At 32.2% G+C, this 55890-nt stretch overlaps 1 protein-coding gene and 1 long non-coding RNA gene across 2 annotated transcripts; both read right to left on the bottom strand.

Annotated features, from left to right (window-relative positions):
• Positions 1 to 3667: 3667 nt before the first annotated feature.
• On the bottom strand, positions 3668 to 12109 carry LOC139528025 (uncharacterized). Its single transcript, XM_071323804.1, has 5 exons — positions 12019 to 12109; positions 8702 to 8832; positions 7358 to 7488; positions 6137 to 6194; positions 3668 to 5517 (listed from the first exon to the last, which is right to left on the bottom strand). The coding sequence occupies exons 2-5, from the start codon at positions 8715 to 8717 to the stop codon at positions 5327 to 5329; spliced, it is 396 nt and encodes a 131-aa protein (XP_071179905.1). The 5' UTR covers positions 8718 to 8832; positions 12019 to 12109; the 3' UTR covers positions 3668 to 5326.
• Positions 12110 to 44365: 32256 nt separating this feature from the next.
• LOC139526160 (uncharacterized) lies at positions 44366 to 46148 on the bottom strand. The gene is made up of 2 exons (XR_011665151.1): positions 45984 to 46148; positions 44366 to 44837 (listed from the first exon to the last, which is right to left on the bottom strand). It is a non-coding gene; the product is annotated as an uncharacterized lncRNA (long non-coding RNA).
• Positions 46149 to 55890: the final 9742 nt, after the last annotated feature.

Genomic DNA, 55890 nt, shown 5'->3' with positions numbered 1-55890 from the left:
ATATGTGGATTCATTCAGGAATATATACACATTCCCCATTTCCACTCTCATTTTATTTTAATTTTATATAGGTCAATAAACTATTTTGTTAATAAACTGTTTTGCTGGGAGATAAATATGTTTACGTACAAAAACTAGATCGGTCGACACAACAATTTGGGAAAAGGCATGCGTATGCACAATCAATTATCATTATTAAACGATTGTAAGTATTCCAAAGTTTTCATAACTATAAGTGATTAATCATTTTTGATTATTCAATTGCTAACATAACCAAATAACTATATGTTTGCTTAATATGTGATAGGATGAATCTAATATACAATTAGAAGATATGTATGATTGACAATATGCACGCAACTATAGATCACAAAGACCGAACATTTTTTAGGAGCTATGTTCAGATCTTCTAGACTAACCACTTTTATGACATTTGTTTATTGTCCAATTATATTGCCAATTTGGTTGAACAACAAAAAGAGACATAATAGGTTGATAGGATAATAATAGAATTTCAGTCAAATTGTGAAAATAAACTTGTACATATATGGTTATCCTTTTTTGCGTTTATGCAAAAAGGTTTGTTATGCACTACAATAGATCTGTGTCTGACATCCGAACGTTTTGGTTACCGAAGTATTTGAAGGTTTTAAATCAATAGGTAGTACTTCCAGATTGACGCAAAAGAACCTACTAATAACTATTTGTTGATGTAATTGAATCCAATAAAGACATAATAGTCCTCAATGGAGAAAAGGTGCGAACATTTGATTGGATATGTATTTATTTTATTCACAATATACGAAAAGGGTGGAGGTACTTGACGTTTTAGTAACGAACCCCTTGTTACGCCAGCATCAAAGTTCGTCATATACCTTGAGACCGATACAGTTTACCTCAAATACTGCAATATTTATTCGTCTAGGCAGCATACTCATATATATTGAAAGACAAATATCTTTTCATTAGATATTGGTGAAAACGCTAAACATCGAATAACGACATAAAATCAAAACGGAAAGTCCCCAATCAAATGTTAAACTAGTGACTGGAACCTACCATCTACAGAGTAAAAGAGCAGCTTTCAACTAGAATCAAATAGATCCTACATGCCAACTTTCATAACGAAGAGTAAAAAACACAAGATGTAATGGCTTATCACCTAAAATCATGTCTAGACCTTTTTTGCTTGAATATCACAACCTTCTTAAAATATCAATGTGTACTAAGTGCTCCACCATGTACAATACAAAACTTTATACATTATAGCCATGGCGTTGTCAGTTTATTTTTGATTTATGAGTTTGACTGTCCCTTTGGTATCTTTCGTCCCTCTTTTATGTTTATTTAACCCGAGTGCAGTATTATGTGGTTGTGGTTGTAAATATAACTGTACTCACAAGCTAAACATGGTAGAACATTGGTTTGTTCACAAAGCTAAAGAAGCACGCCATATAAGAATTAATGATATTTACCGACTTGCTTGGTAAATAATTATAACACAAATATATGTACTTAGTATATAAATAATGTGACTAATTATTATTGTTAAATTAAGTTAAACAAAATCTTTAAGCTCGGAATTTTCTAATTTTCTAATATGACATTTCTCTGTTCAGCTACCTATGCAAACGGGGTCAAAATCGTCTTTGGTATATAATATAATTTGGAACTTTCACTTAATAAAATAATAAGCATGTGTACTAGGTTCAAGATTATATGTGTCCTCAACTTAATTGTTAGCTATCTAAAATAAAAGCCTTAATCTTGTACGTGACAGACAGTGTAACCGACGGACGGACAGTGTGCACTAAGTGCTCCACCAAGGACAATACAACATTTTATGCATTATGTATATTTAAACCGAGTATTATGTGGTTGTTATTTGCACGTAGGCAGACATAGTATTCTTAACGCTTTGCCTAATAGCAACAGAAAGGGTAGCCACTCCTTTTTAAAATACTGTTCCTAAAAATTTGTTTTAAACAGAACAATTGTAAACTATAATTGTGGTATGAGTACCAGTGAAACAACTCTCCATTTGAGTCACTTGTGGAGCAAGATCTACTTACCCTTCAGGAGCACCTGAGATCACCCCTAGTTTTTGGTGGGGTTCGAGTTGTTTATTCTTTAGTTTTCTATGTTGTGTCATGTGTACTATTGTTTGTCTGTTTGTCTTTTTCGTTTTTAGCCATGGCGTTGTCAGTTATTTTCGATTTATGAGTTTGACTGTCCTCTGGTATTTTTCGTCCCTCTTTCACAATCTATAAAAGTAAAACCATTATAGGTCAAAGTACGGTCTTCAACACGGAGCTTTGGCTCCCACTGAACAGCAAGTTATATAGGTCCTCATAAATTACTAGTGTATAATTATTTAAACGTGAAAACCAACGGTCTTATCTATATAAAAACGAGAAACGAGAAACACATATGAAACAACGACAAATACTGCGCATCAGATTCCTGAATTGGGACAGTTGCAAACAATTGCAACATTTGGAGGAACAGTTAACGTGTGACAAAACATACAACATTATTTTTTACAATATTTAATAACAATATTAAATAAATACATAGTCAGATCCTATTGCAGATATTTCATCATGACAATAGTTGCATGTCATTGACATTGCAAATATAAATATTCATAAAAACACATACGAAATATTATTAACACAATAAGTAGTTCATCATTAAAATAGTTGCCTTTTATTTACATTATACCATGTTATACATTACATATATAAAGTATCCACATATAACACACATATTTTTAATTATGACTGGGTCCTAATATACCATCATGATACTATATTAGGCACCAGTATATAGCGATATCAAACTCACATGTATTCAAAGACACAAATGTCTCAAACAATACATGTCATATATAACAAACACTACAAATATGAAAGAATTTTTGTCATTTATCTTAAAAATTACAATAGAAACTATTGTTACAAATTAGAGTACTAAATAATTTTGTGGCCACTTTACTTGTTTAATTAATGAAAGCCATATCTCAATAATGATAATTCGTGTCCAACTAACTGTTCTAAAGTTTGTTTGGTGCTTTTCTGCTTTACGTTTTTATGACTGAAACCTTTTTCCATTTCACAAGTCTGAAATTTGATAACATTTGACTATTCCTAATTTTATTTTGACACTTTTTGTAGCCTTTAATTTCATTTTGACTTAAATAATTCTTTCATATTTGGAGTAACCTCTTCGCTGGACCAGTATTAATGCTTTGGCTATTTGCGACGTAGGATGCCTTAAACAAAGCAAGTCTTTACGTCATACCCAAAACAAATAACGTGGTCAAATCGAGAGGTCGCTATGGAGGTATCTTGACAGTTGCCTGTGAAAAAGACAGCAGAAAACAGTAAGCCTATATAATCCTGATAATATTTTTTATTTTTTTTTTACTTTTTTCTATTTTTATCATTCTTTTGAATGTCGATGAGTGATGAGCTTATCTGCTCCGGATTGCATTTGTTTGAAATCCTGATTTATGGGTTTATGGTTGTTTTTTATTTCTTTTTTTTTTATTTTTTTCTTCTTTTTTTTCTTTTTTCTTCTTTTTTTTCTTTTTTCTTTTTTTTCTTTTTTCTTCTTTTTTTTCTTTTTTCTACTTTTTTTTTCTTTTTTCTTCTTTTTTCTTCATCTTTTTAACTTTTCTTTTTTAATATTTTTTTCTTCATGTTTTTGATATTTTTTAAATATTTTTTTGGTCACAATTTTTATCATCATCAGGATTAATATTGGCAACCATATTCTACTTCTTATGCTGGTTATATATCAGTATACGATTTAAACTGGGTTGTGCCGAACCTGCATGCAAATTGTCATGCTGAAAATGAATTTTGTAATGGATATGATAATCTAGTTCGGCACAACCTAGTGAAATGATCACGAGTTTTTCAACATCATCCTTATAAAAGTGTAAAATATTATATCAATATATATATAATCATTTCCCTTACTTGCCAAAATTTTTTATTTTCATATAAATAGATAAAATAGAGTAGAGCCTTTAACATGTTTACTATTCATTAACAAAGATTATTATCTACATCATTGTAAATAGATTATAATACAATATAACCTATTTTTAAAAACAGTTGGTTGTTTTGCAATCGAGTACTGCTGTTATAATATAGCAATACACAATTTTGATCTGTATTACCTATTGAATCTGCAGTACCGATATCCGGTAATATGTGAAGGACCACCAATTCCCACTCGACAATTTAGAACAGAGGTAAAAGTATCCATATTGAACTTAATCAAATGAAATTTTTGTTGAAAGAGAAATATATTTAGATTCATTTGATCCAAAATTTACTTGTCTATGAGCTTGCATAAAAACTTAAGGATTAATGCGCTTTAAAACGTACCTATTCAATATTTTAGGAAAACCAGGGTTATTTTAAGTTATGCTTAGCTTCCGAATGGTCATGCTTTATTACAAGACTTTAACATAGGTTGAGAGTAGGCAAGAAGAATGAAGATACAAGTACAATTCATGTTATACCTTCCAGATATAACTGGTGTCTGTGAAGTAATTTAGAAAACTGTTAAAACTGAAAAAAAAAATGTAAATTAGAAATAATTTAATGTGGATGTAACGCGTCTTCTCATGATTTATGCCGGTTTAAAATGGAATCTAGAATTAAATTATAAGGAATGACTAATATTTTTCTTTCTATTTGAAGTAACAACAAAAATGTGGTGCACACTTTATGATAATCCGCTATTCAGTATGCATTACTTTTTGTCATGTTATTTCTTCATAGACAGAAAAATGTTACAGTCATTCATAAAAGGATTTTGAATCGGTGGTCTGAAACATATACCGAATGATCTTTCTTGTTTTGGAAGACTAAACAAGGACAGTCATCTGAATAAAATTATTTTTGAGGATGGTTTTAATACAATTCAAACTACAAAGTACAAGAAAGTTACCATAACAGTAAATTATTCTGCCATGCTGTAGAACAATAACTATGTAATTCCCTAGACAACATATCCGCTGGCAATATTCGTCGACAATAACTAGTTTGTTACCTTTACATACAATATCTTCTGAATATTTTGGAATTAAAACAAGGTCTTTATAACAATAGAATGGATTATAATATGCATTAAGTTTAAATGGCAGTTGATTCAAATATACATTGTTAAAGTCAATTGCACTTTGACTGGAATTTTTGAAAAATCTCTGATCTATTCTATGAGATGCTTTGCAAATTTCACGTATGTTTAGCACAGTATTTCTAATCTGACATTCGCGGCCGCGAAATGCCAAACCAAAAATACCGGCCTAGTGAACAAGCACCTGACAAGCAACCGCACAAGCAACACCCCCGACTTTTCTTCTCATCTTCATTGGAATTCTGAAGTAATACCACATGCACGAATCTGTAGGTTCATGATATGACAAATCGTGTATGCTACAAAGTGATATGCAGTGTATCTTCTTCCGTTTCTCGTCAATGCCATATAGTGTGGAAACTGAAATAATATTAAAAAAAATCATAATAACAAGGTGCTTCATGTAATATGCAGTAATGACTTATGATTTTTTTTAGCAACAAGTTAAAACCAGCATAAGGAAAAAATCAACAATCCAATTATTCAGTCAGTGTTTAAATGCAATTCAATGAGACAACATGCATACAACGTAGTTTCGGTGATAAATAACTTATATGCGAAAAATGAATTTTAATTCAAGAACCACACGTATGGCAAGCTTGGTTTTATTGCGTCATGCATTTGTAAACATGTTATTTAGACATTTATAAATTCCTAAGGAATTACAAATCTAACTCATGCAAACTTTACTATCCTTTTAAGAGGTCCCAGTTGGTCATCTTTTAACTGTTGTGACATGCATATAACTGTTGGTGTCCACATGTTTTGATTTAAGTTTTTCTGGTGAAGATAAATCAAGAAAAGCGATTCGGACTGCAGGAATATTCATTTATTGAGCAAGTCCCATGTCTGAAACTTAAAGTTCTTACACGTCCTTATTCAAATCATATTTGTTTGCACATTACTTATAACGTTTAATCTCTTTTTTTACAATTTGTTTAGATTACTTGCCATGTGCGTTTTTAAAAAACATAAATACCTGATATGTTTCGTAAGAAGCTAGTGCCAAAACTTGATCTAGTTGTCAGTCCTTTTTTCTGAAAAGAGATATTTTTAAATGTAATTTTGTGTCCAGATTGGTTTATTAAAAACTGAAGCAAAATATTGAGACTTCATTATTGCATCTACACAAATAACCGTGTTTGAACTCGTATTTTCCTGAGTTCAACCCCGAACGACAAGCACTCACTGTGTCTCTCTTGCAAGTACATGTCCAGTATTTAGTCTGATTCGGTAATGTATTATCATAATGATACTATTTATGACCTTAATAAATGATCAAAAGACTTTTCACGTGAACAAATTTCAAGTATTATTGCTACTTTCACCAGAAAGCGTCAGATCATTATGGAGATAACAATAACAGTTTAAGGAACACTTATACAGACCCTTGCTTTTGTTAAGACAGGAACATTCTGAAACGACCCTCATTTTTGAGATGTAAATCCAATTAGAGCCAGACTGAGTTGTATCTGCTATATCCGTTATTGCAAGTTTATTAGGTAGTTGTAGACAACATTGTCATCAATCTTTGAAAGTTAAATGTAAGGACATCATCGTTATAGTGGTGAGTGAAGTTAAAGGATAAAGACAGTTTTTTTCACTCTTTATTTATCTTAAACCTAACGTATGTAATGTGATTTATATGATTTAGGGAATAAATCATCAAGCAGTGGGACACAGTTGGTACCAATATGCATTCAGATTATATGTATTCAGATTATCTTTTGAAAAATAAGTCTTCCAAAATTAAAAAATATATTGACAATAAATGAAACTGTTAAACTTGATGCTATCATTTTGATCGTAAAGTTTGTTCGAAACTATCCTTAAGAAAGTATGATTTGTCTCTTCCTTATTTTTATCTACCTAACCTTTCTGTTTTATGAATAAAAAGTTGGACTCTATTTTCAATCGGTCGTCAAACGGTATTCTACGTTCGATTGATAATCTATTCTTCAGGTAACAATCGTTCGATCAATAAAGCACCAAATGATTCTACATGCCGTTTCAGTAAGTAATTGCAATTTGAAATAATCGATAGTATCTAAGCTGGTACGCGTATGTTAACATGGTAACCAAAGACCAATTCTGAATACATAATTTTCCACTATTGAAACCAAAATAACTTTCTCTAAAGCCATTATTTTCTTGTTGAAAATGTTTTAGAATTGATTGTGTCCGGATGATCATATGTTACCTTTTGATTCCTTATATGGTGTACATTCTTATATTGGACACACCCTGCCTTTTCCATGAAATCTCGATCTCCAGGGTCCCATATTGTATTTTCTCTCAAGCAACTCAAACAAACAATGTGTGATCCTAAAGCTATAAAAGTATGTAGAGCATTTTCATAATTCTACGCGTACAAGCAGTCCTAATCAGTTATAGAAATTGTTTTGTTTCTCACAAAAGTAATATATATAAATATAAAAGAACAAATAATCTACAAATTCCAAGTGATGAAAGTTTTTCGTCAATGGTACTTAGTGTTTGGAATACTTTGTTTTTACAACTTTCCGGCCTAAATCATGGCTTCTTGTATTGTTACCAGAACTTCATACATGAAGCTCACACTTTGGTTTCGTTGGACGAGAAATACTGCTTTCTCAAAAGTTTTTAGGACAGGGCTATCAATCAAATTAAGGTCATCATTCGAAGAAATTGTACGGTCGCCATCATGAGCTGATTGGCCATTATGACAAAAGTGTGTCAGAAATCATATCTGATATTTTTCCTCAGTCATAATGACCTTCCATCATTACCGAACTGAACAAAGAAATAACACGACGGGTGCCGTATACGGTGCAGGAAATGCTTACCCTTCCGGAGCACCTGATTTCACTCCCGGTTTTAAGTGGAGTTCGCGTTGTTTCTTATTTCTTATTTATTATTTGTACTGTTGACGTAAATGTCCTTTGGTTTTGTGAGTCTTTGTTTACTCCTTGGTTTTGATTGTTATTGTCTTTGTGTTATACTGATGAATATTACTATCATAAATAACGGCTTGATAGATAAAACTGTTAGTGTTGTTTTTTCTTCTGCGTTGTCATTTGATATATATTTTGCCTTTTTTTTCAGAAATTATGATATTATTCTTTCGTCTTTTGAAGTTTGACATGGTCGAAACATACTCAATCGTGCAATAACCTTCACTTGCATCTTTTCTGTTTCATACTTTGGAGATTGTCTCATTGGTAATTAACCATGTCATATATTTCCATGCTAATGACGGATTTTGGTGACATATTTTTTTCTTTTTAAGTATTAAATTTACATTAAATTTATTTGTTGCAGATCGTGAAAGTGGGATATAAATAAAGGCAACAATAGCATACCGCTTTTTGAATTTCATAAATCGATAGAGAAAAATATAAGAATGGTCATGATTAAGAAATCAATTACACGTCTACGTTTTTTTACACATGCCTGGCTTTCAAATGCTGTGGTTTGGGCTTTCCAGAATAAGCTAGATCAATAGAACGCTGCTGTTTCATTCACTCTAAGAGATATGAGAAAATAAGTTCCTAAAAATGCATACCTGTCGATTCGTTCATATCTATTCATATGAATCCATGTAAACAAGATATAATATCTTCTAAATTACATGTTCTTTGTTTATTTATTGCTGCTTGAGAGGGCTGCCTTGTGCATTGCTATTGAACACATTAACTGGAATATAAATAATTTGAAATAATTAAGTGTACACAAAGTATGATGTCGACATAGATGAGCGTCGGTTATGTTTGATAGTGTGTATGTAACAATTACTTTTTATTGTTGATGGTAGTATAATATATAGGGAAAACGGTACTATTACATTTTCCCAGCATTAGATTGGCCTTTTGTTTACCCAAGACATGTGAAGGAAGTCAACTTAGAAGGGCTGTGATTGGATGTAAGGGTACAATATATTTTTTTATTATCTATGAATAACTGCAGTGTGTAAATTTACATTATAAATTTTAAAACCTATTGAAATATTTTCTAGAGAATAATTCGAAAAGGCTTTCAAAATTTCATAAATTTGGTGTAAAATGACGGTGGGCATGGATAACATAAACAAGATCCGTTGGAAATTGGTCATGATACTATTTGGCTTCAATTTGTAAAGAAGAGTAATAAAGTACTAACACCACACATAACTGTTTTATCCAGGTTTTTATTATAAAAACTGTAAAATTTAGAAAATGTTAGTATTGTCGCCTATGGCAGAATAAATAGTACCGTTTTCCCTTTAGAGTACTTTCACTAATATGCAAATTCTATGACAACCTATCACATGTGGTTTTATTACAACCGGATTATACACACTAGTTGGAGGATGGAATGCACGAGGTTAGCAAATATACCAGAAATTCAAAATTCCGGAATCCGGATTGTTACACACAAGTTAGCAGCAGGAATACAATAGTCCATTTCATATACCGTAAATTTGTGCTCGACTGATAAATTTTTGATTTTAGTTTAGATTATGGCAAGTTATATGTAATTTCATAAGGCGACTATCGCGACATGAAAAAAAATGGAGAGAGAAAATCAACAACCTACAAAACACAACATATGAAACTAAAGATTGATTAACAATAATCACAGTAGATACCTTGGGTTTTAATAGCGGATGATACAGCCATAGAATGAGACAACCATTTAAACAATGCATTTGGTTTTGCTCAAAAAGGAGTAAATGCGATTCCCTCAGATTTTTTTATATCTTTGGTTTGTATATTCTAAATTAAGTTTTGAACATCGGTTAACCCTTGTTCCCTCATATTAATCGAACTATGTAAATTTGTCTTTAATTTGCTATATAGATCCTTCCTGTTTCCTAAAAGTTACATAATGATTCAACTTGAAGAGCAGTATTAGTTTAAATTTGATATCACATTTGAAATTTTGGGATGGGTTTTATGGTACTCACCCTCATGTTTTTCTGTATTGTTTTGTTGACTGTTGTTTGTTTTTTTTAAAGAAAAGTGTAGAACCAGTACTGTTGATAGGGGTTTGTGAAAGCTTGAAGAGATTAGAGATTAAAAATGAGTGATTTACTGTAAATTCAGAAATTATTGCGTGCATTTATTATTGCGATTTTTCATTTTAAGCCATGATATCACTAGAAAACCAAATTCGAAGTAAAACGGCAATTTTAATTAAAAGACGGAACAGTAAATAATGTATTAATGTGAAATCGTTCGTTCAATTTTCACTGCGGTAAAACATTGCCGTTTCAACAATTCGCTTGAAGTCAGTCAATAAATATGTCTGATAAGTAGGTAATATTTTCCTACATGGAAAACTAACCAAATAAATTGTCTGAAAGGATACTGAACATTATTGGATTATATTCAAGCCAAATATCCAACTTGTGTTCTAGACTTTCAGACGATCTTCAGATCGAAATGACCATTTAGGACTAAAACTAGTTTACAAGTGTCTGTGTGTTTATCTTTGAATTTTGATTTATGATTCAACTTTTGATAACCTCCTCCTCTAACTTGTAGACTTTCTACCTGGAAGAAGTTATTGAATTGAATGACAGTCTACACTGCGGGATATGACGCCATATCTCAAGTATCAGTAACAACTTTAATGATAAAGATAAGTAATTTTCAAACAAATACATATTTCAAGTCTTTTTATGCAAGTTCGCACCACAGGAAAAGCATACCTGAGACATGTCACAACGACCATTCTGAACTCGGAACCTCTTTCAACAATGTTCAAGATTTCAATATTTCAAGATTTCAAGGTTTAATTGTAAAGCAAAATCCCAGATTCAAATATATGTATGTGTAACATGAGGTAAATTTATAATAACAAGTGAAACTGCGAGATATTGCTCACGGATGATACCCCCGCCACAAGTGTATAATTTTAATAGTGTAAAAATATGCAAGTGTCCGATAAACAGGAAGTTATAGAGTGATGGATCTGAAAACGCATCACACGGTATAGCTGACTTATATAAACCCTGAAACAAAGTTTCAGAAATCCTTGTATTGTAGTTCCTGAGAAAAATGTGACGAAAAAGTTCAACTTGTCTATTATATTTAAAATCATACAAGTGTTCGGTAAACAGGAAGTTGTAAAGTGATGAATCTGAAAACGCATCACACGGTATAGCAGGCTTATATGAACTCTGAAACCAAATTTCAGAAATCCTTGTATTGTAGTTCCTGAGAAAATTGTGACGATAAATATTCATGGGACGGACGGACTGACGGATTGATGAACAGACAGAGGTAAAACAGTATACCCCCCTTTTTTCAAGTCGGGGGTATAATAAAGATGAGTTATAATACAATGGTAGCATATAAAAACAAAAACAAAACAAATAAAAATCATAGCTTTCTAATTAAAGATGACACCTGTCTACATAAATTAACAGTGCATGAAATTAACATAATATATAAGTTCTGCTTGCATGGATGCTTGGTACAATAACTAGGGCTATGTTTTTTTCTCTAAAAACAACAAGTGCACAAAAAGGACAACAGGAATCAAACTTCGAATTGCTAATAGCTCTCTTTGCATAGACAAAATTAACGGTATTGATACTTTATTAGGTTCCTATTGTATCTACGTAAATAAAATTTATAATTGAAATCTTGCTCTTCGCTGTTTAATAATTCGTTGTCATTACAAACAATGCATACTTCAATAGCTGAGCTCCCATCGTTTATACAGAAGTAAGTAAACTTAAGGAGGATTATATAGAAGGAAACTATATCTGATCACATCATTATAAGAATATCAATATAATCAAATTACTCTACATTTAATTTTATTCATTACGGAACCACTAATTGTGTTATAAGGTTATTAATTTCGTTAGATTTTGCGCATATTCTTGCTTACCTTGGAAACATGTCGTTTCTCTTTGGTATATCTTCCTCAAATGAAGTAAATAGGTGTCAGTAGTATTCTTACGCCTTATCATAACAGTTTGACGACAGTCATTAAATAAGCAAAGAAAATATATTTTTTATGTCTCATGACAGTTTCATCTATTTTATTTCATTTCATCATTTGTATTTATGACATCGTTTAATTATATTGAACTTATTTTATCAGCCTTGTTTTCACCACACCGGGATATATTTTCTGGTGGATATATATTCCATTAAACGGGAAACAGATATTTTACTGTAAATTTCCAGCCCAAAGTAGATTTCATAAAGTCACGATTAGATATTGATACGTGTAGATAACATCATTTTCAACAAGGAAATAACTGCAGTCAATAGTATTCTTTTGTTGAAAAAAATAACACAAAGTGAAACTCATTGTTGAATATGTAAACTAGTGTATTCAATGAAAGTAACAAATTGGTAAAACTAAAACCGGATAATATGCATTATAAAAAATAACATTGAACAACTCAATGCTTTCGTTGCACGCCATTCAATTGTCTCAAATGATAAACCATTACGAATGAAGGAGCTGGTAATGTACTTTAAAATCAAATTAGAAAAATCTCCTACTGAAAATACTTCTTGTAACTTATAAGTTTGAAAACCTTTACTATGTTAATTGCACTGAACAGGTTTATATTTTGCAGTTATGTACTGTTTAACTATGAAACTATCAAACATTTATAGATATAATTTTAAAAAAGGATTAAAGACTGCAATGTCCCTATTGCATATTATTATGCAAACAAAGGTAACAATTGATATACAACATGTATCGTATCATTAATATAAAACTTTGAAATGAAGGAGGTGGACAGTTTTAGCTAAGCTTTTATTTATCAGGGAGTTATTCAGGAATTTCTCAATGCTATACTTTTTTCAAACATAGCAATAATTAAAAAATTTTAATATACTATTTTCGTTTTGATGCAAATCCATTAACTTTCTCATTCTCTATTTGGCCATTATTTTATATATATGACTTTATGTTTCACATCTTGGAATATGAAAATGTCTTCCCTGTCAGTTACTAATGATTATTCGCATAACCGAATTGATTTTCCTCTAAGTTCAGTATTTTTGTGATTTTACTTTTTTCTTTATCATTTTATTTGTTTAACAAATCAACATATGACGATCTGTAATAAGTCAGCAAGACTCTCCGAAAAAAACCTAATTACAACTATTCAAAAGAAGGCTTTTAACCAAGAGTTCTGTGTGGTGAAGCTGAAATCATCCCTGAGTACGTTTTTCATTGGTTGACATTTATGGATTTTTTGTTTCATAGTTGATGACAGATTTGTTCCAATTTTCATAACTACAAATCCCTTCCGTTTCTCTCCAAATATGACCTATCGAACTAGACTTATCACTGGGTTTGTACTTGAATGAACAACAGAACTGGACCCTACCATATGTTCAACATAAATTGCTTGCACTTATAGACCAACCGAAACCGACCAACATTATCACGTCGGGTTCGTGTTACTCATTGATACAGTATTTTTTCTATATAGTTCAGCTATGATGTTTGTCTGTTTGTCTTTTTTTCCTTTTTAGCCATGCCGCTGACAGTCTATTTTCGGTTTATGAGTTTGAACGTTCATTTGGTATTTCTTGCCTCACTTTAAATGTGCTTCAACCTGTTTGCACTTTGAGTTTCAAGCGATGATCTTCAATTCCTTGATTTATTTTACTTTTACTATTTTATAATTTTATAATTTACTAATCATCAAAACTAAACTGTGATTAATTAATCTATACCGAACATATGTCATGACTTCAATACTAGTATATGTTAATGAATGTAACATTTTTTGGCAAAATGTTATCTTTTAAAAGTTTTCTTCCGGTTTAGTATTTGCAATAATAACAAGTAGATATAGGGATTTAACTTCGAACCTTGGCACTTACTACATGTTAGTAAAAAACAGGTTTTCAATCTGATTTGCAATATTACTTATAATTATATGTTTTATCTTGCTTATCTGTAGAAAGTGTTAGCACCAAATACATTGTATATTTGCATTTAGAGGGTTTGGGGTCTTTCCTTTTCAATTTACTTAAAGTATGTCTCTTTGCTTTTTTTAATATACCTGTAAACGGATCGAAACCCGATTTGAACTCCTAATCTGGAATATCTGGCTCAAAATTTTATTTCTAAACTAAAGGTTCGTGATCCCTGATAGTCTTAAATTAACAAAACGAAAAATATCTTTTCAACTCTGAAAAAATTGCTTCAGATTTATGAATTAAAATCAAGGCACTTGTCCGCGTAAAAAAACCCAATGGAGATCGCAGCACTTGGGAAAGGAAAAGGTATATAAAAGATTAAAATTAAAAATATACAAAATATAAAATTAACTATCTTTCTTCATTTTTGGAAATTGGCAATAAAATTTCCTGACTCCTTGCAGAAACATACATTTTGCCACTGGTGTATCTGTACTCCGAGCACGTCATTTTGTCTAACAGTCTTCCTCGTATGGTTGGATGCTGACACAAAGGCAATATACGATCCTGACTTATTGAATCGACTATCATTTTTTTTTCAATTCTAGCAAAAATTAATATATACCCCAATATTTGTCGGAAGTGACCAACAGTTTTTAAAAATACTGACCATAAACAACTTTGAATCACTGCCTAATTTTAAACGGTTTCAGTAAAAACTATTGGCGATGGTTAATCACGAGAACACTAGCAATCATCTTTCATGAATAGAACAATCTCCTAAATGACAAATTGGTAAATTTCATTTAGCGCAATGTCAGGTCTGATATACAAAGACCAACCAAACAAGTAATATTTTACAAAAATATAAATTATTAAACATTTACCTTCATATATTGAAATACAAACTTCATCCCCTTTATTATATCTTCATGACCCTCAATGATAGTAAGTCCAGTTGGTCCGGATAAAGATATTTTATAATTAATGCATTTAATTTTAACTTAGTTGTAATTGAGGTCGGGGCTTAATCATTATTTTTTACAATTCTGCCAAAAACCGGGCACGTATCCAGATACGTGAATAGTGCAAATGATCTCGTAGTAAATAGTGTGGTTAAATAATTACTGTAAACCAACTAATTTTCGCAAGCGATTTATTTTCGCATATTTCGCGAGTAGAAAAATAACGCGAATATAAATCGCCGTAAATTAGTAAAACTTGTATCTCTTCTTATTGAACTACATAAAATAATTACGAATATCGCGAAATTAAATCGCCGCGAAGTGGAAAATAAACGGCTAAACGCGAAATAAAGTATCCGCGAAGATGAGTTGGTTTACAGTATGTATGAGAAAAAAAATCAATACAAGACAGATTCGTCAAATATATAGGATCCCTACTTACATGTATAGATATAATCATGCTTAAGCAGATTTGAGCTTCGTATGTCCACATGTTAAAGATAAGGAAATTAAATAGGCATACAGCTTTAGAAGAATTTGAAGGTCCAATGTTGTGTAATACAAACAATTTAATTAAAAGGACAAGCGTCTGTTGGGTTCTCGACTGCATTATTTCCGAATTAAAAGTAAGGCGAAACTTATAAGATACAAAAAGACAATCTACTTATACAGTATACAAAACACAAAACACAACAAACCTAACCAAACACCTAGGGTGCTTAATTATGCTCCAGACGGGATATTCAAACTCAAAATTTAAAAAAAAAACTGAAACTTTCTTGACACAAAATATAAAAAAACTAATCAAAAGACAAACAAAAATATACCTATAAAGAAACTAAATCAAGATGAGCCCAATCAAAAATCGGTGATGATCTTATGTTCTCCGGTAAGATAAGTAATCACTAGTCCTCGTGGGGTACCCGAGGTGTTGCTCTTGCAATTCGTACAGTCGTTGTTGAGGAAAAGAGAACAGTATTGTGGTTACGACAATTGACATATGTGAAACAACATTCATCCAACTCGTGATTGGGATTTTGGAAGGGCGATTTTAACTTCCTTAAGTGGACATTCTCGTATAAAACGTTTCTTATTAGCAGCAACTGTACATCAAGGAAATAGTAAAAAAAAAAAATAAGAATACCGAACTCCAAATAAAAGCTGAAACACATTAAACGAATAGAAAACAACTATCATAGAAATCATGGTAATATAAGAAAGCTCTGGTATATCAAATTTGACAAAATAACTAGGAGTATGCAGGCATTTTTGAAGTAATTAAACAAAGAAAAAAAAGTATTATTGGGCGATGAAATCATATCTTAAACTCAACCAACCCTCCTATCAATTTCTAGATGTAAATATAAAAAAGAAGATTTGGTATGATTGCCAATGAGACAACTCTCCAAAAGAGACCAACATGACACAAATTTTACCAACTATAGGTCACCGTACGGTCTTCAACAATGAACAAAGACCATACCGCATAGTCAGCTGTAAAAGGCGAACTATAAAAATCAATTGAAAAAGGCTTAACTCATCAGATGGACAAACATACAAGAGGACGTGGCCGAGTACTTGTACATATCGACAACAAATACTTGTTGGAATTCGAAATCACGACCTCTATATGTTATTTGTAATAACATGTCGGTAATTTATGTATCCAATACAGTGAAGGAAGACCAAGTTCTTTATATCTGGTTGAAATTCAGAAGAAACATAGAACAGACAAATGATAATTTGAGATTTTCTCCTCGGTAGGAGTTTCCAGGTTAACTTTCAATACCTGATTTCTTTATCAAGCAGTGTATGTCATTTGGTTTACATATACAAACATTTTTTGTGGGGATTTATCTGCAGCTAGATATTAAATGATGGATGTAGTTTGTACTTTCATAAAACCAGTTCTAGGTTCTAATTTGTTCAACGACCTTACAGACTTAACCATTTCGGAAAGAGTATCCTTCCTCTTTGCGTTTAGTCATGGCCTTGCATTATCGTAAACTAAATGCATTAGTGATTTGAAATTATGTTTTCAATTGATTGATTAAGGCTGGATACAGATTTTTACAGAAATTAGCAATTTTTATCGTACCACCCGGTATACATCAATTTCATTCAAATGATTTGCATTTAACTAATTTTGAGTCAGCATTTTGTTTAAGTAAAACAAAAATTTGGGAGACGGAGGTGACATATACGCATGTTCTACGCAGTTTAAAATCCGAATTCTAATAGGACGTGCTTTTTTCGCTTTGAGAACAAACCCATGCTCTAAATCCAATAAAATTTGTTTGCACATGCGTATATTGACTACCGCAGAATGATCAATTTTATCAAATTTGCATGCACTTAACTTAAAACACTTCCAAACTCTTAAATGATGCATATGTTGTTTCTAATTCATTTATTATGACAGTAATGTGTTGCATTCCGAAATTGACATATTTGACCTAGATACGACAACAATTCATGTTGGCTGTTCAAAATCCTCCCTCACAGTGTCAGTCGTTTGATTCTTTACAATAAAAAAGGGATGTCCATTGAAAAGCCTACACAAACGATCTACACTTGTACACATTAGACATAGAAATTACCTTAATTGTCCTAATCAGAGTCGAAATAATTGATGCAAGTATACATTATTGTAGTTTTAATTTGGGTAGGCATTATATTCGTGTTATTTTAGTCCTCACTATCGCTCGGGCAAAAATAGTCACGAATATAATGCCTACCCATGTTAAAACTACAATAAAGTTTAGCTTGCATCAATTATTTCTTAAATAAAGAATGAATTAATTGTAAATAGGTGAGTCGTAAAATTCAATAAGCTTACAGCTTCAAAATAGATTTATGCTAATTATGTTTACTGAAGATCTTTCCCCTAGCTGATTAGCAGATAATCTTTGTGATAATTAAGTTTGTAGATTTGGATTGCTTTCAAGTTTTTCAAGAGCACACAATATATTGAACAATTGATCAGTCAAACTAGTTACCACGACGATCACTTCAAAATTCAGCAATATTTATCAATAACTTCAATACACATTCATATCGAATCTATCAAAATTGATAACAGATCCGGTTTATCTGTTAGAGTTTTTGGAAGTCGATATTCGGTCCTCCCAACGATAAGCCAGTTAAGTGTTGAAAACATTAGTAATGACATATCAGCGGTAATCTATATGATATTCATATTTGATTACAGTCCATCCTCAGAAGTAATGATTTAACCTGTACTACTTAAAAGATTTTGAATCCTCTATTTCAATATTAGATTTTCAGAAGGACAAATAGGTTTTCATAGTACTTGTAATGTGCAAAATAGTGTTTTCTCTAAAAATGAATTATTTACAACAATATGCTTTTAAAATACACGAAAGAAATGATGTGTGATCTCTGACTGCACACATCCGAATCAATACTCTTGCTTTACCCAAACTTTATTTTGTTAGTAGCGGTCAACAGAGCTTGCTCTGCACTCTAGTAGTTAAGTTAGACTTTAAGAATACCAGCACATCACTTGGGAAGACTTTTTTCCCACCCACCCACTCCCTTGATTCTTTAACAGATTTATATTCATAGTTTTTTTTTTTTAAATTAAAAAATTAGAATTTTATATGCTGATGATATCAAACTTTTATTGTACTATATTCTTTTTTTTTTTTACATTTTGTGAATTTTTCATTGAGGGTTGCGGTATTTATTCTCTACCTTTGCAAATTATTGTTATTTATTCAGTTTTGATTTATTACATAATTGTTTATGAAATTCAGTTGTACTATGTTTTTATAATTCCTGAATAAACGACCTTCATCGCAAACATTGTGTAAGAAATTTTGCAAATGAACTCGAATCCTTGGAGTATTTCCTTCTCATGTCATCAGTTTAAAAGTCAGCTGAAACTTCATTATTTATTTTGCCTTTTTACATTTTTTTAATAGAACGTCATTGACCTATAAGTGAAGTGCGTGTATCTTTTAAAGTAGATATTTTATGATGTATAATCTTTCATCATTTTAAGTGTAAAGAAGTCACGTGAAATATAAATATTTAACATCATTAAAACAGTGTAGCAATTCATTATTTGAAAAGGAAGCAATATTAAAATATGTGGAAGTGAGTCTGCAAGGATGACTTTTAAAACTTTACGTACAACATTCATCTTTCTACATTACCTTATGATTCAAGGGTTGTCGTATAACCAGGTGGAAGAAGACATGAAGTCATTGTTTAACAGAACTGATTTGACATGTCCAATTACATGTAATAAGCAAAGGTTTACATTTCATCAGATGTCTTGTTGTATTTGCAAATCCAAATCGAAAATTGAAAACCTGACAAATTTATCAGTTTTATACAACGAAGGTCAGTGTAATTCTACAATTGTGGATCCTGGAGGACATCATGACCTTCGCTGTATCATCGAAATGGCAATCTTACATTTCTACCCAATAACATTTGTAAATTTAATGGATTGTTCATTATTGATTTATCTTTCAACAAGATTAAAAGTATAGATGAAATTTCGTGTTTGAAAAACTTGGATACTTTTTGGGAACAATGTTCAATTTTTTAAAAATAACACATTTTTGCAAATGAAGTTCATTCGTATCATTGATTTGTCATTTAATAAAATCAATGTAATGGATCCTGGATTTCTCTTGAACATGAATGGAAGTTTATTTTATCTACGCTTAGCCTTCAACAATATGTCAACTCTGGATATCACTAATGCATTGGCTTCTAAACAGCAGTATTTTTGTCTGGTAGATTACTCCCACAATGCAATTAAATCAATAACAAATGAGTTAGCATGGAAATTTAGACCCAATACATCCCTTGGAAATGGAGGGATGGTGGATGCGTCAAATAATTCACTTTCATCGTTTTTTAATGCCAAATCATTGCGTTTCCTCGGCTTTGAAAACCCCCTATTTATCGGAAGATTATTTTCCTATGGATTTGACGGTAGAGATAATCCATGGACTTGTGATTGTAATATTTATCCATTTGCAATTGCAGCAGAACACATTGCATCTACAATGAAACGAGATTACTTCGACGTTAGATGTTTTACCCCGAATAGTTTAAAGGGTATATCAATATTAACAATTATCAAAGAACGCCGATATGATGGGTTAATTTGCAATTTGTCTTTAGCAGAAAAATGTCCACCTAAATGCCGCTGTATATATCAACCAGCTGTTAGAAATAGGACTTTGATTGAGTGTTCTGCGTCGAATGTTACAAAGTTTCCAAGCGTACTCCCTGATAAAAAAGTGTTAGAGGTTGATTTATCAAATAACTACTTAAAACATCTGAAAATTCAGTTCAAACATGAACATTTCTATGACAGAATACGTTTATTAAATGTTTCAAACAACAAAATTCATGTATTACCACGTCTACATTGGTTTCGTTTAAGGTCAGCCGACATAGATTTAAGAGGAAACATTATCAACTCATTACACAGATCTATTGGGGAACTTAACCCTTGCAACATATATCTTGACACTATAATAATGCAATGCAAATGTGAAGATATTTGGTTGCAACAATGGCTTCCGAAGAGTGATTCTGAATGTAACAAAAATGTACAAGTGTTTTGCCGTTTCAAAGGACAAATAATCTCCATAGAGAATATGACAAAGGCAAACTTATGTTACATGGATCAGTACAGTTATTGTTGCGGCGTTCCTTACTGTCGTCTTACTATCGGCAAGTATATTTTCGTTTCGATTCGAGATATTTATAATTGGACGAAAATTCATAAAATATTTCAAGGGAACTTCTTATCCTATGACATTATTTTACGACGTATATATTGCCTGCAATGAAGAAGATGAAAAGATTCGTTTGTGGGTGACTACGCATTTACTGCCTACTCTAGAGGAGAACAACATGCTTAGGGTGTTTTGGCCCTGCAGAGATAGTGAAATAGGAGTACCCCGAAAAGAGGAAATGATAAACGTGATGTCCCATACTCAAACCTTTGTCATCATTTTGAGTGAAGAGTACAAGGGACTTATTCGTTGGAATGAGAAAGAATGGAAACATGCCTGGCACAATTATACACATGATCTGAACAGGGAAATTATTATTATCAATTACGATCTACTAGAGGCAAATGAAATCGCAAAGCGATATCTCGGAGCTTTTCTACGAATTGGACAATTTATTGACTTTTCTAATCAAAAGAAGTCAATAGAGAATGAAATAGCCTCCTTACTAACAAAACAAAATAAAATTTTAAAGAAATACGAAAGAAAAAACTTTTCTCATTCTCAAATAGATGATGAAAAATTACCATTTCTGAAACAATATTCTTTATATTCAGAGTTTCGATGCAAAAAATAACAGATATAAATGAAATATTGTATTATTTTTCCTTAACGTAGTATTTGCTATATATAAAGACATTGTTATAAAACAATATCTAAAAGTTATTTCTTCTATTATGTATCAGCAGAAATAGATTTTGTTTATTGATATTACAATTTTTCAAGTGATACGTTGGTTAAGTGTAAAAGGAAGACTTCCTAGTATATTTAAAAACAAAAATACTGCACATAAGTTATAGTGAAGTATTTTATAACATACCATCTCGAATATAAACATTTGTAATATCGACATTTATTGCAATTTATGAGTAGTTTAAAATAAACAGTTAAGGTTTATGACCCCTTCTGTGGCCATTTTTGTACGAGCTTTTCAAACTTCAACTGTATCAAAACTACAGATATAAAGAATAATAGAGATATGCCATTTTGTACGTATACCAAGCCTGAAGGGGAAACTTGACGCAAAGCATTATTATTTATTGTTTCATTGAATTTAATAGAAAAAGAGTACTTTGTGGCAAAGTGTACTTTATAGAAAATCCACAGCCTTTAATACAGAGATTTTTGTTATAAAATTTCAAACATAGATTACTCACCTGCTTTTCTAAGATGTGCCAGTGTTTATTTTTTACAAAAAGTTCTTACCAACCTGTAAATTCTAAAATACCTCGACCTGAGTCACAAAAGTCGAGCGCACACTAAAAAGTGTACTTGATTTGGTCCATATTTTTATTTTTTTTTCATCCAAAAAGTACATTAATAAACTTGTTTTAAGGAAATCAATGCTAGCACTGCATGCAATAATCCTATAGCTATCAGTCATCAAATTGCCAAATATGAGAGTACAAGGATAAAGGCTGTTGATTTTCTATAAAATTTCCATATGTTTAGCATTGAATCAACACAAGGGTACATGATCCTTAATTGAAATCTTATGGGTGACCATGTTTATCATAATTTCACACATTTTTAATTTGTGAATAAACTCATCATATACACAAGGAATTGAAATTGTGTACACCTGACACGTGTTTCATCTACAGAAGACTCATCATGTTCCTCAACAGAAGACTCATCATTGAAGCTTGTCTAATAATGAATAGAAAATGATTAAAAAGGTATCAAAAAAGATAAGCGAAGATAAACGAAGATGTCACGTGATTGCTAATGAGACAACACTCCATCCAAGTCACAATTTGTAAACGTAAACCATTATAGTTTAAGGTGCACGGTAGTATATCCTGGCCCATAAGGGATAATGATAGCCTTTTTAAAATTTTCACCACTTTCTAACACTGTAAAAAATTCTACATACACAGTTAACTGAAGTACTTTCATTTTACTATTCAGAAATGAATTTGAATATGTATTATGACCGTTTACTTATTTTGCTATTTTTAAAAACCTAAGGCCACTAGTACTTTTAGGTCTTTTATGGTGCAGTGAATACAAAATTTTGAAAAAAATCTCAAAAATCCATTTTCATCTGTTTTTTAAATTATTTTATATTTTTCTACACCTGATTCATCACTCAGTTTGGAAAAGTATGTTCAGTTGATACTGTATTTTTTGTCCAATCACACTGTTTAGATACATTTACCTAAGTAGGGTACACAAAAGAGCAACCTAAATTCTGGAATGCAAATACTACCGTGCCACCAGTACGGACTTCAACACGGAACCTTCCAAACAACAATCTACAAAAGGCCCGTAAATTACTAGTGTAAAAAGAAAAGGATGTCAGCATTCAAAGATAACAAAAAAATATGGAAGCCATCCGTTGTACCCAATTCGTTGAAAACTAACGGCCTAATTTATGTACAAATAACGAACGAAAAACAAATATGTAACACATAAACAAACGACAACTACTGAATTCTTAAATACATGGAAACAAATATGATGTTGCACTATTATTTCAGGTAAGGGTAGGGTTTAAAACCGATGCATTTGTTTGCACTTGTCCTAAGGCAGGAACCTGGTGTTCATTGGTTGTCGTTTGTTGATTTTGTTCATAAGTGATTCTCGTTTTTCGTTTTTTATACAGATATGGTTTTACACTAGTCATTTGTGTGGCCTTTTCTGGCTTGCTGTTTGGTGTGAGCCAAGGCTCTTGTTGAAGTCCGTACTTTGACCTATGATGCAAGAAAGACAAGAATACAAACACATTTACCAGAGCACAATAATACAATGCATATATGACTGGATATATAAGTGCGGAGCCATATCAACTAGATATTAGGATTATTGTATGATTAATAGCAGATGCTCCATCTGACGATAAATGCAGAAAGTTTGCAGATTACATAATTATTTAAATTTTTAATAGATGGCAATTCCAGATTTCCAACCAACCATTTGTGCATCACCTCCTTATCTCGAGAAAAGGAGAATAACCAGAGAACAACGAATTTTGCCGAGTCTTTTCGTGACCACTATATAGAACGAGTTGTTTCATGCTAGTCATCCTAACATTTTTCTCTTTGTCGGTGTGTATGTGTGCTATTAAAACTGCAAACATAGATAAAGATGAGAACTTTGTCTATTAAAAAGCACCCGTTTGAAGATTTTGAACAAAACACAAAACCTGTAAACAATGAATTTAATGCTACGGACTTTGTATCACGTGTTGTATTAGCTACAAATATTCTGCCAGAACTGATTTATTAACTGATTTATAATCATACGTTTAGTATTATTATATTCTAAAAAATAAAAAGATGTTTACCTTTTAGCTTAAATCTGAAAGTCAAAACCATTATAAAATTATTAACTTTAATTTAACCGCTATACAAACACATAAATTAGATATTTAATTCATGAATAGAAAGATATAAGTATCTTAACACTATTAATCAAAGATTCTTTTATAAATCTATATATGTCAATCAGTATATAATAAAGTAAGTTGTATGTTTCGATTTTCTCAATAATAGCCGGTTAATTTTATAAACAAATATCAAAACAGTGGGTGGTTATGGTTCGATGAAATCTGTCAGTTTTATCAATACGGGTATAACAGGTCAGTTTTAATACACTTAATCAAGAAACGTAAGTACTTTATTAGTATTTATTGATGAATGAGTTTTCTATTTGATTAAACAATGCTCGCAATGGCTTTTTGTGTCCGACTTTTATGTTTTAACACCTCGACAATTTTGCTTCATGTAGGCACTAAATTTATTTAATTGTTTTTTTTTTAATTTTATCTTACAGAGAATATAGAATCAAATTTTACAGAAATTGTATGACTACGATTCGAAATAGAACTCAGTTATTTTGCACACAAAAATGCACATTGAAATAGTTACATCTGCTCTATCCTAAAAATATTCTTATAGTGTATTGTATTACTTATGGGGACAAATTATATCAAAAATATAGAAATATATGCCAGCTTTAATTAAATATGGACAATTTACGGTTAAGGAGATCTAAAGTTCGTTTTGACATATATATAATAATAATTACCGTAAGAACAGTGACTTTAGGAACTTTTACATTAACTCGCAAAAGGCTTTATATAACTCTCGTTTTAAATTGAATATTTATATGAACTCTCGTTTTAAATTGAATATTTCTCCTTTTAGTTTTAGGTTGAATATATTTATTGTTGTAAATGTTTCTTTATTCTTAAATATTATGTTTCTTTATTTCAAATATCCCTGAACGAGATTATAGATTTACTATTTTACAACATAATCCGATGACTGTCAAAAGTGCGAAACTTACACTCAACTTCAAAAGAATCAATTATCGCTATTTTGCTCAGTTTAGTCGGAGGACAATAATCCGTTTATGATTACATATTAGACAATGCTAGAGAAATTTTATGAAAACCTTTTATAATGTTTTCAGATCCTTAACTTGGGATTAATGAATTTTTGTATCTTTTGTAAACTGTTGCTTGGGTAGTCAGTCTTCCCCCAGCTTTCATACTTTGCACTTATGAATAAATTCATAATTATTATATACGGTCTGCGTTTAAAGCAGCCACAGTGTCAAACTTTTTGACCTATAGACTTTCTGTAACCCGTACCGAAAGTTACGGAGCTATACTGAAATTCAAGGGGTTATATCTATAATACTAAAATTACGAGGTCCAATTTGTCAGCTGTCATCACGTAAAAACGACGAATCACAGAATTCAACTTTATATATAACTAATATAGTACAAAGGTGTAGATTAAAAATTACACCACTCCAGGCCCTTTTGTTTTCCACGTAATTAATATTGCCAATAATTAAGAAGTTCCGGGTCGAGTCCGCTACCGATACCAATAGTATATTCACCTGTTACCTATTACCTTATCTGTACGTTCCGCATCAGACAGGCGCACCACCAAACGTTGTTTTCAGGATTAACATGCTATATACACGGGTCATAACCACAGGGTTGACACTACTAAATTGTAAAATTGTTACCTATTGTAGTATTTTAATTTGTAAGACTTTCTAAGATAACAATACGAATACTAAAAATCTGGACTAAAAATAAGGCGTATAGGTACAGTTTTCAATTTGTTAGTGGACATGACGTAAAACAGCGAAGCAAAGAATTCAACTGTATTTATAACTTATATAGGACAATGCTGTTGATTAAAAAATACTCCATTCCAGGACCTTTCGTTTTCCAAATAATTAAAATTATTGTTTCAGTTCGACGGGTTCAAACAGAAAGACTTGAAAGCAGAGAAAAACTGTGTATCTTATAATCGGCATGACTTTATCAGATGACAGTACTAATACTAAAATAAGGCTTGCGCATAGTTATATACTTTAATTCAGTCACGTACCAGTGATATCACGGGTGTGTTCTAGTACATACTAAATTTTGTCATTTTTTACATTGACCTTATCACTGCTTTAAAATTTCCTAAAAAAATCCTGCCCCAATTTTTTTTTACATGTAATTTCATCATGTATTTTATGCATACAATATAAAGAAATAATTTAGAAGGTGTATGCAAGATATTCACTGTCCACTTAAGGGACTATATTTGCAGGCCTCTACAATAACTTTTGTTCAACTTGTCCAGTAGGACAAGTACATACCAAAACTTACTTGTCCGAATTAAATTGTTACTTGTCCAAAACAATCTTAATAATAAACTTTTTACATTTTCAATTGATTAAAGGAACAAAATGAATTAAAACAATAGAACAGAATTTGATATTTATCTTTTGAAATACTTTTCAAAAATATGAGTACAACTGAAACTAGTCATGTTACAGGACTTAGTTTTTAGTTTTCATCAATGCCAAAGTCTCATCAGACTATGCACATACATGACACAAGGCACGATCTGATATAATACCTGTCATTCTATACTAATTGGATTTGTATCCTGTTTTTTTTTAAGTTGAAAAAAGTTTATTAAAATGCAATCAATAAAAAAAAGAAGGTGAGGTATAATTGCCAATGAGACAACTCTCTGCAAGAGACCAAATGATTCAGATGAAATTAAGAACTATACGTCACCATATTGCAAGTATTATTTTTATTACTTATATGATTTTGTGAACTTTATGGTAAATAATTTCTTCATTTTTATTTCAAAAATATGGTATTTATTATAAGGAACAGAATAAGGTAGAGAAAGAATGTACTGAGTTGTCTTAAAACTTTCGAGCATGATTTTTGTACTCAGACTCGAAAATCAACCAATCAAATTGCTGGATTTCATGTTTCGAGCATGATTTTTGTGCTCCGAGCACTGAGCAAAGTTTTATGCCTTCAAGGCCTGGAATGTGTTCTGTGTTGCCAAACTGTCTATCATTAATCATGTCTACTAAATATGTATGGCCTACGATGCCAAACTTTGTCTCATTCAAAAAAAATAAAAAATTAAAATATCAGTATAAAAACGTTAAAAATTGAATAAGAATGCGAAGTGATATGTTATAGGACTAATTCTGATCAGTAAGACTGGTTTTCGATAATAGTAAACTTTTTACCTGTTAAAAAGTTTCTGACAAGGGACCAGTTGAAAATGATCGATTGCTAGTAAACATGTTGAAGAAAAAAGTTTTGCATTTGAATAAACAGAATACAGACACATGTCAAATTAATACTTGTTTTCATGTTTGTTGTTTATAATTTCTTTGTTCATCAAAGTTGGATTAAATTTATTTTCTGCAGAATAGATTTAATTGTCCCATCGGACAAGCCTGATATAGATATTACCTCTGGTACCGGACAATCGGACACGCGTTATTGTCGAGGCCTGATTTGTACAATGTATAGAAGACAACAATAAAAAAAGGGACAATAACTGTGTCCTCATGCCATTTTCGAAAAATTTCACGATACTCAATTTTATGCATTGTATTAGTTTAAAGCTAATTACGATAGATTTGTATTGAAATTGAGTCGTAGTGTTTCTGTTAAATCAACGGTGACTAATTTGTATTCAGTAATTATATTTCAACTCGTTTGGCTGGGCGAGATGTATAAATATGCAACCACACTCCAAATGGATATGGATGTTAAATGAGGACGAGTGCCATGCTCTCTGTAAGTTAAATATAGTTGCAACAATTGTTACTTTCTGACGAGTCCCTATAGCTAGTATGTTGCAATATCTAACGTTTCTATTCTAATCAATATACTACTGACGAAGAAGAACTTAGTACAGTGGCGGATCCAGGGGGGGGGGGGGGGGTTCCGGGGGTTGGAACCCCCCTTTTTTTGGCCGATCAATGCATTTGAATGGGAGCATATAGTTGGAACCCCCCTTTACTCTGGGTTGGGAACCCCCCTTTTTTTAAATGGCTGGATCCGTCACTGTAGTAATACCTTTGAATCGTTAATTTGTTATTGATATGAATATGAATGAAATATTTGCAACTGGACATAAAGATAGCGACAGTGACGGCCGACAACAGACTTACATTTCTTCAATTTACTGAATTGAATTTTTCAATCTAAAGACTTATAAGATTTTAAAAAGACAATACTTTTCAAAGATATTTTCAATACTAGAATACGAGATCACAACCAAAACGTTAATGCAAATTGTATCAAATAGCGAACTTTACCAATTTTTACAGTTTGACGCACATATTGCAGTATTTAGAATACCACCCTACATATAATACCACCATTCAAAGTTGTGAATGTATAAATATTCCCCTTTCGGCCTATAAATACAATGTACTATAAACGTATTGTCTATTGCTGACATCTAAACATCTTGAACAATTAAGCATGATCTTTATTGACTAATCACATAAAACTCATTGGTCAGTGAAATTAAATTTGACAAGATAAGTTTAACATCATAACTTAAAATCTTTATATGATTAAACAATCATAAATCAAAGAAAATAGTTCATTAAGGACGATAGAGACGAAAGAGACGAAGTATATTTGTCTTCCTTAATTAGGCGTAAAATTGAACCTTAGGCTAAGCCAGTATTTAAAAGTACAGCTGTAATCTGTTGTACAGCAGTTGTCGTTTATTGAATAAAGATTAAAAAAAGTTGTCGTTTGTTAATGTAATTTGTACATGTTTCTCGTTTCTCGTTTATTATATAGATTAGACCGTTGGTGTTCCCGATTGAATGATTTTACACTAGTAATTTTGGGGCCCTTTATAGTTTGTTGTTCGGTGTGAGCCAAGGCTCCGTGTTGAAGCCGTACAATGACCTATAATCGATTGTTATTTGGATGCATGGAGAGTTGTCTCATTAGTGCGGTGACAGAAGTGTAAAAAGTCGTCTTGATCGCGAGTTTAATCTCCCCAAATAACACACGGCTAAAAATGGTCTTAACTTAAAGACAAATATGTCTTCTTTAGTTTTTGCCCTGTCGTCAGAATTTTGTACGGTCACATTTTTCTAAAAAGTCGTTTTTATGACTGGTAGTATATTGGAGAGTTTCAACCCCCCTTTTTCAAAATGAAAAAATGTGTATGTTTGCTTACATTTAATTGCAATAGTTTTCCCTGAAGCTATTCTTATATGTCAAAATATTCTATTCGGTATTTTATTTCCTTCTAATCAATAAAATTTGCGAAGTTTAGACTATTTAAAATTGAGGTAATTTTAATTGCAAATTCAGACTCAAACTTTAGTTTCTTCTTCATAGTATTAATAAAAAATATCCCATAATATTTTAAGCATACAGAATTTTATAAAACTAATAAGTGATAAAAATTTCGGAACCAGAATATGAAAAAAACCTTAAGAAATCAATGGAAAAAGAATGGAATAAAAATCTTCAATTTCAACACGGAACTCAATCACTTGCCTTCCGTCACATTTTGTGTATTAGTCAATAATTTGCTCTCAAATGATATATGAAATAACTACCTTTTTCGCTATTATATACACATATTTTCAATTAAAGTGCACTGATATATGCCACATAATTTGTTTGTATATGTTTATATTCTATGTCAGAAAAGTCTTATTGTAAAATCAAAATAATTGACGGATAGTTTCAGTAAATATTCCGTGATATGCCAAGTCCTTTGCAACTTGCTCCATTAAGTCCAAAGAAAAGTCAAAAGTCTTTAAATTTTATGCAGTGCATAATATGCCAAAAAAAATACTCGATTGAAATTTTGAGTCAATTTACCAGTTTAGGGAAGTCGATTAGTGTATCTGCATTGCATAAAAGATTGGATGAGGTGAACATCAAGATGTGTCATGCCATATCTGTTAATTTGAAGAACTCAGTGCAGGCAGTTTATCATCGTTCATACTACAAAACTTAAACAAGTTAACATATGTGTTCCCCCTTTTAGAAGCTTCTAGTCTGAAATTTAATGACGACATACAATTATCTGACTGTTAATTGTCCCTCAGTTTCGGGTATTTGCACACTTTCTAGAAAGCAGTCGTTCAACTGGAGCGCTTGTATATTTTGTTGCAACAAAACATTTTAGAAAGATATAAAATTATTCAAGTTTGAATCAGATGAGCGTATTAAAAATGTTTCATCCGTGTTAGATAAAGTTAAAGTTGAAATAGTTTCCCGTCCATCTTTTAAACTTCAAGCACTCTATCATTTTGGTTGCATTACAAATTATTTGCTAAAAACGAAATAAAAAAAATCCAAACCCGTGGAAGCAGATATCTCAGAACACGATACTACTTTTACTAATTTCATTTTGGCTATTGACAACGATTTATTGGTCATTCCTCATGACACCGTTACTTGATAAATAAAGATCATTTCTTCCGGCTGATTCTAATTTAAATATTCTACATGTAAAAAGCAGTCTAAACTCATTCATTTCTATAGAAATTCAGTTGTCAAACAACTTTAACAAGTTCAAGGCAAATATAACGTAATATTTAGTAGCAAAATAACTATTTATGATGCCATATAAGCTTCTAGTCAATTGAAAACTGACCTCACAATCTCAATGTCAACTGTAATAGACACAAATAACGGACAGACATTTCATTCCGCTGCAAGTTTACTTAGAAAAGACATCGAAACTCTAAAGAGACTACCCAACTTCGGATGAATTGTCTCTTCCTTCTTAATTCAGTCAATGCCTTCGTAGTTATTGCAATTCATTCTATGGTTACTCAATGAAACTGCATACAGCCAAGATTTTTCTCCGGAAATGGCACCAGTGAAATTGTGGAAATGCAATTGTTGAGGCAATCGTTTTTGTTTTACTCCTTTTCATTTAGGATTGGCTTTACAAATGTACCATGAGTTTGATTCAAAACACCTTGTTGAAACATTGAGTGCCAAAGGATTTTATGCTTCTTAAAGTAAAGTGCGACGCTATCTAATGTGTTGCCAACCATGAAATTAAGCGAATTCAAGATAGTGTGTACGTCTCGTATAATGTTTCCCCAGCATCTTTGCAGACACGCATATGGATGTCATCACACCTTCCTAACCCCCCTTTTAGATCTCTGTTAAATCTTGGATGAATGGATAGCCTAGGGAAGGTTTGAAGCTGGTATTTTTTAGGAACAAATGTATTTGGACTTCCTACAATATCTCGTCTGTACTTGTAAAGAAAAACTCAAAATAACGTGTTCGCTTTCAGCAGAACCTTCATTTGCTGGCTGGCCTGTTGCCATGAGTGAAATGTGTAGAAATATTAGAACACGTCTTGTGACGGTTGATGAAAATGAAGATGATGGAGATAACGGTTGATTTGGTATAAAGCTTGTTGCACTGGTACACATGGTTCAAGCCCCGAGGTTAGGGGAGTGTTGGCGTGCCCTTAAAAAAGTTAAACCCCGTCACTATCTGTATGTTTCTGTTTCAAGTCACGAGAAGGTACTGCAGTGTTTGTCGTTTGTTTCTCTATACTATATGTGTTTCTTTCTTATTTATTTTGTACATTAATCATGTTAATCAGGCCGTTAGATTTTTGTTTGTTTTACATTATTCATTTCGGGAATTAAAGACTATGCAGTATGAATTTTACTCATTATTGAAGCCCGTACGGGACCTATAATTGTGCAATGTCTCATTTGGTCTCATTTGGAGAGTTGTCTCATTTGCAATCATATGACATCTTCTTTTTTTTATATGGAATACTTTTGAAGTTTGTAGTACGTTGCAAGGGAAAAAAGGGGATATAGTTACAAAACCTATAATGTAATAGATATTAACCAGAGTTAAATACTAGTACACAATTACAAAAGATAGTACTATGGTAGCAGTAATAATTGTGAAAAAAAAACAAAAGCAACGAGTAGTCTATAAAAAAACCTGAAGTATTCGCAAATTCAATATGAGGTCATATTTGACTGTAGTGTTCCATGGCTTTGGTTTGATACCTCACCCACTATGACAGTTTAAAAAATAATTTTAAAATATTTTCCTGCATGACACTTGATTTTTACCTGAAATCTATATTTTTCATAAGGTTAAGGTGCTCTAAACATTTGATAGGTTGAAAACTTGATTTTTGAAGTTTTATTTATAAAACGTCGTTTTAGGAATTTTTCTGAAAAAAAAGTCTCATTGATTAAGGTTTATGTATAATAACAAACATTACTAAAGACAAAACAGTATCATTTGTATTTAGGTAGAGTTTAGAAATAGAAAAAAATGCCAAAATTGAAACCCTCCCAAATTTTCACAGATTTTTACATATGACCTTTGACCTCAATTTAAAAAAAATGTGACCATATCAAGTCCTGACGACAGGCATATTATTATAGTACACGATTTCCTCTTTCCAATGATATATTATGTAGGTGTGTGTTCGGTGGGGAGATTAAATTCTAAAAAATCTGCCTTCAGTCACCGCACTACATTGGCACTCACACCACATCTTCCTATGTCTAGCTAAAGCAGAGTGTTGATAGGTATTGCAGTTTATAGAATGCTGGCAAAAAAAATACATTTAAAGAAAAGAGCAAAAATCATATAAAAAGGATAGTGTATACTGTATTAATAAAATAAATTAGGAAATAAAAAAAAGATAACAGAAATAGACCTTGTACAGAATATAGAAATCAAATAATTACAGGTTAATTCAATAACAAAATATTTTTCATGAGTATTTTATAAATTGAGCGATATTAGAAGACTGCCCCATAAATATTTAATAATGCATTGTTGAAGTTGGTTTACCTATCCATCTTTGTACTCTATCCAGTCAATTCATATATGTTCACAAACAAAAAAGTATCACGTTCAATTATTGAATTACGATTATTGAATTTTAAAATCATGTTTGGCAATTAACAGTTAATGCATTTTATAGAAAGCTGTCAATTGAGTGTAAAGAGTACCACAATCCTTAGATATCAGAAGATGAGTGCCAATGAAACAACTGTTAATCCAATTCACAATTTGTATATGTATACCATTATAGATCAAAGTGTTGTTTTCAACATGGAGTCCACACCGAACAGCAAGCTATATAGGGCCCAAAGCATGACGAGTGTAAAACCTTTCAAAAAGGAAAACTAAAGTCTATAATCTATATAAAAAAAAAGAGAAACGAAAAAAAACCATGGACTACTTTAACAAACGACAACTACTAAACATCAGGTTCCTGAGTTATGCAATTTATAGAAAGCTTTCCTTTGTCAGTTTGTTTTACAACCCATCACCTACGGAATATTGACAGGATCTGCGGTATAAATTGTGAGGGTCTAATGTATCATCCTGGTCATACCCTTAGATTAGTTTAGAATAATATTTAGATATAAGAAAACATTACAATGCGTATTTGAAAACAATTTTAACATTCATATTTGATCCTTTGTAGAATGACAAATGGAACTAACAGCAAAATACTAGACCTCTCTGTAGACATTGAGGAAGATGAGAGAATTAAACGTATTCCGGTTGCCGTTTTTATTGGAATTTTAACCATAGTTGGTATCCTTGGAAACTTTAATATACTTGTTATATTTTCCCGAAACTCAAAACATCACAGTACTTACCACGTTTTAGTATCCGCATTAGCAATGTCCGACCTTGTAGTGTGTATTACTCATCTTCCTGTTGAAATAATAATGGTGATGAAGCCCATATCTTTTGATTTCGACTTAGTTTGTCGTCTAGTTATGATGAATAGTTACGTGTGGGGATGTTGGACCGTTTTTTTTAATTCTATTGATAGCAATAGAACGATACAGACGCATTTGCTACCCTTTTAAAGATCAAATGTCTTGTGCGCATGCTAGGAAACTTTGTGTTATACTGTTTGTACTTGCCGCCATTAATGCTGCACCAATGGGATACATATCCGGTACTCATACATTTCCTCTATCAAATATCACCAATGGTTTTGAATGTTTCGTAAATGATAGTCTTCAGGATTCATATTTTCCAGTTACATACTTCATTATTTTACTAATTGAAGTGGTTTTAATAGGAATTGCCATTTTCTGCTTGTATATTCCCGTTAGAAGTAAAATAATAAAAAGTAACATTATTCGCAAACAAATAACGAATAGAAATGTATTCAAAAATGCCCTTAAGGGGGAAGTATCGTGTACTAGCATTAGCAAATGTTCATTCACAGAGCCAGTGGAAGAAGTTCGTCAAGATGAAAGACAAAGTTTCGAATCATCATCTAATTTCACCCTTAACTCAATCTCGACACATTGCAACACCAAGCAGGAGATTTTAGACAAGTATTCGAATAGTAAAGAGTTACATAATACCGAGATCCTGAGTCCTAGCAATCTGTTACCTACTCCAAGTGGTTTACACAACACATTGAGTGTTGCGTCATCAGTAGACAGTATGGATACAAGTATTTTACAGCAAACTCGAAGATCTTCTGCTAAAATGCTTTTCATTAAGAAAAAATATGAAATCACCAGCAACGTAACTAGAGTTACAATAGGCCTGGTTGTTATCTCGGTGATATTTTTTGTTACGCTGATCACGTTCATGGTACTGACTTTAATAAGGATAGTTTACCAGGAAGCTCTCAGTAAAATGTCACCAACTGAGGCATACACATTCCTTTTTGGCTTTGAGCTGGGATATTTGAACCATGTTGTCAATAGTTTTATATATTTTTATAACGACAGACGATTTCGAAAGGAATTGAAGTCTCTTTATTCATTTAAAAGAAGACAAAATGAACCTAGAACAGATTTGAAATAGATTATAATCATTGATACGTCTTCTTACATGTGTTTCAACAACAACCTTCTATTTTAGCTAGATACTTGCTCAAATTAAAATACATTAGACCGGAGAGAAAATTACTTCCATATATATGACGAAACAAAGAAAAACCCGATTTTTAGATCCCCACGTCAAAATTGATTATTGATAAAGGATTGCAACTTTACACGGAGATATATGGTTCCATCTATATCTACAATAATAAGAAGATCCCTATTGATATCGATGTCACCAAAGGTCAAAGTCATACTAAAATAAACAAATATTATTCAGAAAAGTGGGTTTTATAAAACACTACATGAAGATTGCATCCGTAGTTAGATATATTGTCAGATAGGTCCAAGTCAAAGTTAGTACCAATAAATTTGTGTAAAACAATCAGTTTTATCTTAAATCATTAATTATTCAAAAGAATCATATCTTAATTTAAACGTTATAAACCATATGCTGCAGGGTGTGCAGTATTTGATATAAAAATGAGATAATATGGTATGATTGTAAATTTGATAACTGTCCAAGTGAGTTAACATTATGTGGTAGCAAATCATAAAAGGACACTGTATGACCTTCAACAACTGGAAAACCCCATGCCGTATAATCTGCTTTTAAAAGGACATGAAATACAAATGATAAACAATTTGAACGAAAAAACTAACGGCCTAATTCAAAATAAAACAGTCTGAAAACAAATGTTACAGATATGAACCAACGAATCATCGTACTCGAAGCACACGGCTTGGGACAGGCACATAAAACATTGGAGGGATTAATAAAACTGATTATAGAAATGGAGAATGTGTCAAAGAGACAAAAACCCAACCAAAGCAAGTAAGGCCAAGGTCCACCAATGGACCTTCATCACAAAGAGAAAATCCAGTATCATGAGGCGGACTTCATAATGCTCCTAATTAAAATGTGTACAAGCCCAATGAAAATCGACGTCATACTAAACTCCAAAACATATACATGACCTAAATTCAAAAAACCTACGAGACTACCAAAGATTAGAGGCTCCTGACTTGGAACAAACGCAAAAATGTAGCAGGATAAAAAAAAACTTTATGAGATCTCAACCCTTCCCCTTTACCTCTAGCCAATGTATAATAAACAAACAAATACGTATTGCACATAAGTAACAAAACACCATGATAAGAAAAAAAACCCAGTAAAACCAGTTGAAATTTGCTTAATTTGCTCAAAAGATTGTTACGAGTAACAAAAACCACTACCACATAAAGAACAGACTGATCATAAGGGTGCTGTAAACAGTTTCGTATAAAACAAACTAGTGGTTATTCCCCAACTAAAAATAGACATTGAGGGAAGTCCCTTTTTATCAACATAATTGGTGGAAAAGTATCATGTTTTTTTTGTATTTGGTTTTAAAAATATGTCAATTAACTTCAATTAAAGCAGGTTGAATGATTAAAATAAATTAAAAAAATAGATTAGATATACATGTTTTGAGGGGAGACAACACTGTAAACAGTCTGGTTTTTTGGCAGTGAAAATTGAAAACTTATTTTCAGCCACTATAGCTCTTTTCGGAGCTGGCGAACGTACGATGAAGCATGAATTTTTTGAAAGACCAGGTAAAAATCTATGAAATCCATACAATTTTGATTATGAAAAATGTGCAGGTATTATTTATTCAAGGGTGTGCACATGACCTGATTTCAGGTTTTTTAAGGTTAAACTAGGCAATGTTTTTCCCAGTTTCTCTGGATAAAACTTTGTTATACTATAAAAAGTACACTTTGTTTTTATTCCATTATAAACTAGAGAACATTCTGATTCCAGTGATATCTAGTTTTATACAAGTATCTTTATTATAAGTCCACCACTAAGGGTCACATATACACGGTTCCTCAAAATATGACGTCATAGAGAAAAACTGTTGATTGCACCCTAAGCACTGAAAAAAGAGTATTCACAGTTTGGTCCACTTCAATTACAACTAACAAGTAAATTATGCTCTTCCAGACTAAATTATCAATAAGAACGCATCCAGCACGAGCTTACTCACTAAATGTTCTTTGATTTGATAATTTTCAATTCCTTTACGGTAGCAAAAAACAAATGATAAGATTTCGTTGCGCACGAATTGTATCTCAGGAAAGATCCTCATCATGTGAACTCTTGAGAAAACTATTTTTAAAACAATAAACATAAAACCTTATTGAAATTATAAAGACTGGAATGGACTTAATAGAACGCTAATATATACGACTAAAACGTCAAATGTGCAATGATGGTTGAGAAAGTTGCAGCCTTAGTTTTGACAACAATATATTTTAGTAACTAGGAAAATCTACCGTTTAAATCAGATCAAACCATAAACTTTAACTGCATTGCTGGTACCTTATGAGACTGGTAGTTTACAAGCAAGGTTCTGATCAAGTGTAAGTGAGGTAAATCGCTGCGCATTCTTCAACGTGCCGCAGACATATTCTTCCATTTCCTATAGTTAATTTTCCTTTTCAAGACGGACATGTTCCTTTGGTCTCTTCATGTGGTGTTTTAATATCCCAACTCGTTCGTTATGTCCGTGTGAATAGTATCATACATTTTAATCGAAAGTAATCACTGTGTTTATTCAATGGATTTGGGGTATCACAATATCAAAGCTAAAAGTGCTTATCAAAGTGCAGTTTGAAATTCTTCCCCCACAAACTGATCAACTGGTAAAATATTTAAACAAATTGTTCATGAATGAAATTGGGAGTGGAAATGTGTCAAAGAACAGAAAACAGCACAATGCAACCAATTGGTCTTCAACACATGAATCCCACACCTGGAAGTGGGCATACGCTTGCACTAAACAAAATGTGTTCTAGTTAAGTGAAATTGGACATCACACTAAACTCTAAATCAAATAAATGAACCAAAATTTACAGAAAAAAACATATAATACAACATGCAATTACTTGTGTCTGTTCGTGTTGTTATTTCACACTACTGTCTCGGATTATGGTGAAGGTTGGCGGCTGTTAAAACGATTAAAACCGCTGTATTTTTATGCACCTGTTCTTATTTAGACGCCTCTTGTTCAGTGGTTGTCGTTTTTTGGTGTGGTTCATAGGTGTTTCTCGTTTCTCGAGTCGACCTTTGGGTTTCTTGTTCTTTTAAGCTAGGTTCACACTGCCGATCAGATCAACTCGATCAAGCCCGATCAAGACAAATTACGTGATCGGGGGACTGGTCTGACTCAATCGACAAGGATGTTCGGGATAGTCTACCCTACTCGTCATCGATCTGAATATCTACCCGAGAGTTTTTGACATGTCAAAAACAATCGAGTAAGGACCGGGAGGCAAGTCACTCGAGAAGAGATCGAGAAATCGTCGAGTAGCGGTCGAATTGATCGGGAATGGATCGTGTAGAGATTGAGTTTGGTCGGAATACAACAAAATTTCTGATCAGTACTCGATCATTTCGACCTTTGCTCGACTAATGTCCAATCATTTCCAGATTAACTCGACCAATGTCCGATCGCTTCCAGATCACTGCGACTTCTATATTTATTTTACCCCAGACCGCCTTGACCAATACCCGATCCCTTCGCGACAACATTCGACCACTCTTCGATCTCTACTCGCCCATACACGAGAACACATTACTGCTACACGATTCTTTAAAAGTTTGTGCAGATCTGATTAACTCTAACTCTGTCTCCGCAAAAATATATTGGCGACATCATATTTAACTGTACACAAATTCCTCTATGTACAGTACGTGTCTTTACTTTTGCAAGGAGAGGTAACATTTTAAAAGAGAGGCAAAAGACACCAAAAGAACAATCAAACTCAAAGGTCGAAAACAAAGTGACACAGCCATAGCAAAAAACGAAAACCGACGAGAAGACAAACAACAGTCCACATAAAATAGAAAACTAAAAACTTAGCAACACCAACCCAACAAAAACCTGGGATGAACTCAGGTGTTCCGGATGGGAAGAATATCCTGCAATGTTGGCATCGGCTGATTTTTCAAATTCAAAGTAATTGTGCAATAATATTCATTATTAGACTGCTGACGACTAAGTTATCTTTCGAAGTTGGTTTATAAGAATATCGATCAAGATTATATTTACCTGTTTTATGGGCTATTTTCTGTTTTGTATGTCCATATTTTTCGTTTGTCCAGAAATGTTTGTACTAGTATAAACAAAGAAGATGTAGATTGCCAACGTCTAGCTCTTCACAGAACACCAAATGACATAGAAATGATTAATAACAACTATAGGTCAAATTACTGTCATTTTTTTTTCATTCGAAAATTTTTTACGTAATTTCACACAAAAAGGAGACAAATATTTTTTTTATTTGGAGCGATTTTCGTTCTTACACTAACGATACAAACAGTTCAGCGTGCACACGTTTTGATCATTTGTTTCTAACATACTTTTGCAAAGTTTGCATAAACTTTGACAAACTATACATTCGCCGCTAATGCGTCTTCTTTTTGTCGTTTGTCGTTTTGTCAGTTCAAACGATGCATTTCTTTCTAACTTTAACATTAAATCAATTATCTAAACGTGTTCTTGCTTGTCATAACTCAAAATATTGTCTAAAATTACTCAAAAAAGGCCAATACAACTACCATTACATATCAGTCTCCACTGTGAGGAAGTTTTTGTAAGCATTGGGTTCCTCTTTGTTAAGTTAGTGCAAGTCTCTCATACTGCCCACATGTGGTCGGCGTGTCAGCCACTGCCTCACTTAGATTTCTCGGCGCCCGTTGCTGTCTACACCTGCTTGTTCGTCTTCTTTTCACTCTCCAAGCTCCGTTACAGCTATTTACCTGACTCTCTGCGCTCTTACCACCTTGCCCAAAAATCCAGTTGCTTTATTTCTATATATATATTTTAAATGTATGATTTTATTCGGACCTTCTACTAAATATAACCAAATATACGGAAAAAAGTGTCCATGGGACACTAATAATACCACAGCTAGCATATATAACATTATAAAAGGTCATTACTCAAGAACGGCCACCCAAATTTGCATTTGAACTGTGTTTTATGGAAATAAGCATTGTGTTTACGGCGTTTCATAAAATTTGGTTGAGGCAAAATAAAATTAGAGAACGGAAACTAATATTGTTGGGACGTACGCACATACATGTACGTACAAATGTAGGACGGACAAGGGTAACACGTAATGCCCACTCCGAAGCGGCGGGGAATAAATGTTTCGGACGTTTTTATACTAAAATTGTGCATACTCGACCAATTCCCGATTATCCCTACGACCCATATATCATCAGGTCGATCTGGTTTGGTCGAATCAGACTGAGATTGTGAAAAAATTGATTTGGTCTAGCTAGTCGAGTAAAGATCGTGTAAAGATCGTGAATTGATCGGAATTATCGAATAAGTATTCATTTTGTTGTCGGGATGGAGTCCTGATGGAATCGTGAATTGTCGAGTTAAGGACGTGTACAGTCGGATGGTGGTCGGGTAGAAGTCGTAAACAGGCCCGATCAAGAATTTGTTTGAGCTTGGTCGTGGAAATTTGACCAATCGGGTTCATCGAGTTGATCTGATCGGCAGTGTAAACCTAGCTTTAATCAGCTGCCATATTTTCACATTAACAATACTAGAACACACCCGCGAAATCGCGGGCATTCAGAGCGTAGTTTAAAGTATGTAAAGTGTTGTTTGAAGAATTTTGTAAAATATTGAATGACTGGAGAATTTCAGCAAAAGTATCATAAGTCATATATAGGTTATTTGGGACCGGAAAATGCTTTTTTTTTTTTTTTTATCCTACCTCCTTTATTTCCAAAATTCCCAATTTTTGGTTTTCTATCAATTTCAATATGAACATAGTTTTCATTTAGTATGTTATGAACATTTAAGTAAGGAGCCTGTAATTTAGTGGTTGTCGTTTGTTTATGTGTTACATAATTATTTGTTTTTCGTTCACTTTTTGTACATAAATAAGGCCGCTAGTTTTCTGGTTTGAATTGTTTTACATTGTCAGTTCGGGCCCTTTTGAAGCTGAGTATGCGGTATGGGCTTTGCTCGTTGTTGAAGGTCGTACGGTGACCTGTAGTTGTTAATTTCTGTGTCATATTGGTCTCTTGTGGAGAGTTGTCTCAACATGGCAATCATACCACATCTTCTTTTTTTTGTAATCAATGAATTTTGTAAAAGATTTAATGACTGGAGAATTTCAGAAAAGGTATCAAAAGTTCACATGAATATTTTTAGCGCTTATCTGTTTATTATGAACATTCATTACTATATAAATATAGTGTATTTACTTTCAATCGATCCATGGTGGTCATTGATATAGTATACAGACCCTCTCTATTTAATAAACTCTGTGACCGCCGTGGATAGTAAACTTGAAAATGATAGCAGATAGAATTCTGAAAATACACTTTATTCTTTGTATATATATATATGTATGTTCAAAGTATACAGAAAAACGCAAACCGGAAGTCTAATCTGACTTAAAATTTTGTCCAATGACGGGACAATATCCGGATGCCTTTTTTCTCGTTTTTCTCCCAAAATAACTCCATCTAAATAATCATATGAATGGATGACAAATACGACTATGCACTGTACCTATAGGACACAGAGGCGTGTTGATTAATTTATTGTTGAAAGGAGAGAAGCGACACCAAAAATGAGGTCTTCTCGTTTAATAGTATAGATGACTGCAATATGTCAGTTTTCAATTTCTTACAAATTACACACTATTAACGTTTATCCTCAATCGGACAGGCCGATCGAGTGATCTTGAAAATGTCTAGTATATGATAGTTTGAACATCTTTATCTGTCATCGATGAATGTATACAATACAAAAGCATAATGCAGTTTACGCAGCAAAGGAGACCAATTTTCTGTTTTAGACAAAAGTCATAAAATAATAAATAAATTGTTTTGTTCCTTTTAACGGTTAACTTTTGATAAATATAAAATATTTCACTTATGTAACTCAATGTTGATTAAGAAAGTACAAAACAAATAATAAGAATAAAGAAAAAGGTTGTTTCCTTCACCCCGTCACGTTCCCATCGGCACTTTCGTACCGATGGGCTATGTTTTTGGTCAACAAGCTTGCGTAAAGTATTGAATCTTTGACATTTGTTTACGTACAGCAGTGCTTGAGGGCTCAAATCAATACTCTGTATCCCATCTGTGTGATTTATGGTGCCTTAAACTTCTACCAAGTACTGTTTGGTATGAAATCGCCACTAACTGACAACATTTTCTCTTGTGAAAACCGGTTTTTTTTTAATATTTTGAACACAATATTTCCATAGAGTATGGTAAAGTATACTGTTGATTTCGGGGGCAATATGACTATTTTTTTTATTAACTATGGCGTGTATTTTGGAAGAAAACTATTCATAGTATGATTAAAACTAGTACACAAGTTAAATAAATGATTTAAAGTGTACCAACGCAATCATAAACTTGAAATGCACTCTAAATTTGGGGTCATATCTTACCAAATTAATTGAAAAAGAGACAAAAACTCCAAAAATATCATGATTTTTTTTTTAGAGAAGTTGAAATAGATCAGAGACATATATACACAGAGATTGGCAACTCCGTGAAATCCCGTTAAAGATCGCGGCCCGGGATGAGATTCTCGTCGATAAATATTAGACCATGTAATCAAGTCAGGGATCAATAAACTCGATAGATAATCAAGAAAAGCAATGGGAAAATTATTTCAGATCATTTATAATTTCTTTTCTAAAAAAAAAAAATACTTGAAATCGTTATATTCATTTTTATGTATTTATTGAGAAAAATATTTTTTTCTGCATTTCATATAATTTAAAAATTCAAATCTGGTAATGATCAATTGTTATTACAAAAAACTTTTCTTTACCGCATATCTTTGCAATAGTTTGCTCCTTAATTACGCAGTGAAATTATGTGTGTCCGATTTTCCGGTAATTAGTCCCTTAGAGTTGTGACTGTTGATTCACAGGTGTGCGATTACGCAATTTATTGCCCGCCGATCACCTGAATTTTGCCGGAGGTGAAGTTCTATATGGATTATTTCTTGGTAATTGTTTTTAAAACTAAACAAATTCTGACATATCATTATTTTAACCATGACCAAAACTTTGTTTTAACAGAAGCACTGGGCAATACTAGTATTCAATCAGGAAAACAAAAAGTCTTTTTACATGTTTAACATGTCAAAAATAGAAATGAAGCAACTTTTTCATATATAAAAAATGTGTAGCCAGTAGAATTTTGTATCGTGAGAAACTGATTTTATATCTGTTTTAATTTAATTATATTTTTAATTGTCGATTGACCTAGAATAAAATTATTTATGGAACCTGAATTAAATTTCCTAAATGAACGTACATTATAGTGTTGTCGAAATCACTATTTTTGCTGCCATGAAATATTGAATATGAATCTGTCATTATTTGTAGTTTTTTTTAAGACTTTATAATATCACTGACTCTGATTAAAAACAATTTGTATCATAACATAAGTACATTAAAATGCCCTGCTGAACTGTAGAATTTTAATGTTTTGTTTCATAGATCACCGGAGTACTACAACATTCTTATCTTTACTCTTTCCTATCGGGTAGTGATACTTGAGTTTGAAATTAGAAAGATTTAAAATTGTGCACAAGTTTTATCTGATCTTTTGCGGGTTTATGTTGTTCAAGGTAATTTTCGGTGCAGTTATTTTCTTTTCATTTGTTATTTTTTCCTCCGTGTTACACGACCTTGTACTTTTTGTATTGCCCCTTGACATCTCCTGCTTCTGTTTAAACCTTTTCCACCAATATCTTTTATTTAAAACAGATGTCATCTGTTTTAAATAAAATAGTCTCATTCCCGGAATTTGTTATACAGTAGTCACTAATTCATTTTAATATCAGCTTTTTTATAAGCATATAAACTGCTTGGTCTCTTCACACAACTTATGTTAATTTAGGACGGAATGCATCAATAGGTACATACATGTACCAGGTTATGGATATATAAGTACATGTTATGTGCTTTTGACCTTCACAAGAATTCTTAAACATTCATAGATGTGCAAAGAATATTGTTGTCGTTGGGTTGTTGCTTCTTTTTCTACACATTTTGTCATTTCATGTAAACAATTAAATATATTACTTTCCATGGAGAGGAAGGAATTTGTGAAACGAAATATTTTGCTATTTAGTACTGTCAAGATATATCACAGGGGTGTTGTAAGATAAATGAACAGTTTCTCTTTTTTTTACATTATGCTACCTTTATGCTACAAGGGTAGCATTTTCCATTCTCATGATGTACAAAGATATTATAGAGTGGCCTTCCAATGATAGTCATACATGTAAATCATTGTCTCATTAGCAATCATACTACATCATCATATTGTTATACATGTACATGTATGTAAAAACTATGTACATGTAAACTTTGTAAACATAAAGAAGACAAATGAAGTTGAACACAAGATATTTATTTGCTTTTTTATCCATCTGCACAACTGCCACTGTATCACTTCTGCTTCAAATTCAATAGATTGAATGCAGAGTCTTGTATTTGTTTTTAGTTCAATGGTCTCGCCATCAATTTCACAAAAATCGCATACACATGTACATCAAGTTTGGCATATTAACTACAATAGTATGGTGTTTTTACAGTCAGGATAAGCACATGTAATTTTCTCTCTTACAAAACCATTGTTAAGTATTACATTGATAGTAGTAATCAGTCCACTACATGACAGTGCCGTCACATTCGGATAAAGTCATCACTAATAGTTGTTCCTGTTTGCCAGGGAGTCTTATTTTCAATCAGAAAGACTTGGGATTCCTACATTCAGCACATGTATGATATTTTATCTCTTGTATGCTGCACTGTTAGGTAAATTTGATCAACATCTTTGTTCTTTTATAACGTGCAGGATCCTGTTAAAAAAAAAAGCTGTCAGATACTGAATGTAAATATATATATAAAATTGTAAATGTCATCAAAGTGGTGGAGATAATGAAAAAAACAATTTTTATACCCAAATCCAGTATGTCATAGGAAAGTAATGCAAGTACTGGGTACAATAATTCTCTGAAGATGGAAAAGTTTATAAAGTGTAAACAGACAGGGGTCTGTCTTGATATTGAAGCAAAACACCATGGCCGACAGCTTTAATACTGATTTTTAATTGTAAATTGCATCAAAGTGGTTGAAAATATGAAAAAAACAACCTATATACACAAATCCAGTATGTCATAGGAAAGTAATGCAAGTACTGGGTACAATAATTCTCTGAAGATGGAAAAGTTTATAAAGTGTAAACAGACAGGGGTCTGTCTTTATATTGTAGCAAAACACCATGGCCGACAGCTTTAATACTGATTTTTAATTGTAAATTGCATCAAAGTGGTTGAAAATATGAAAAAAACAACCTCTATATACCAATCCAGTATGTCATAGGAAAGTAATGCATGTGCTGGGTACAATAATTCTCTGAAGACGGAAAAGTTTATAAAGTGTAAACAGACGGGGGTCTGTCTTGATATTGAAGCCAAAAAAAAAACATGGCCGCTATAATACTGATTTTTAATTGTAAATTGCATCAAAGTGGTTGAAAATATGAAAAAAACAACCTCTATATACCAATCCAGTATGTCATAGGAAAGTAATGCATGTGCTGGGTACAATAATTCTCTGAAGACGGAAAAGTTTATAAAGTGTAAACAGACAGGGGTCTGTCTTGATATTGAAGCAAAAAAAAAAACATGGCCGCTATAATACTGATTTTTAACTGTAAATTGCATCAAAGTGGTTGAAAATATGAAAAAAACAACCTATATATACCAATCCAGTTTGTCATAGGAAAGTAATGCATGTGCTGGGTACAATATTTCTCTGAAGACGGAAAAGTTTATAAAGTGTAAACAGACAGGGGTTAAAAAATTTCATAACGTGCATGTCGGCCAATCTTCCTTTATTATATACTGCAATTAAACGTTAATCGTCGCAATATTTTAACTAATAACTACTAAAAACTGAATAAAACAAGGTAATTCATATACGAAATTGAAATATATACTTACATTATGCTGTTTTGAAATGCTTGATGTAAAATAAAAATTGAAGCGAGGTGGTGTACTTGTCGTGATAAAATCAAAATGGCGATCTCGTTAAAGTCTCGCGTGATGCGATGTTTGGATTAGATTTCGCTGACCACTGTTACAGTTGCCAATCTCTGTGTATATATGTCTCTGAATAGATGTAACAGAACAGTTTTTCTTAAGTGCTTGGTTATGGAAATGCCGAAGACACATTTGTTGAAATAAAGGAACAGGTATGAGTTAGGAAAAAAATGGCAGACTAAAGTATGATATCCTCCTATATTTGCTTAAAATGATGGGATTTACAACAATTTATGTTATATCGACACTTAATTTCTAAACGAAAACAGGCTGATTATTGTTTTACTCTCACTTCGTTAATGGTAGAGTTAACTACTAAAATTTCGATACTTTAAATTGCAGTGGTGCAGTGGGAAGCTGGACAAACCCACAGCAGGAAGATTGCATGTTCGAATCTCAAGGCCGGAGGTGAAAAATTAATTTTCTTATATTTAATGTAACTTAACTTAACATTCAATTTCAAAAAGAGAGACATATGCAAAACTCAAATTGAAGGAAAACAATGTTTGTTTGTTTTTAAAAAAATGTGTGTCCTAATTGCACCCCCTATTCCAACATTATTGGCCCAAAACACCAAGTTATTATATGTACATGTAGTTAAATTAAATCTTTACTTTTAAAGTCAAAATTCTATTTGCTGCTTGAATGAACATGATTTAGCCTGAAATTTGTTTCAAGGATTAGATTTGGACGAAAAAAGCGGATGAAGTCCGTTATTTTGCATATTACGGGCATCAACATTGCGAGGCATATAGCACGTATTTCCTCCATCTATACCATAATGGCAACTTTTCTGTTTCTATCAGACTTGGGGCATTGGTTTGACACCAACATTATATCCTTTTAGCCCATAAAAATGTCTCCACACGACCTTTCTGCAAGAATTTTGTATTCGGTTGAATTTCGATAGTGTCTTTTCCATAAGTTTACGTCCAATTTGTCGGAACGTGAAAGGGTTAAGGTCAAGTTACAGTAAATGGGCTATTTCACAGAGTTCATATTACTGATTGAGTTCTTACAAAACGGGTTCAAACATTTGTATAGAAAGCACATTAAATCGGCGAAAAACCTTCTAACAGTTGTCTTAAAATCATCAAAATTTCTGATTTTTACTCCATAGATTTTTCTTAAAAAAACTATATGTTGTACATGTTGATACATTTCCCAAATGGCAAAAGGTGTAGGAATATTGTATGGCCGCAATTCGTATTACAGTAGTCCAAGTTGGCGGTAATTTTAACTTAGGAGACGAAGCGTACCTTTAAAATTTGAAAATTCTGATGATAGAAAGGTAATTTTTGTTAATCATGATATTTTTTTTGTTTGAGATGATTGTTAAAAATTGTGTATAAAATTGAGAATGGAAATGGGAAATGTGTCAAAGAGACAACAACCGGCCGACAAAAGAGCAATGATTTTGTTTCTTTGTCAGAATTTTTTTTAGCGCATAGCGCAAACAAATTTATTTAGTTTTACGATGCTATCAATGAGATTTTTTATTTTCAAAATTCAATACTAAAAGGTATGTGGGAATTTGCATTCATAATAATTTTTTGTTGGTCATCTGCTTGACCAGAATATTTTTTTTCATCAAATTGGGGATCAGAATATTTTTTAGATAAAAAAAATACCCCCCAACTTAAGTTAAATGGTCGCTCCTTTACATCATGGACTTGGATTTTTTTTTTTTTTTTGGGGGGGGGGTCATTTACATTTACTAAAGGCAGGTCATTCATGATACCTCGCCTTTGATTCCTGTAATAGAAAACCTTTGTCTGAATTGTGTCATAACTTTTGTACTGTAGAACTTAAATTATACAAACTCAGTGTTCTCTCCAGGGAATTAATCGAAGCAAGTCATCTAACACTATAGCAAACTCGTACCACGCCAACGTATACCACTAAAAGTCAACTCAAACCAACAATTTAAACTACTAAATTTTGAAATTCACAATATAATTCTGTCTGATAGACCTATCAGAGATCATGTGTCAACTTACAACAAAGGCAGACTAGAAAAATTTAATAAAGAAATAAAATTTAACATAATTTTATCTCTCAAACTGCTTATATTTTTAATTTGTCAAAAATCGAACTTTGATTTGACCCTAAATAAAGAATATCCCATGATAATTTCTTTTCAAATTCATGGACAAAAATCATTACAAATTGCCAGGGGTTATAACACATGAATATTATTTGTCATGGAGTTTTTAGAAGCTGTCTAATGATACTTTGAGAACTATGATATGTCTGTGTAACTGTTACTACAAAGAGGGAGATACATTGTATTATTGCATGTGCACTATTAATATATATACAAGTAGAAATCCAGGTATCAGTTTATATAAAGATAGTTTGAATACATAGTGATGATATAATGTGCAGATGCATAAAGTATGTTTTTAAAAAGTATGTTTTTAAAGTATGTAAGTGAACAATGGTGAAGAATATAAAACAGACGGACAAAATATTTGTATGAAATTTGATGCAAATGAAAGAATATTGGACACTTAGAAGTACAATAATGCAAAAGAAAATTAAAAGCATTTCTAGCCCAACAACATCAGCATTTTCTGTAATAAGATCCATGCATGATAAACAATAAAATTACACCACCTCAGATTGTTCCCAGTATTATTAAATCAGTTTGTGCACGGTCCGAACATCCGCTGATCTAACTAAAAATGTTAATGTGGCATATGAGAACTCTTAGTACATAGTTGAATTAAACTATAATACACCACTGTGGAAAACCTTAATTATGATGACATCATTCCTTCATAAGTTAAATTCATTAATCAGTGTATTGAGAAGTTGATAGAAGTAAGCATCTGTATGTCGCATACGACCTGTAACAATAAGCAAAACCCATACCGCATAGTATAAAGCTGTAAATGGCACAAATCAATAATGAAAGACAAATAGGATAAACATCAACGAATGACAACCACTGAATGACTTTGGACCGACACACACATAATCTGGCAGGGTTTAAAACATGTTTACTGAAGGCAAACTCTTCCTTACCTGGGACAGTGTACATAGTACATCCAATCATCGAAAGGATACATACTCAAAAGTAATTTGAAATAAATGATAAAAGTTTGAAAACAAATGGTATATTGTTAGAGAAAAGTGTGTAGGAAAGTGGAAAAATCAGTACAGCACATGTACAAAAAAAATATATCTGAAACCTGAGATATAAGAAGCTGTGATAAAATATTAAAGCAATACTGCCTATAGCGCTTACAGTGATTGGACTAAGAAGAATCTATGGAGTAGTATTAGAGATTTGGCGATTTTAAGAAAATTTTAAAAGGTTTTTCGCCGATTTTATTAGTCCTATAATATAAGCATCGGAGGTTCATATCATTTACAACGTTTTTTATCGGATATTTCTTTTTTACTATCAATGTTGAACCCCGTTTTACATATTCCCCTGAAATCAAAATACTATTCAGTGATGTTTCTGTTGAAGGCATTGTAATACAAAATTGCAAAGGGTTAAGTAGGGCCTAGTATAATTATCAATATTTTTTTTCACTCACAGGGTCCAAGATGTATTTTTCATATCTTTATCATATTTGAAATTTTATATTAAAAAGTTTAAATTATGTATTTTAAATATCTTTTTTTTTGTAATTTTAGTTCATTTATATGTTTCGGAGTTTAGTGTGACGTCCAATTTCACTGAACTAGTACACATTTTTGTTTATATGTAGGAAAAGGCCCGCCTCCGGGTGCGGGATTTTCTCGCTGTGTTGAAAACCCATTGGTGGCCTTGGTCTGTGTGTTTGCTCTTTGGTCTGGTTGTTGTCTCTTTGACCCATTCCCAATTTCAGTTTTTAATTCTATTTCAATTCTATTTGTAATGCTTTTCATTTTGTATGCTGTTGAAGATACACATTTGTATCGAAGGCCGTCGATTGCCAAAGTGAATTAGTGTCCGAAAGACAATTAATAGCTTCACTTTTAACACAATTTTTGATTTGGTTAACGATGACCTTCTTGTATATTTTAGGAATAAACACTAATAGGCAATAGTCTTTGCATCGGAAATAAACTGACATCTACTCCAAAACCAGTTGTTGGCATGATAAGGGTTATGTTCTTCGCATATATTTTATGATGGTATTATACTAAACCCCTAACGGGAGGGATTGTACTTGATTTTCATATGATGAAGCCATAATCTTTCAATCTGTTAAATTGAGGTTTGGAGCTGGCATGTCAGTAACTGCTAGTAGTCCTTTGTTCAATTATGTATCATTGTAATTTTGTTCTTTACTTTCCTATTCTGACATCGGACTCGGACTTCTTTAAACTGAGTTTTACTGTGCGTATTGCCATGTGTTTCTTTATTCTACATTGGCGAGAGGTATAGTGGGAGGGTTGAGATCTCACAAAAACATGTTTAGTCTCCCAAGTCAGGAGCCTCTGGCCTTTGTTAGTCTTGTATGTTTTATTTTTTTATTTGAGTTAATTCATATGTTTTGGAGTTTAGTTTGACGTCCATTTTCACTGAACTAGTACGCAATTTTATTTAGAGGCCAGCTGAGGACCACCCCTTGGGTGCGGGATTTTCTCACTGAGTTAAAGACCCATTAGTGGCCTTCGGCTGTTGTCTGCTCTTTGGTCGGGTTGTTGTCTCTTGGACACATTCCCTATTTCCATTCTCAATTCTATTGTATAAATTTCTTACGTTCGAACCGTTCAAAGTCTGAATGAATAAACTGATAAACACTTTTGGAGCTATATTACAAAAAAACGGACATAAACGGAATAGACAAATTAACCAAGGGTCAATATTGCACTCTGGAGTTGGAAAATTCTTTTCGTTGTAATTTCTTAATTTATCAACGAGGAATGGAAACATTTTATGAATCATGTCAATACTGAAAAATTAGCAAATGATACCATAGGCATCTGAGAGTCCATGCACTAGCCATGATTTCGACACAATGCTAGTAAATTAAACAACACTGTACAATTCCGCGCATCCACATTTCATCTTCTTTTTTTAAAAGGGGGACATGCTATTATTCTTGGTGTTTTTGTGGTATCTTCAATATTTTTATTTACTATTTGTTGGTTTATTTTTAATACAGTTCTCCGTTGACATCTTACACTATCAATATTTCTTAATTCACAACCTTTTTTAACTTACTGTTAGTGTGATACATGAGTAAATCTGTTTGTTAGTTATGAGATTGCAAACTTATTACATTGTTGATAAGATAATATTTGTAAGTGATATAAAACTGAGAGCAATTTCAATGTTTGTTTAAATTTGAGTTTTATGACGGAATACGATGGTGCAATATGGTTTCTTTTTGCGTAATATTAATATGAAAACAACAAAAGACGTTAAGGGCATATCCAACAGTTAATTTCTGACGGTGAGAATTTTTTCCCTGTAAGAAATTTTATTCTTCAATTGACAGGGAATCAAATTTTGCCAAAAAAATATATGTTGTCGATTTCGTTTTTGCAAAAAAAATGCTGTTGAAAATTGAACATTTTTGCAATTTTGGAGTAAGAAACGATTTATTTAAAAAAAAGAAATATGATTTTTTAATCAACATATACATATTCAATAGGGCTCAAATTGAAGTAAAACAATTCAAGATGGTGAGAAAAATCTAACTTTACCATTTAAAGCATTAATTCTTACTCAAATAAAGCAAAAAACGTCATGGTTTTCTCAAAAAACGGCATGAAATGAACATTTGAAATGCACATTTTTGATTTTTTATATTATTTCCAACGGTGTCGATTTTGCCAAAGTCAGACATGTTATTCTTTAAAAAAAATGAAACGTCATAACGTTTTGAAAAATATTTGTCACCATACTCATTTTTGGGTAATATTATATTGTTTACTCAATCCTTTCCGTAAACCTCACAAATTGCGCCAAAAATTAGGACGTTGCGGGAAATAACGTTACATTTCCCGGTAATTTTTCAGAGGCAGTGCGACAGTGTGGCTGAAAAATGTATACATACACTATGACTTGGTTAGAAAGTTGTCTCAATGGCACTCATATCATATCTTCTTATTTATAATGAACCAGTTTCAGGATGAGATAATAAATCCGTTAGTTTTACTGTTGTGTTCGTCAAAATTGTGAAACCCGAGTGCGAAACATGCAAACCGTGGAATTACCACAGTTGACTGTTAAAACAAAAACCAAGGTAAAATCTTGCTTTATTTTTTAAGTAGCAAAAATTCCAAATTATGAATATATTGCCGACATGTTTGATGTTTATTATTTTATTTGATATTTCGTATTTATATCTGTCATTCCGGATCAACATGATTTAGAACAACCTTTCGTTTCTAATTTATTTTTCACACCTGGCATTCAATCTTTAAAAAAAATGAAGCGTCATAACGTTTTGAAAAATATTTGTCACCATACATGTTTTGTATTATGTGGGCTGGTTATAAATCGCAATATTAATAGACACAATTATAATTTAAAAAAGCTGGCGAAGTAGTTATGATTTTTTTAAATATTGTTTGCCACTGGTGGTTCAGATTAGTTACAAGCATTCTTGGGTCAACATATTGATGTTCTCAAAATATGTTGTCGTGAAAGACCCTGTATTGACAAACATGTTAATTTCAGATAAGACTGTAGAAGCTGATGTATGTCTAACACCCATTAAGCTTTTGAATCATCATAGTTGTGATCGAGGTAGTGGTCTTTTTCCCAAGCATATCTAAAATATAATCTATTTTGCAGCTGATTGCAGATGGGTGACTTGCTCCCCTAGAAGTGAGGATACAGTTTTTGCATTATTCATGATCATTTATGTACTAAACAAATGCATATCATTGATATTTAAATGTTGTGATGTATTATGATTGGACTGCGAAGTTAGTGTTTTCATCTGTCTATCTACAGAAGAACAAATATGTGAAAGCAGGCTACTTTGTTTATTGGTGGCTTTTTGTTGTTGGGATATAATAGTACCCGGCCACGTTCACTTTGTGTTTTTGTTAAATATATTTATATTTGTATCCATCTGATGGCCGTCTGATAAATTGAGCCTTTTTCAACTGATTTTTATAGTTCGTGCTTCTGTTGGGATATAATAGTACACGACTGTCCCATGTTAGGGGAGGGTTGGGTTCCCGCTAACATGTTTAACCCCACCACATTCTGTATGTCTAGCTGTGCCTGTCCCAAGTCAGGAGCCTGTAATTCAGAAGTTGTCGTTTGTTGATGTGTTACATATTTGTTTTTCGTATATTTTTTTTAACATAAATTAGGCCGTTGGTTATCTCGTTTGAATTGTTTTACATTTGTCATTTCAGGGCCTTTTATAGCTGGGGTATGGGCTTTGCTCATTGTTGAAGGCCGTACGGTGACCAATGATTGTTAATATCTCCGTCTTCTTCCTTTTGTAATGTTTCAGCTGGTGTTCCCCAGGGATCAGTTCTGGGCCCTCTTCTCTTTGTTTAGAAATTTTTACCCCTGAGGGTTTACGCAGTATATATTGGACGGTGTCCGTAGTCTTTCGGAACACCGGATGTTATTCGGAATACATCTGTTCTTTCTATGGCCACCTTTAATATACGGGCGTTTTTCAATAAAAACGTATTTTCTTGTCCCAGCCACTTTAAAAAAAATGTGTTTGATCTTTGCAAGTAAATTTTTGTGCAGTCAGTACATTGAATTAGATTTAACATTTTTAAGCAAAGAAACAGTTTATTTTTAGAGGGATTGATAAGATATTGACTCCTGAATGGTCCAAAACAACCAAAATGGCATGTCCCTAGACCGCCTGTTCAACATTCATACTCTAAAATATCGTAAAAAAATGAAGAAATAAATGTTTTTTTTTTACTTTACATAAGTTCTTTAATAATTCAAAAGTATGTTCAGAGCCAACATATTTTAATAAACAGATTTCAATATAGGTTTTTTAATTTCAGAAGGTGTGTCCCTCACAAAATGTCCACTACGAAACGAAGTCATTAAAATTTGCCAATAAACAGTTTTATAAAATCAATGTAATTTTTGTTAGCAAGAGATATAAACATTAGGGTCTTACAAAAGAAGTGATGCTTTTATAACGGCAATTAAATTGTTGGTAAGAAAAATTGAGCACATCAAATGGACCAGAGTGATACCGTATTTTTGATAGTGTCCACTACGAAACGGGTCAAATCTCCTTCAGTATCTGGTTTTAAAATTATGAAAAAAATATCAGTGTACAGCTTGATAAATGCTTAGATGAATATAATCAGTCTTGTTACTATTGCAATATAGGGATTGTGGGGAAAAAATAAAACATGCGAATACGTCCCTTACGAAACGGTCCCCTACGAAACAAGTATGGGAGAAAAACGTTTAGTAGTGAACACTACCACTACCATGCAGTCTTTTTAAAATCTTTTTTCAATTATATTCGTGCAAAACAAATAACAAGGATTAGTTTCATGTAATTTTTATTATGTTTTTATTAACATATGATAGGGTTGATGTCAACTACGAAACTTTTTGTCCACTACGAAACGGTTTTGTCCACTACGAAACGGATCAAAATGTCCACTACGTAACATGAGTTGAACCTTCTTATGTGAAGTACTGTCTAATCTTTATCGATAAAAATGGTTTTCCAATTCAGAAAAAAATGATATTTTTCTAGTATTTAAAGTAAACAAACTGGAATGTCTATAGGAAACATTTAAAATTGCAAAAAAAATGTGTGTTTAGAAGAAGTTTCGTAGGGGACAAAAGTCCCCTACGAAACATTACACAAATTATGAAAATAATATCATTTTAAAGAATATTTAAGATTGCACTCTTTGTTTACAAACAGGTCTGTTATAGAGGTATTCAAAATAACTCTTGAAATTAAATTTTAGACAAGTTGATTTTCCATTTTTTTTTGGTCTGAAATTTACGCTTTTATTGAAAAACGCCCATACATGCGCAATATCTTATTAATTGACCTGTTGAATAAGCATAAGCATCTTAAAGTTGCTATAGAAATATGTTACACATGATGCGAAATTCATTGTGACTCAAGATACTTTAATGAGTATTTGAATACTTCTAGTCCTTGCACGCAATTACAAGCTGCTAATATTAACCTTACATATGTATATGCGTAGTTACTTTAATTAGAGTCAAACGTTGAAACCAGCTGTGATATCAGATATGAGATAGGATTTCGTGTAAGTCTATTCTTTGATTTCAAGACACAAAAATTTAAAAACTTTAAAATAGAAAAAGAACCTAAATCATTTTTGATTGTCTTACAGTTTAGAGGGGCAAGGACTTTTTTATAGATTTTTTTAGATGGGCAAGGACTTTTTTTCAGAATTCAAAAGGATGGGCATTAATTTTTTAATGAAACAATATTAAGAATGCACCGGCCCATCCATCTGGTAAATATTGAACGGTCCCTAAACAATGCAATTTATATTCGGAAACGAGATTTATCAAAACTAAAAACTATAAAAGTAGTATTACTAGCATAATGCCATTTTATTAAAGATTCTGAGTCTAGGGAAGATGTACATGATGTACAAAGCAGGCTATTTCAATTTTTTTTCATACTGAAATTAAAAGGAAGTCTAGGTATAGGGGGAGGGTTGACATCTCATCAACATGTTAAACCCCGCCGCAATTTTGCGCCTGTCCCAAGTCAGGAGCCTCTGGCCTTTGTTAGTCTTGTATGATTTTTAACTTTAGTTTTCTTGTGTATAATTTGGAGTTTAGTATGCCGTCCATTATCACTGTATCAGTATACATATTTTTTTAAGGGGCCAGCGGAAGGACGCCTCC

The sequence above is a fragment of the Mytilus edulis genome, chromosome 6, assembly GCF_963676685.1.
Source record: "Mytilus edulis chromosome 6, xbMytEdul2.2, whole genome shotgun sequence".
NCBI classification, from domain to species: Eukaryota; Metazoa; Mollusca; class Bivalvia; order Mytilida; family Mytilidae; genus Mytilus; species Mytilus edulis.
This window is presented reverse-complemented; position numbering and strand designations above follow the sequence as displayed.

What these genes read in the sequence shown, in the direction of transcription:
- LOC139528025 (XM_071323804.1), bottom strand. An exon ending in ACCATATAAGGAATCAAAAG is followed by an intron (nt 6,195 to 7,357) that starts GTAACATATGAT and finishes ATCTCTTTTCAG; the next exon opens with AAAAAAGGACTGACAACTAG. An exon ending in CTTCTTACGAAACATATCAG is followed by an intron (nt 5,518 to 6,136) that starts GTATTTATGTTT and finishes ATATTATTTCAG; the next exon opens with TTTCCACACTATATGGCATT.